General features: G+C 35.5%; 3 protein-coding genes and 1 long non-coding RNA gene across 5 annotated transcripts; all 4 read right to left on the reverse strand.

The window, feature by feature from the left end:
- Positions 1–20,441: 20,441 nt before the first annotated feature.
- On the reverse strand, positions 20,442–25,558 carry LOC141667762 (uncharacterized). 2 transcript variants are annotated; one of them, XR_012552768.1, is made up of 5 exons: positions 25,522–25,558; positions 23,087–23,380; positions 22,883–23,009; positions 22,258–22,787; positions 20,442–20,926 (listed from the first exon to the last, which is right to left on the reverse strand). It is a non-coding gene; the product is annotated as an uncharacterized LOC141667762 (long non-coding RNA). The 2 variants fall into 2 exon arrangements; XR_012552767.1 differs by having other exon boundaries at positions 23,087–23,432.
- Positions 25,559–25,955: 397 nt separating this feature from the next.
- On the reverse strand, positions 25,956–27,985 carry LOC141664645 (oleosin H1-like). Its single transcript, XM_074470597.1, has 3 exons — positions 27,689–27,985; positions 26,961–27,098; positions 25,956–25,991 (listed from the first exon to the last, which is right to left on the reverse strand). Exons 1-3 carry the CDS (start codon positions 27,983–27,985, stop codon positions 25,956–25,958), a joined length of 471 nt encoding a protein of 156 aa, XP_074326698.1.
- Positions 27,986–29,639: 1,654 nt separating this feature from the next.
- On the reverse strand, positions 29,640–37,235 carry LOC141664646 (uncharacterized). The gene is made up of 5 exons (XM_074470598.1): positions 37,009–37,235; positions 33,571–33,717; positions 31,317–31,727; positions 30,831–31,124; positions 29,640–30,459 (listed from the first exon to the last, which is right to left on the reverse strand). The coding sequence occupies exons 1-5, from the start codon at positions 37,233–37,235 to the stop codon at positions 29,640–29,642; spliced, it is 1,899 nt and encodes a 632-aa protein (XP_074326699.1).
- A 2,593-nt stretch (positions 37,236–39,828) lies between these two features.
- On the reverse strand, positions 39,829–40,509 carry LOC141664647 (uncharacterized). The gene has a single exon (XM_074470599.1). The coding sequence runs from the start codon at positions 40,507–40,509 to the stop codon at positions 39,829–39,831; it is 681 nt and encodes a 226-aa protein (XP_074326700.1).
- Positions 40,510–72,089: the final 31,580 nt, after the last annotated feature.

Raw genomic sequence — 72,089 nt, forward strand, 5'->3', positions numbered from 1 at the left:
AGATTCCTAAATACAACCACTTTCAGTTGAACATTAAATACAATCTCTTTCAGTTGAACATTAAATACAACCGATTTCGGTTAGATTCCTAAATACAACCACTTTCAGTTAAATTTAGCCGTATGTGTATTATAACTTAATTCAGTTGAATTTAGGAGATCCGTTTTAGCAATCCTATTGCGTCTTTCTTTCCAGCAGCCGCAATTCTTCATCCTCTCCCTTCTTTCACCCCATTTTGCATTCATCTCCCTTCTTTCACCCCAGTTTGGATTCATCTCCCTTCTTTCACCCCATTTTGCATTCATGTAATCATCCATTATCATCAAGTAAGTAAAATTATCGATTATTTTTTGTTGTATTTTATGAATTTTATAAGTCATTCTTTTTTTCATAATTGCATACCTCTAACATATATAGAAATTATTTGATTAATCTGAATTTAATCATAAATATCAAATAATTTTTGTTTACTAAATTTATTGATAAAATGATATATATAAGTGTAATATGTTGATATCTTTTTGACAAGCCATATATTGATAATATTAGTGGCTAATAATTACGTATATGTCCGTATTTGTAGATGGCATCCGATCGTAGTTGGATTGGTCGTAATCGATTTAATGAGGCAAAGTATATAACAGAAGAATATAAAGCCGGAGTGGATCATTTCATTACATTCGCTATAGAACATGGTGAAGAAGAAGATAATGGTCTTATAAGATGTTCGTGCTAAGATTTCGAAATAGGTATTTTAAGTTGCCTAATACCGTAAAAATTGATTTGTATCGACATGGTATCATGCAATGGTATACGATATGGGATTGTCACGAGGAGAAAGATATATCACAAGTCGAGGGTGGAACGAGTTCTAGTTACAGAGACGATGACATGTATGATGCACATGATGATAATGATTTTGAGGATTGCGAGAATTTTGAGGAAGAACCAAACAAAAAAACAAAAAAATTTTATAAGATGGTGAATACTGCTTCTGAACCAATTTATCCAAACAATGTCAATTTTACAACATTGGAGTTCTCCATGAAGTTACTTGAGTGGAAAAATAAGCATAATTACAGTAATAATGGATTTGATGACTTGCTTCATCTTATTGGATTAGTCTTGCCTGATGATCTTAAATTGCCCCAAAAGTACTACACCATGCGAAAGATTAAAGGATTGCATATGGAGTATGAAAAAATTGATGCTTGCGAGAATGATTGCATGTTATTTTACAAGGAACATAGTGACAAGACAAAGTGTGATATATGCAATAGAGACAAATACCAGAAGCAGAAAGATCCTAAGAAACAGAAGGTTCCACGAAAAATATTGCGTTACTTTCCTATTACCATGAGATTGCAGCGTATATTCATGGCCGAGACTACTGCAAAATATATGAGATGGCACCATGATAGAATTGTAATTGAAGGTGAATTAAGTCACCCGACAGATGGAGATGAATGGAAACAATTTGATCGGAGATTTCAAAGATTTTCAAAAGAAATTCGAAATGTAAGATTCGGGCTCTCTACAGATGGATTTGACCCTTTTCGTGACAAGCACGCAAAGGAGTATACAGTATGGCCTGTGGTAGTTGTTGTGTATAAACTTCCTCCATCTATGTGTACAAAGGCTCCATATATGTTCATGCCTCTTCTTATTCCCGGGCCGACAGATCCAACAAAAGACTTGCATGTTTATCTTAGGCCATTAATTGATGAATTGAAAGTGCTTTCGAATACCGGGGTTGAAACATATGATATGTTCTCACGTAGAAATTTTATCATGAAGGCGGCACTTTTGTGGACTATTAGTGACTTTCCTGGACTTGTCATGCTTAGCGGATGGTCCACCAAATGCAAGTTATCGTGTCCAGTTTTTATGGGAAAAGTAAAAGGTAAACAACTCAAATATGGTGGGAAAATAAGTTTTTACGGCACTGCTCGATATTTTTAGAGGCAGATGATCCCCTAAGAAAGAGTACTAAATTTGGAAGTGTAGAGAGACGACCAGTTTGTGCTCGACATTCAGGGGGTCGTGCAAAGGTGATGTGTGAGCAAATACAGTTTCCCCCTCCGGGAAAGTCACATAAGAAAAAACCAAGAGATTATGGGGTGAAACATAATTAGACTCATTTTTCTCCATTTTTTGAGCTTCCATTTTGGGAGACACTCAGCCTTCATCATAATATTGGCATTATGCACACAGAAAAGAATGTCTTTGATAATATTTTCTATACAATTCTTGGTGATGCAAAGAAGACCAAAGACAACACAAAATCAAGAAAAGATTGTCAGGAATTAGGTGTACAGTGTGAGTTATGGATTCGAGGTGATGGCACCGAACCACATGCATCATATACACTTTTAAAAGAACAAGTTTATAAGTTATTCAAGTGGATTGTCTCATTGAAACTTCCAGATGGTTATGCGTCAAATATATCTAGGTGTGTCAATTGGGCAAAAAATTCCATTCGTGGTGTGAAATAACATGATGGTCACGTCTTCATGCAAAAATTGTTGCCTATCATTTGTCGTGACCTTCTTCCGAAGCATGTTGCTGATCCTATCATTGAATTGTGTAACTTCTTTCATGATATATGCTCTTCAACTCTCAATTACTCAGATTTAGAAAAAATAGAGAAATATATAGTGAGGATAATGTCCAAACTTTAAAGCGTCTTTACTCCTGGTTTATTTGATCTAATGGGGCATTTGTCACTACATTTAGCAACTGGGTGTAAGTTGGGTGGGCCAGCTAATGGGCGTTGGATGTATTTTATTGAAAGATACTTGCACAACTTGAAATTAAAAGTAGGAAACAAAGCTCGAGCGGGAGGTTCAATGGCACAACGCTATATTGAGGAGAAATGTGTTGTCTTTTGCACATTGTATTTTGATTCCAGATATGGAATATTGTGTAATAAATTAAGGTGAAACGACGCACCTCGAATGTTTTATGATAAGCATTTGTTAGAAGTGTACACATATCCAACACATCCTAGTCTTCGGACTAACGATAGAATGTTGAGTGGTGATGAATATGAACTAGTGGCATACTATGTTCTTATTAATTCGTCGGAGGTTGCAAATTACTCGCGGTACGTTATTTATTTATATTTCTTTTGCATTTATCCGGATTACAATATAATTTTTTATTCTTTAACTTGAATATGTAGTGGATTCCAAAAGTTGGTACAATAACAATACCCGTATTTCAATGATGCGGAAAAGGAACAATTTTAAAAATAACAATTTCGGTATTGGTTCGAAAGAAGGGTATGCATTATATTTACACATGCAAACATATTTACAAACATTGTATAAATTATATTTCTCATATATTATTTTTAGGTACAAGATTATGAGAAGCTCAAGGTAAAATTCATAGACCTAATAAGAGGTCCGTTGAATAAAGTGGAATCTTATAAAGCATGCAAGTGCAATGGTTACAAGTTTAGTTGCGTAAGTGCTAATGAGCTCACTTCACCAAATTATGGTGTAAATGTCATAGGTGAAAATTTTATATTTTCTTAATACCAAAGTTCTAATTTATCATTACTATTTGTTTCAAAATTAATACAATTATAATTGTAGGGACTTCTAATGAAGAAAGTTATGGAAACTATTATAAGAGAATAGAAGAAATTTTAAATCTCTTCTATTATAATGGATACAAAGTGATCGTCTTCAAATATCATTGGTTTGATCATACAAAACATGTTAAAGTTGATAAACACCAGATGACAACCGTGGATATGAAATCAAAATTAAATGTCGAAGACGTGTTTGTGTTGGCTAGTCAGGCCTATCAAGTATACTATGCACCAAATATTTTGAATGCAAAATCACCATGGTATACGGTTCTAACAACAAAGAGACGATTAGTTGATAAAAGTGTGTCAACTCAAGAAAAAAACAAAATCAATGATGATGCTCTGCAAAACGAAGTGTCAAATGCTTCATCATCATATGTCGAAAGAGTTATTGTTCATGATCCCTCAATTTTTTTTATTGACTTGAGAATGTTTGAAAATAATTATTCAGCGGATGGGAATGAGGAAGAAGAAAAGAAAAAATGTGAGGAAGACGAAGACGAAGACGATAATGAGAATAAAGATGAAGAATTAAGTGATAATGCCGATTTAGTGTAATTTAACAATTTTTATGTGTACTAAAAAGTTTGTCTATAAATCTAACTTCTTTAATTTGAGTTAAGTTACACATTTTTTGTTATTTATGTAAAATGGTATGATATTTTGTTTTTTTCAACTAGAACAGGGGATTTATACAGTAGGGCAGGGGAGGTGAGAGATTATGGTCAATTAAATTCGACCACATTGAGTCAAAAGTAGTCCCGGCTAAATTCGACTGCATCGAGTGAAAATTAGTCCCAGGTAAATTCGACCGTATTTTACTATAAATTGTCACGACTAAATTCGATCGTGTGTTGTCATTTATATGTTTTATTTATAAACAGATTTATCCCCTTTTCTGCACTTTTCATCGCCGCCTCATCAAACATAAATTAGGGTTTCTTATTCTCTCTTCATCAAACAAATACGACTAAAATCAGACAGAATAAGTCATGGCTGAAGAAGGATCCATGGCTGAAGAGGGCTCAAAACTCTTCATCAGACAGATAATACGTTCACAGGTATCTCTCTCTCTCTCTATGCTTCTAGCTCTCTATATTTATATATATAAACCCTAATTTAATTTAGGGTTATATTTGGTTTTTTCTATAATTTATTATTATATTTGGGGTTTTCTTTAATTTAGGGTGGCCTGGCAAAGATGTTTGCCCCCTCCTAATCGAAGTATCTAGTTCACTAGTCGGCCATTTTACAGGAGAGGGCTAGGCCTTTGGTGATTGCTATTAATTCATGGCTGAAGAAGGATCCAAGGCTGAAGAGGGCTCAAAACTCTTCATCAGACAGATAATACATTCACATATATCTTTCTCTCTCTCTCTCTATGCTTCCGGCTCTCTATATTTATATATATAAACCCTAATTTAATTTAGGGTTATATTTGGGTTTTTCTATAATTTATTGTTATATTTGGGGTTTTCTTTAATTTAGGGTGGCCTGGCAAAGATGTTTGCCCCCACCTAATCGAAGTATCTAGTTCATTAGTCGACCGGTTTACAGGAGAGGGCTAGGCCTTTGGTGATTGCTATAATAATTCAAATATCATTTGTGTTTGAACTTAAAGCATGTTTTTGTTTAATAAGTTACATATGAACGTTAGTTTCATATGTAACATATTCTGGGTGTGCTAATATATCAACTAATATAAAAGAATATTTTAATTTTCTTTTAATATACATATGTTTGTGGGCATGCGAATTTGTGCGGCCATGTATATCTATTTTGTGGTCAGATTAGTACATAAAGATGTCACCTCTTAGGATAAGAAGTTGAATTATATAAAATTTAGCCAAGGTGTGTTAACTCTGTAAGAAAAATCATTATAGTAGTATTTACCTAACCAAAAGCAAATGATTTGAATGGGTTTCATTTTTATTTTTAATTTTTTTTGCTACATTACAGATGTGATTAGAAAATATTATATACTTTGTGATATTAGATGTTTTTAGTTTTTGTGAGTAAATTTGTAATCTATAAAAACACAAGATATTATTTATGTGTGATGTTTTGACTTGGTAATATGATTTTCGCCCTGTCAGTTTTATGTTATTGGGATTATCCAAGATAACTCCCAGTTTTCAGTTCATGGATATAGAATGGTAGGTCAATTTTAATGATTTGAATTCCCGTGTTGTTTAACAAGTGGTCTGGGCTGGTCCTAATACGCGAAAGGGGGAAGAGGGATAAAGAGAACAATGATGATGAAGAAAGTTAAGTGGAAGGGACTTACGAGGAGGGTGAAAGCAGTCGTAAGATTATATTTGCGAAGAAAAAATGAAACTGTTCTGAAGGGGACTATCCGAGGAAACCAGCAAGAAATGCAAGGCCAACAATTTGTTTTCTTCATAACGAGAAAGGGTAAGAGATTTTACAAATATATAGTTGTGAGTTATAAAATTGAGAGACATAAGGCATATTACCTAGCTCCTCCTACTCGTGAGAAATATTAGTCTTAACCTAATATGTTTTAATTATTTGTTACAGCCTCTTGGAAAATACACCCAAGAAAACTCGTAGGCACTTTTTTCGGATGAAATTTGATGATCAACGAGCTTCACGTGAAGCTTTTTATAGCTTGTGTATCAAAAATTTTAAAGTAAGTAACACCTATATTTTTTTACGTGAAGCTTCACGTGAAGCCTTTACTGCCATTTATACATTCTGATAAAAACATTTTAAAGTAAGAGTCATCTATTGTTCACATGATACCTTGTTCTTTTGGTAACAAATTCATATCTTCACCAAACTCTTAGTGTACTAAATTGTCAAAGTATAATTGCACTGATGGGCTAGATTTAAATATGGAAGCAGTCAGATGGAGAAGCTTGTAGTTGTAGTCTTATAGACAGTTAGATGGAGGTAAATCATTTGATTTTGGGTTAAAAAGTCGACATGGCTAGTTCAGTTATGGGAGAAACTTTTTCTTTTTTTTTGTTCTTTTGTTTCTGGATAACCAAGTACCTTTACAATTAGTAGCTAGCAAAATGAGACATAGGTTTTAAAGAATTGTAGGAGCTGTACAATAGCATTACAACTCTTGTTTGATTCTAAAGAATGATTTTATTGTTGTTTTGGACATCTTGGTAATGATTTTATCATTGTTCTGGATATTTTGAAAGTTAATATTCCGCCTGTTAGTTTTTATTTGTTTTTAGTGTTTTGTAGCCACTTTGTAAGTTTATATTAACAAATACTTGTGTAATCAAGTGAAATGTATTGCTATTTTTTTGGATGCCGTAATATTTATTTATTTTTATATAGAGAAAATATCAAAAATAATACCTTCAAAACTTTTCTGAGACTTCAATATTTTTCAAAATATTTGCAAAAATATGGTTTGCATTCAAAATGGAACTTTCTTTTATTCTAATAGTAACCAGAATTAACCAGAGTTAACTTCTTTTTTTTTTACAAAACATAGGCTTCACATTTTTTAATATATTAACCAGAGTAAAGTTCTGTTTTTTAATATATGCAGTTTAAAGTATCTAGTTCACTAGTCGGCCAGTTCACAGGAGAGGGCTAGGCCTTCGGTGATTGATATAATAATTCATATATCATTTATGTTTGAACTTGAAGCATATTTTTGTTCAATAAGTTACAAGACAACGTATGGAACTTTAGGGTTCTATCAAATTATCAGACTCTGTAGTTTTATTTTTCCTTGGTGTTTTCTGGACAAGTATCCTGATGTGGTACAAGTTAAACTTGGGATGTTTTTATTTCTGGTATTTGAATGATTAATCCTTTTGGTTTCTGGTTTAAATATTGCTGAAATTTTGAATATTTTAGGAACTTCTGCTGATTTAGTTTCATATGTAACATATTCTGGGTATGCTAATATATCAACTAAGATAAAAGAATATTTAAATTTTCTTTTAATATACATATGTTTGTGGGCATGCGAATTTGTGCGGGCAGTATATCTATTTTAATATGTTATATGCTGTTTTTGAGTTTCGGATTTACTAATCAATAGACTATGTTAGCATTCTGAGTATGACTTTCACAAATTGTTTTTTTAATCATGCATCTTTGGTTATGTAATTCTCATTTGTCATACGTAATTCTTCGGGAGCTATGCGTCTCCTACTGTCTGTCCTGCTACTCTTCAGTGTCATAACTGAAGTCAATAAGTAGTGCTAATATGCAGAATTTCATATCTCCTTTTTTCGAGTAACTTGTGATTAAAAAATGGAATTATAGTGATACCCAAAGAGAATTTGATTTTGAGATGTACCTCGAGCTATTCCATTAGTGTTAGGGGAATCAGCAGGGGCCAATACTATCACATATTGAATTTAGCGAACAAAGCTGGAAAAAGAGAAAAAAGATATAAAAGGTCAGATTAGTACATAAAGATGTCACCTCTTAGGATAAAAAGTTGAATTATATAAAATTTAGCCAAGGTGTGTTAACCCTGTAAGAAAAATCAGTATAGTAGTATGTACCTAGCCAAAAGCAAATGATTTGAATGGGTTTCATTTTTATTTTTAATTTTTTTGCTACATTACAGATGTGATTAGAAAATGTTGTATACTTTATCATATTAGCTGTTTTTAGTTTCTGTGAGTAAATTTGTAATCTATAAAAACACAAGAAATTGTTTACATGTGATGTTTTGACTTGGTAATATGACTTTCACCCTATCAGTTTTATGTTATTGGGATTATCCAAGATAACTCCCAGTTTTCAGTTCATGGATATAGAATGGTAGGTTGATAAGTTCTGTTTTTTAATTAATACTATGCAATTTTATTTGGCAGGAGTATTATGTTTATCACTTTCCTTATGATGAAGAAGACGAGGACGAAGTTATGAGAGCGTATCTGCATAGAAATTGGAAGTCTTATCTCAGTGCAGAGCAGAGCCGACTCGTGGAAAAAGTGAAGCATCTCTTGGAAGCGGGATATACTGAGAACGATTTTAACATTAGGGACGAAGGATTGAAGCCCTACTACTACTCGCAGCACATAAGGAATTCTATTTGTGATTATTGGGAGGATGATGTGGTTAAAAAACAGTCCAAAAATGGAAAGAATGCCCGAAGTAAGGTTGAATTTTTATCTCGCAGCGGGGCCAAACCATTTCAGCAGAGACATCAAGTAGTATTCTCTCTTGCAAATAGATTAATTAATGTGCATTTTAATTTTCAATTGCTTCAGTAACTGTTTCGTGAAATTTTTTTATATTATAGGAAATTAATGAAAAAAGAGAGGTTGAAGGAGAATTGCCTATCTCTGAAGAAGAATTCTTCGGTATAGCGTATGATCCCACTCAACCAGTTGTGCAAGATCTGGAGGTTTGTAATTTATTTGTAATTTCTGAATTTACTTTCTTTTAACTGCTTATTTCTTACCGATTTTAAATTATTGTATTCTTTATTTGTTATAGAAGAAGGATTTCTTATTTTCAAACACTGCAGAAAAAACTAAAAAAGGCGAGAATTGAGTAGGCACCTGAGTTTGAGCTTATTGAAGAACCAACACCCCCCTCCTCCGTGCCCGAAGGGAATTCCATGAAAAGAGGGAGGTTATCGTGATGGCTAATGCAAGATCCCCAAGGAAAGGGAGGATCAACTTTCATCCCCAAGAAACTTTGGCTGAGCTTTTGGGCCCATAGGATGCGTTGCAAGTTATAAAGAAACAAAAAATGAGCAGATCTCAATCTGTAATTGATGTTCCGGTTCCTGTTCCTGATGAAATATACAAGATGATGTCGGAGATCCTAAATGGAGTGTGGCAAATGGTTCTTTCTCTACCGACGCGTGAAGTGAAGCACTCCGTTCTTGACGAGGAGGTGCGTAAATTAGCCCATTCTGCTCTTCCAGACCCGAGTCAACAGTCACTGCACAATCATTATATACAAGCAGCAAGTGGTTTGCTTGGTCCAATCTTGAAGAAGAATGACAAGATAATTGTAGAGGTAATATTTTTTCTTTTCTTAAATCATTAAGCTGATAATTATCATTTTGACGGTTATCATCGGACAGAAAAACATTTAAATCATTATAACTCTGCTATTTTGTTCTGGTCGAAGCTGTACTTTTGTTATTTATGCATGAATAAATAGTAAATTTAACCAAACACATCTCCGAAAATTTGATTACATAAATTATACAATTAAGTTATAAATTGGAGAATGATTAATCCATGTCCCAAGGGACTGCTTCTGGACAGGCTAGTTAGGTAGAATTTGTCAATTAGTTAGGAATTTTCCAGTATAAATGCTCATGGTAGTACTAGTTTGCAAATACATGGCTCATCACTGTTAAAAGTTGTTAGCTAGTATTATGCATTACATTTGGTTCAGTTGATATTGTTCAGTTGGGATAGTTCCGTTGGGATAGTTCAGTTGATATTGTATATCTTATAAGTAGTTTAAAATGATAATCTGACAAGAACTACTTGAATCTATATTTGGTGAACTACTTGAATTTACATTTGTCCATTAGTGAAGGTAATTTACATTTGGTGAAGGTAACTTACCTTGTCCTGGTCTGCTTCCGATAACGTTTTTGTTTCAAAACATTATCGCGGTTTTATTTTACTAATGTGCTATTTGTTTCCATCCTGGTAAAAGTATATTTAGTGTACATTATAGTATCAGTGAATTCATGTTTCATCAGTAAATTCATGTTTTCTTCGGTAAATCTATTGAATGTTCTATATTGGTGAAATTGAGATATAGTTGATAGATTTCTTATAACGATATTACTTTATTTGTTGTCATGAATTTTATTAGGGGGTTGGGTCTTGTTCTGTGAACACTAAAATGTGTTATGTTATATGTTCATGCAGAAAGCCTTATTAGTTGTCGGACACGATTGTCGATAATATGGTGAAATTACAGTTATTAATAAGTTGAAATATGCAAGAAACTGTGATGGCTGAGCAGGTTGTGAATAATAGAGGCAAAAGCGGAGATGAGGAACCAGGAAGAAATGAAGATGAAGATGAAGACGTGGATGCACACAACTATCCGCTAATGTAGTAGGCTTTGTCATATTAGCCTGGTAATATCTACTTAGCTTTTTATGAACCGAAATACTTGTTGGGTTTTAGAATTTTGCTCCTATTTGTAAAGCTATGTATAGCTCTTTTGTTAAATTATATGGGGCTTGTAACCAATGGTCATCAAACTTTCTAGTACTAAACATCGATGACCAAACTAACTGGGCATAACTATAGCTAACCAGTTTAATGATTTTGAAGCAAGTATTGGTTTAATATGTTTTTGTCTATTATTTAATGTTTTCTGGTGTATCAAGGAAAAGAAATGGCTTTTTCTTTAGGGGCAGTTCGAAACAGGATTATTATTTTGGGATTTTTTTTATGTAAATTCGATCGAAATCAGTTGAAAATAATAATCAACCAAAAACGGTTGAAATTAAAAATCTACTGAAAATAGTAGAATTTAATTTTTCACTAAAAGTGGTCGAATTTGATAAACAAGCATATATAGTTGAATTTAGCATTTTTGGCAGGTTTTTTTCAAATTTGAACGAAAATTTGAAATTTTGAATTCAAAATTATTGGCAGGATTTTTAAACTTAAATTCGACTAAATGTAGTTGTATTTAAGCGGTTGTATTTAGCCGGATATATTGAACCGACTAAATACAACCCTTTTACTAAATATGACTCGAGCAATTTCAACCGCCTCAAAAGCGGGTTGTATTTAGTTAAATGCAACCGAAAACGGTTGTAATTAACTAAATACAACCGTTTTTTGGGCGGTTGTATTTAAGCATTTTTTTTGTAGTGAGTATGCAGCAGTTGCCAGCAGCAGAGTTGCAGTGTTGCATTACAAGAAGGGGAGTTCATAAACTCAATTATTATAATACGAAATATGCTGAAAACACAAATTATTATAATATTTGTGCATCACTACTCACTACATTTAAATCAAGAAATGTCTACTCTTATAAAAAGTGCTAAAAATGATATGAAAAAAGGAGAATATAAAATACAGTAATATTAATTAGGTGACAAAGTTGACATCCCTTGAAGGTGCTATTAAAAATATTCTTAAATATAATGATACAATATCGACAATCCAAAATATAGGAATTAAAATTAGGAAATAGAGACATCTTATAATGATTAATTAGATAATTTTGATAATAGGGTTTATTATATTTAGCCAAATTATTCATATATCAAGATTAAGAATACATTATATGAGTTATAATTATAAAAAATGTAAATTTGATTTATATCAACTCCATTAGATACTTGCACCACAGATACTTACAATATATAAGTATACTAATGCAGCACATACATTTCCACATATTCCTTTAAACATTAAACTTGCACAGAACCATAATTAAATTGTATATATTATAATGCAAGACCTAATGATATTAGTTGAGCCACTTTTCACAAAGGAAACGCTACTGAACTATTTTTGTTTGGTCCCTGTTATATTTGCAGGGATTGCTAGGGGAAATGGTCAAATTGTGAATGGTGATAAGGGGGTTTTTTTCAATTAACTTGCACAACAATCAATGACATTTAAAGATTTTTGATTAAAAAACATACAATGATATCTTTGGTGTCCTCGGTTATCCAATCACCCTTCCTCTCCTTGTCTTTCAAAGTGTGGGAATCCTTATACACAACAACATGATCTAGGTTTCCCTGGTGTGACTCCATATAATCCTGTTCACGGTTTTTAAACCAACCAAATCAAAATTTTCAATTTCACGATAAATGAAATTTTGCAATTCAGGATATATGATACAGTGACATACCCGGCGACGACGATCAAAGAAGTGAGCACCCGAAGTGTGAGGCACTTTCACAGCTGCTCGAGCCTTCTTACCAGCAGTGGACTTTTTCTTGAATTCTTCGCTTACCCAATACCCAGCTAATCTGGACCAAACACCAGGCTTCATATATAGGGGCCTATGATCTGCATAAGTCCCTCTGGCTTCCACAATCTTATCATCAACCCTTTCCCTATCATCGGCAAGTGTCTGACGCATGTTATCACACATATGCACCAGTATTGAAGCCCTTGCCTTATCTTCAGTGGCAAATCTCGAGTCCCATGTATAGTAGCGCTGCAAATGAGATACATTAGAATTTATAAGATAAATAAATTGGAATATTGTTATAGGATTCACTAACATATCAGATTTCAAAATTAATTTAAAATGTTAACTTTGTACAATTAAGTTGAAATATTGTTTATTGTTTAAATTCTGTATATATCACGATTTAACAAATGAATACATATAATAATTAAAATTTTTGTTATTAGATGTTTGTTGCTACATATAAGTATAATAATAACATGAATCTTGAATGCTAAAAAGAATCTTGATTGCAATGTTGTCATTTGTTTAATAATAGATGTGATGGCTTTTTATTTTTGATCACCAACATGGTTCTATTGTTATATACGAACATATAGTACTTAACAGATGATTTTTTAGTTGATATGATAATAATAGACGAATTCACATAATTGTCTCATCTATCTTATATGCTTGATAGACTAAATAATTAACGATGTACAAGAATTCACCAGATATTACTTGTAACAAATTTTTATGTGGGATTAATTTCACGTTTATGTTGTTAAAATTTATGGAGTTATATATATTTTTTTTGTATATAAAGATAAAAGAAAATAATATCTATAATGGAATTGGTCAAAATGAGGAAGAAAAAGAATTTGCAAAGAACAATTTATGACAGAATAACAATTTCGTCATAATATTAAGATTCTTACGACAGAATAGTCGTCATAAGTTAGTATTCTAAATTATTTACGACGATTTGGCCGTCGTAATGAACCCAAACTAGCGACGAACTTTAAGTTCCGTCGGAAATTACCCAGAATACAGAAATTGCAGACTGCAGCTTTTTCCCTCTGCTGTAATACATTATCAAAATCATTAACACTAAACCATTCATTTGATACCAAAGCACAAACTGTAAAACCATATTAGGATAAATTAATATAAGAATCTTAAAAAAACAAAAGCAATCACAAATCTTATATAAATTTTTTCATGAATTACCGGGAAATTCATCTTAATTCTAAAAAATTAGAAATACACCTAGAATGATAAAATCATTAAGTTTCTTTATATAAACATATCAAATTACATATTGTTCAGATTTCCAAACCTTCAAAATGTTGAAAAAATTTGTATTATGAAAAAAGTTGGAAATATGCAAGTTAACGGAAAATTCAAATTAATTTATTTAAAATTAAAAAATTTGCCTAGATCAATAAATTGTCCGATCTTTTTGCCCCAACACATCATATCATACATTTGTAACATTCCCAAACTGTCAAATTAAATAAAAAAAATGAACAGTAAGAAAAGTTAGTTGAGAATAGTGTTAGTGAGCCGAAAATTCATTTTAATTTATTAAAAATTAGAAATAAGCTTAGATTGGTAAAATTTTCGAACTTCTTTGCACAAACATATCACAGTACATATTGTTAAGACTTCCAAACCTTTAATTTGGTGATAAAATTAGGATTAAGAAAAAAGTTGAAAAATGCAAATTAACGAAAAATTCATTTTAATTGAAATTGTGAGGAAAGTGAATTCAAAATAATGTTAAACCGAATAGTCATTTAAAATAAGAATATGACTAGAATTATAAAATCATCCAATTTCCTTGCACAAATATATCACACTAAATATTTTCATTCATCCATTTTCACTCTCAACGTCAATACTATCATAACCATCTTCTTGTTGTTCTTCTTGTTCTTCTTCTTCTTCTTCTTATTCACCTTCCCTTGCATTTTCTTCCTCTTCACTTTCCACTTCATTTCGTTGCTCTTGTTCTTCTTCTTGCTCTTCTTCCATTTCATATTGTGAAAAGTGAACAAATAACAACCTTGAGGAAAAATCTAATGCATTGGTATTTGAGACTTCTTCTTGTAGGGGTTCCACATCAACATCCCATGTTCTTTCACTCAACAATTGAGATATACATGTGATGATTGTGAGAATATTGCTATCGGGATTCTTCACACTAGGAGCATAGTACACTTGTGTGGCTTGACTTGCTAGAATATAAACATCATCTCCTTTTAGTTTTGAATTAAGATCAATTAAGAGCACTCCATTTTTGTGTTTCTTTACACCCTAACATGATCATACCAATGACATCTAAATAAAATCACTTGATTTCCATCACCATATGTTAGTTTGAGAACCTCTTGCAAAGTCCCGTAGTAATTGCTTCCAGTATCACCATAACAACTACCCTTCACAAGTATGCGATAGCTTGATTTTCCTAGGTTGAATGAGTATTCGTTGACCTTGCATCTTTTGTAAGAAAGCACATAGGAAGCTGGGCCTTGCAATAGGTATTGAAATTTTTCGTAGTTGTGTTGTACCTGAAATGGAATAGTCACATCAAGCACACGTATATAAATACAATTTTTAATTTATACAATTTATGCATTTAATTAAATACCTTATTTTGCAACCATGTCCCGAAATGTGCCTTTAACATTGTATCCATCTCAGTATCACTAAATATATATGTATTACGACTGCGAACATCTTCTTGGAATATACTGAAAAAAGTAATCATCATATGTTAGCGAATAATATTTCAAAGTGTGAATTATGAATGAAAATATTTGATTGCTTACGTGATATAGAATGCTACTTCACGCATGTTAGTGAGAATATAATGTGCTGCAATGTGTAGGGAATCCACATCCAAATGGTAACCAGTATAAGCTTCGAGGAGCTCTACCAAATATGTAAATGCCTCGAGTTTATGTGGATCACGTGAGCTATCATCAACTACATTATGACCTAACAAGTTGTGCATTGTCTCAACTCCAGACTCAAAGTACATAGAACAGAAATATGTCAACTCTTCATGTACATATTTTTCTACAATGGAACCTTCAACTCATGCTTTGTTCCCTACTTTTTGTTTCATTCTGCATTGTAGTCTTTCAATATTATACATCCATCGTGATAGGACAGGGCCGCCAAGTCCGCATTCTTCGGGTAGATGAACGGGAAGATGCTCCATTAGATCAAACAAAGCTGGAAAGAATTTAGTCTCCAAAGTAAAAATGATCACAACTATGTTTATTTCTAACTGCCTAATATCTGATGCAAGTAGTGTAGTTGAGCACAAGTCCTTGAAAAAATTTGAAAGATCACAAAGTACTTTGTGTATGTCATCTGAAAGAAGTTCACGAAATGCAGAAGACATTAACTTTTTGATAAATACGTGACAATCATGTGACTTCATTCCTTGAAATTTTAACTGAGCTATCTTACAACATCTCTTCAAGTTTGATGAGCAACCATCTGGGAGTTTCAATCGATGCACCCATTTACATAACAATTTCAGCTGATCTCGGGTGAGTTCTTATCTAGCTCTAGGCCTGTGTCTACCATTCATCCATAACTCTTGCATGATGCCCATTGCCTTCAAATCTTCTTTTGATCTTGTGGTATCCTTTGTTTTGGCACCACATAAAATAGTATGAAATATGTTGTCAAAAACATTTTTCTACGTGTGCATAACATCGATACAGTGACGTAGGCATAATGAATCCCAATATGGTAGATCAAAGAAGCTAGTGATATGTGTCCAATTGTGTGAATCACCAAATCCATCTACCCTTTCTTTGCTATATGGTTTCCCTGGTGGTGGGAATGTGATACTAGCACACATGTTATGGATAACTCGACCTTTTCATCGACTTCTTCGATGTCTGTCTAGGAACCCCATATGTAACATATAAAAACTGGACTTTCTGTGGTGCGGTAGTTACTTAGCTTTAACTTCACCCATACAAACATGGCAAGCCATCTTTCCGTGGGTTGACCATCCGCTAACCATACCCAACCCGGGAAAGTCACTGATAGTCCATAATAAGGGTGCTCGCATCATAAAATTGGTCTTTGTAGAAGCATCACATATCTGCACACCAACCTGCCATAAACTAATCAGCTCATTAATCAAAGGCCTAAGATAGACATTCAGATTCCTCCCAGGATTATTCGGCCCAGGTACTAGTAGTTTCATGAACATGTATGGATCCTTCATGGACATGGTATATGGAAGGTTGTACACAAGTAGTACAACAGGCCAAACTGAGTATACAGTAGAAGTAATTTTACTGTACGGCAGGAATCCATCAGTTGCAAGACCAAGCCTCACATTACGAATATCCGCTGCAAAATCTGGATAGTTTTTGTCAAATTCTTTCCATTCTTCTCCATCTGCAGGGTGACTAAGAACCTCTTCAGCCACAATTCTGTTGTTATGATACTTCATATGTTGGGGTGTGTGAGTAGACATGTACAAACATTGTAGACAAGGGGTGATCCTAAAATATCTTAAGATCTTCCTCGGAATGGTATCACTCCCGCCATTAGTTGCATCTTTGTATCGGCTTAACTCACAGTACTTACAATTTTTCAAATCTTTATCATCATCATAGAACAACATGCAATCATTCTCACATACATGTATTTTTTCATATCCCAAGCTTAGCTTCTTGACCATCTTCTTAAATCCATAATAATTAAAAGGAAGTTTATGCCCTTCCGGAAACACATCTCCAAGTAAGAGGAGTAGCTCATCAAAGGCCTTATCACTACATTTATTATAATTCTTCCAATGTAGTAATCTTGTTATAAACTTCAATTGCGTGTACTTGGTATTGCCCGGATATATTGGTTCTCCGACATTATTCACATTGTATAAGAATTTAGATGCTTGCTCGTTTAGCTCCTCGTGCATACTATTGACACCTCCAAATTATTCTCCTCTAAAGGCATCCCTTAACATCTCATATTCATCGAATACATATTCACGATCATTCATTTCTTCATGTCTTGAGCCACCTTCTTTTTCATGATAATGCCATATGGTATAAGTCTCAAGAAAACCGACGGCATATAAGTGAAACTCAACATCAGGAATGAGTTGAAAGAGTTGATTGTTACATGTATTATACGGACATCTAATCAAAATTTCCAGATTATCCGGTTCCTTGGTATTTTTTTTGCAAATGCCAAGAAATCTTTGACCCCTTTGTTAAATTCTTCCGTAAAACCATAACCACTGGGAATAATTTGTTTAGTGATCCAACTAGTATCGTAAGACATCTATAAATGAAAAAAAATGCTAAGTGAATAATATATAATCACATATACATACACACACATATATATAAATATATATGTTGAATATGTAACTATATATAACAATAAATTACATATTTAAATGCATATAAATAATTAAAGAGGAGATTAAAATTGAATACTTACATTGAAGATTGTTGAAATCGTTGTTGCTATGTCATCATGTATTTTGAATAATATGAAGATATGTTTTTGTTAGGAAAAAAAAGTGAAAAGACTAAAATTCCAAAAGAGACAATAGCATTTTGCACACTACACAAATTACTTTACGACGAAATCGAGTTTCCGTCGTAAGTTTGCTTAAAATATTATACTTTTTGGACGGATAACAAATGCTTGTAGGTGGAATTTATTGCGGTTAGTTGGATAAATTACGACAAAATTTCCGTCATTAGTTATAATTAAATGACAAATTACGATAATATTTACGTCATAAGTTATAATTAAATGACAAATTATGATGAAAACTCTGTCGTAAGTTATAATTGAATGACGTCATCATTCAAAACAGCTTTTATTTTTCATTTTGTAATAAAATTTAATGATAATATAAAAATAAGATATTGAACTTACGACGGAAATAAAATATGTCATCGTAAAGTAAAGATGACGTCGTTCTTCAACGTGGTTGATTGTAGTTTTTTATTCCATTGGTAATAGTTTTAATAATAAAATAATTAACTTACGACAGAATTTGGTTTCCGTCGTAAATAATTACGACGACATGATTTTTCCGTCGTAAGTTAGGCGCGCAAAAAAAACCGTCGTAAGTTGACCGTCGTAAAAGCCCTGATTTGTTGTAGTGACAAATGAACATTTAACTTGCTTCGGATTAAAGTAATAATTCTTACCACATTCATTTCAAGACATTGCAGCTTGGGGAAACTTCTCGTCAAGAAAAGAACATGTCGGATCTGAACCAAATCATAAAATTCAACTTTGTAAAGGGACAACTTTCTTGTTGTTGTTATTAGTCTCTTCGAAACAGCTGCACTCGGATCCAATAACTATTATATACATGTGTGCATGCATGTATATATTGACAGAAAAAAAGTGAGAAACACTTGGCACCAAGAGTGTTCATAAGCATTAATAATCAAATTAGTCAAAGAAAGCACTACAACAAAAGCGGCTAAATTCAATCGACAATATTCGGTTAAATTTAGCACATGACCAACCGGATACTAAATTCAACCGCAGCTAGTCGGTTGTAAATAAGGCCGTTGAAATTAGTATTCCGGTTGAATTTATGATTATATTCAACCACTTTCGGTTGAGTTTGTTGATACTATTTTCAACCACTTTCGGTTGAAATTAACTTTACACATTTCAAAAAAAAAATTTATTTTGAATTTTAATTTTACCAAAAAAAAATTCCCGCCAAACATACTAAAAACAACCGAAAAAGGTTGAATTTAGATTTTTAAAACCCAACCGGTTCTGGTTGATTCGTAAGCTAGTCAGTCCATTGTTTATATATTAATTTCAACCAAATTTTGTTGAATATAGATTTCATAAATAACCGGAAGTGGTTGATTAATTCTGATTATGTTTGTTAAATACAACCATCTCTTGTTGAACTTAATGGGCAATTGGTATTTAGTTTCAACCATTAACAGTTGAATTTTAAAATACAATATTGTAAAATAATTTCCCAATAAGCTGCTTCTCGTACAATTCTATATATATAACTATTAATAAAAAAATAAAAAAGCAAATCAGAGAATCCAAACTGAAATTCATACATAAACAAGCATTAGTTAAATGTCTTCATGCCTAATACAAAATATGTTACTTAAGATCGTAAAATATAGCCAAATTTTAAAGTTTGAAACCAAACTAACACATGCAAAGGTTTAAAAGTTCTTAGACAAAATAATCATAATCTAGGATCTTAGCTAAAGTGGGAAGTGATATTCCAAGTCGTCTATATGAACATCATTGTCATCTTCGTCCACCTCCATATGATCTGAGCGCGTATCCTGTGGTTAATAATAAAAATATGCTTGGACTACACCGCCAAAACAATATACAAACAACTTTTTGATCATTTAATAAAATTACTTAAGAGTTACTTGTACTAAGTTTTTAAATAAATTCAGAGAATGATCAATCAAATTAAAGAGTATTGTAAAACAGTCCTGAAATCGCGGACCAACCCTTGTATTTAGGTCTTTATATCAAGAGTTTCCCAAAACCTAAAATACATCTAATTATTGTATAAATCAACCCAATACATCTAATTATTGTATAAAATCAGACCTATATAAACTAGATGTTGTCTGGTTTATATTTTATATTTTGGTGGAGGTCTTTTTTTCCTAGAGGCGTAGTATAATGTTGTCTGGTTTTATGGTAGAAATTTCGAAAAACATCTACTGAAGGAGAATATAAACTAGTATAATATGTGTTCCTAAATGTAGAGAATAAAAGTATTAACTTTATTCTGCTAATTGATAATTCCTAACTTTGCAATCAAAGTACTAAGCATTATATCATTTCACATCAATTTTGCAAACTTTGGCACAACACTAATGGAAAAACAGTCAGGTAGATAGTATGAGATAAATGAGATTAATAGGAAAAACAGTCAGGTCTAGATAGCATAATAATAATAATAATAATTTATATTATTACCTCTATAATAATCGTTTTATAACGCTCACAAAGAGGAGAAGTCATGTGTGATGCTATTTGAATGTATTCTTCCCATAAAATTTTAGAAGCCACATTATCTCTGTTTGGATAGGCACGAGCAGCCAATTTCTGCACCTCTTCATCAAGTTTAACACATGTAACCTCGATCTCCTCTATTGCTTCAACCATATTAGTCACATCTGTCAGGACTTTCCCGATAATAGAATATGCAGACTTTGGAATGCGCTCTGGGATGCAGACCAGAGAAGATTGAGAACTGGTATATTTGGAAACTTCATCAATTCCAACAAGCTCCGTGAGGGTATGGCGCGGGAACATTTTAACTTTTCCCTTCTTTAGTGGACAAACCTTCAGCAATAGTTCAACATCATGTTTCCTTTGGTTGGCTAGAGATAGTGGTGCATCCTGAGAATTCCCCTCTTCCGTTGCATGCTCCACGACCTCCTAAATTACATAAGAACCAAAGATATACGACTCAATTATTTAAAACAATATTCCGTTAATGCAAATGAGAAAAATTGAAATTTTAAGCTACATTATGCTTAAACATGTAAATATACGGGGATGATGACATATCGATAAAAATCAAGAAAGCAAAAAAACACAAAAAAGTAAAATTTTATAATATATTAATCTGCAGACTCAATTCTTGACCCTGATAATTTAACAGTTGTAAAAAGAAAATGTATTTCTTTAAGATTTAATGTGTATACCTGAATTAGTGTTTTCTTAATTTTTGTAGAAAATAGTGGTATCGATATCATCGGATAAAGCATTGTGGGACCTAAGAGACTCACTGATAAAAGGTATACTCAAAAGTAATGATCCCCAAATTGCCATCTTTCTTTACATTATCATAAACAGATTAATGTATGCAGGCATAGCAGCTCGAATATCTGGTGAAGAATCAGACTGGGCAGCTGTCATTCTAATATGGATTTTAAAGAGGGCAATGTCGATCTTTGGGGATATGATGGCCAAAGTCGGAATGCGTATGGGTGAAATATTTCAGAAAACTAAGTTGGGAAATACCAGTTCAGAAGTTATCAAAAGTTTTAACGGAACAGTTGATTCCCTGTTCCTCCTCTTAGTAGTGATTCTTATCATTGTTGAATTTCACTTTTGTTGTGTATTTCGTGGATAATATAAATGTTTTTAATTAGAAAGGAATATTGCTGATACTCCTACAAGAAATTTTCAACCATCTGATATTTAAATCTATAACAGACACCTAGCCTAGAGCTACTTTCACTTGTTATATTCTTAAACAGACACCTAGCCTAGAGCTCAAGTTATCTGCCAAAAGTGAATATTAAACGAAGACTCGTTAATCGACTAAATTCAACTCCTAGAACTCAACTTATAGCACATAAGGTATACGGTGAACATGCATCCAAAAGATTTAATTGCTTTCATCTCTTTTACGAGTCTCATTATATATGAAAAAGTTAATAAATTATTAGCCGCAAAGGTTCCATAATTTATTATGTAAATTCACTACTACTGGAAGATGTTATGTTATATTATTAACGCTTAGTTTGCCTTATAATTTATTAACTTTAGTTTCCAACCGCCTACTTCTGATGCTTTTGTTCGTTTATGTTCTTGTAAGTTTGCACAGGGGAGTGCTTACCGATGAAAAAACATTCCAGTTCCTCTCATTTTTTGTTTGATTCTTTTCATTTTATCGAGTTCTAGTATATGCTGAACGTCAATCTATATATGTGTCATTTAAAATCTAAAATAACATAATGATGATAGAAAGAACAACTTACTTTAAGCTTTCGCCCTATTTCTTCCACTTTTCCTTTCTTTTTGTACGAAACATCAAACATTTCCAAAAGGGTGGGAGGCTTTTCCAATTTTTTCTCCAGTTCCTACAAAAGAGATATAAAAAAAATGAACATGTATAGATAAAAAATACTTTTGCAAAATCAAATAGAAAGTTCTTGAGAAAATTTTTCCTCATAACATTTGTCAAAAGGCTTCGCTCTACTGGAGTGCTTAATATCTGACTTCTTGACATTTTCCCCTCCATTTTTCGACAACTTGGAGAATGTCTCAGTCTCCTAATAGTCACAAAAAACCTCCCATGCAGGTTCTGATAAGTAGTAGGGGGGCAAGTACGCCAGGTTGTACTTGTGTCTCCCCTGGCACGTGCCTCTTTAACCCTATTATCTGCATCAGTCTTCCAAGCATTCATATAACATTTCAAATTCGTCTTCAAATGATTTCTCACGACAGCATCCCCTTCGAGTTCTTTGATTTTATCGACTTTATATTCTCGCTGATATTCATAGTATTCCTTCAGGAAAAAAGTTTTAGAATTCTTTACAAGCGAGAATTAATATAAAAATGTCATATTAATTGAAAAGTTCAGAAAATTTATAAGCAGCATACCTTGAACTTGTGGATAAACTTTTTTAAAAAACCCTCTCATGCACGTCCTTCTTCTTTTGTTGTTTCAAACTCCCAGTTATTCCTTACTATCGCTCTAATTGTTTTCTTGTAACGAGCCTCTTTAATACTGTTAAATAAAAAAAGTTGTGTAAGTAACAGATTATAAATTATTGGAAAATAACAAAGCCATAAAAAAATGTTTACTTTTTTCCATTTATAAAGGTTACAACTCCAAGTTTCGGTTGTCCAAGTTGTGGCTTCTTTTTGTAATCACCATCACAAGTGCTGCGTTGAGCTCTCCCAAATGTGAGAACACCGTCATACTGTCCAGCATCATCATCTTCCTGTTCTTCATCACTGCCTTGTGCATCATTTTCTTCCTCAGGATCAACTTCTCCATTACCCCTACCCTGGCCCCTAGTATCATTTCTACCTCTTCCACTTCTTCCCCTGTTGCCGGTGACCCTGCTCAGTGCGCTCCCATTACCACTACCCCCACTGCCATGAGAATAATAAATAGAACAAGCATGAAACAACTCTTAAATGTCTCCTGCAAAATTTGTACAATTATATAAATGTAAAATCTAAGTAAGTATGATTTTGTAAAGCCAAATAAATAAACATCTACAATTAAATAAGTGGAGTTATTAATATATGGAAGACTATTTCTTTTGAAGTTCAGTTTATAATTTCAAGTCGCGTTACTCATAATAATTTTAACAGAAATTACTAACAGATTAACAGTAAATATAGTAGTGTACTCGTAAATGATGTATTTGAAAGAACTGGACATTATAGTTGGGTAGCAAATGTAACTAAAGACTATCTTAATCTATGCGCTAGTTCTTTTTTAATAATGAAGCCTATAAGTAAATCCTGTAATGATAAATCCGATGTTACAAATTACAGTAGTGATCTTCTTTTATTATCCTTCACTGATCTTCTTTTAAGATTTAGGTAAGATGTTTATATTCAAATTATTAATATACTCAAGTCCAATGAATATAGTAATGTGCCTACGTTTTACCTTCCTAGCCTCATGAATATAGTATATTTACATGACTCAAGAGTGTTTGAATAAAAAGGGGACCATTTCTGCAATATACGAAAAGAATTGCAAAAACTAAAAAGCATATCAATTGGAAAGAAGAATTGTGCTAGATACATACCAGTTCCTTCTCAGAATATTCAAAAACATATCTGAATTGTACCAAGTATAAATGCATGATCTCAATAGAACATCCAAAATACAGAAAAAAAATTTAATGATTCAATACGAAAGTAGTTCATGCGGTAGGGATGAATGACTGGTTGATTCTCCTTTGGTAAACAGTTAATCAAGCTATACCAACGTATGTATAGAATATAATGATTTTGGCAAAGGAGAATTGCCCTGCTATTCAGTAATTCTTACCAGTGTAAGCCATCATCTAACTCTTAATTATCTGCAAATTACTAAACTTGGTTGAGTACTGCATGCATGGACCGATGGACGCTTGGGAAGAGGAAGTGACTAATTAAGGTCATTTACCATTTAATTATGTAAATAGAAGCCTAGTGTGGTCAAGGCAGGGAACTATGGAACTGAAAGATGCAAATGCAGCAGTAAGTACATCCTCCTTTGTTAATTTTAATTGAGGTATAATCAACAGTTTTGTTATATATCGAATTAAAAACTTTTGTGTTTGCAGATGATATTTGACCTGACTGCAAAGAAACAAATTAGTCATGATCCAGAGAAGTCCTCAGAGAATTTGCTACAGAGTTTTGTAGATTTCATTAAAGGATTAATCTCTTTCGCACTAAACATTCCTCGAACAGCTTATCACAAGTGTTTACAGGTATGCAAGACCTGTCAACTATTTTAATTTTAATCCCAAATCAGAATAATTTGTGTAATGCCGATTGTATCAGTTTCATAGTGATTTTTATGTTCTACACCTCAAGGACAAAATGATATCTCTTGACTAGAATCTTAAATCATTAACTTAATTCTGAACCTAGTGTCTATTGGAATTTGACTTCTATAAAAATTTCAGGGAAGAAAGAAGGCGATGGCTATCCTTGAAAACATGCTAGAAGAAAGACGGAGAAGACCCAACAAGCTCCAAAGTGATTTTTATGACTATGTTCCAGAAGAACTTCAGAAGAAGGATATTGTCCTTACAGAAACATAGTACATGTGTGCGTATACGACAACTGTATATCGCAAGTACCCCTGTATTCTACTGTACTCGTAAATTAGCAGAAAAATATTAATTACTAAAAAAATTTCAGGGACACAAAATATAAGAATTACCATATCCAGTTACTCCATCGTAATTAATTACTAATAACATGTTGTTAATATCAGTAAATGATTACAGATCCAACTCCCCCCCTCGTAAAAGGCTCCACATTTTATAATACCACAAATCTTAAAATATTAAAAATAATAAATGGATGCCAATGTAGAAGAAGCACAAGTACAATTAATCTGGAGTAGAGTGAGTGAGGCTCATTAGATAATTTTCATCAAAACCAAAACCCCGAAACATCGATCATACTACGAGAAAAATGGCTAAATTAAAAACTAGGTAAATAATTAAGGACAGTAAACAGAAACAAAATTCAATCATCTTAAAAGGAGATGAACTTACTTTGTTTGTAGCAATTTCACGTGCCTCAGCACATGTGCCTCAGCACATGTGAGGAAACAAGAAATCAATATTATCCCACCCAAAAGTTGATTTCCCTTCCCAGGCTGATGACATAAAATAAAATGAAAAATAAGTTGAAGCCTCTAAATTAAATAAAACCATAAATTGCATTCCAAGAATGCAAGAAATGAAACCTATGCAGAACATATGACTATGGAACACCCTTAACATGATAGATTTTTAGAGATAATATAGTAGAGAAGTTAGTAAATAGTGCAAGATACTGAATTTACTTGTGCAAGTATGTGAATTCACAGGTTTTAATTATTGATCAGACTATTAAATGTAGGCAGAAAGTTGCAGAGACTACTGGTGGATTTTGTTCAAAAAATATATGATGTACTAGTACTACTATCTAAAAACATAAAAACATTTCAGCTCATTATCTCATAATTAAAGATACCAGAAATCTGCTTCAAAAAAAGAACAATGAAAAGAGTCAACATTAGGTTAATTTAATTAATTCACTTATCCTCCAACCAGGATATGGAGTGGTTATTTTTCTATGGGCAGGGGTAACACCTTATCTTTACTGTTCTCCTCTTACTTGCTTATTTTTTGCATTAATTACAGTGAATACTGCCTATTTCAATGCATATCTCTTTCGGTATTTGATCTAACAAAGGATGTCACCTAAGATTGTGTATCATACGTGTTCTACTAGTGCATTCCTTATAGCTACTCTAAGATTGTGTATCATACCTGTTCTACTATTAAATTCCTAATGTTAATGTTAAAGACATTTATTAGGTGTAATTTGCAGTCCATTCCTAAAAGGTACATATATGTGATTGAGACAATTGAGTAATGACTAAACATTATAATCCTAATTGATTATTTAAAGAAGTAATATTACAACTATAATATTTTGTATATTTTTAAACAGGTTGGGTTTCCACCTACCAATTCACTTAATGTAATCTAAAAACTGTAATTGTTGGATTCGTAAGTGCTATATACAGAATTCAAAAGAAAATAGAGCACTCTGAACCGGAATTTTTTACATCAGCATAGCTACAGGATAAGGTAACTTATTTCAGCAAAACTTCATGACATGTTAACAAGGAACAGAAGGTGGCATTACTTAAATAAAAGAAGTTTTAATGGTGTAAATTGAAATGGGAAAAGAAACACATATTTGTGAAAATATATGCTATACTTCTCTGGTTAGTAAGAATTTCATGTACTCGTTAATATAAACTCGTTCTAGGTATCAAATAAAATCAAGAGAATTATATTACAGGGCAATACAAACCACACCATATTAATAAGAAAAGGAACATACTGTGTAAGGGAACTAAAACCAAAATTTTAATAGAAAAAATTGAGATATCATTCATTTATAAGAGCTTAAAATAGTAAAGATAAGAACTTGGTACCTGGGAATGAAATATTGCAGGAGGGCCTTGCCCATAAAAGAGTTGTTGTCCGAAACCAGCTCCACCAGGTGGATACATTGGCATCCGAGGAGCCACAATAGGTGGTATTGCAACCCGCCTCATTTGAGAGAATTGTGCCTACATGTTACGTAAAATGATTATAATGATTTCTTTACAAGTCATGCTCATGTGATGCAGGACACAGATTAAAAAAATAAAATAAAAATAAAAGATAAGTATGGTCATTAGGAATAGTCAAATAATGTTAATGTTACATTGTTTCAATCACATATTTCAATCACTAGTGCAGTCCAGTATGGTCATTATAAACTGCAAGACTTCCTAGCCCTCAAGTTTTTAAATTAGTAAAATATTTGTTTCTAACACTTTAAAGAAAAATCAAACATGTCAGAGAGAAAAAATCGGTATTCATAACTCTCAAGAATGAAGAGCCAATTCATGAAATCACATAGTTGAAGAATGGAAGTTCCAAAACATAACCATTTGGTCCAGTTACTCCATCGTAATTAAATGAAAAAGCCTAAATTGAAATCGCTAAATTGATATCATTAACCCTAAAATCTGAAAAGTAAATGAAACCATAAAATCTGAACTCAAATAACATCCTTATTGCTTACAGTATATAAAGAACATAAAACCTTAAGCCAAAACTCTAAATTGATTTCATAAACCCTAAATTGATTTTAAAATAAACCTTAAATTTATACCTGTGTAGAAAGCGATGAAAACCCCGTCAGCCCAAAAGCCCTGAATCCGAGAAATCCAGAGAGAGCATCTGGAACAAAAACTGGGCTGAAGATGATAAAAAGTAGTGTGGCTACAGCAAGGCCTATTACGGTTCCGATTAGGGTTATTCCGGCGAGGAAAAGTAGGGTTCCGCTGACAGGGAGGAGAGTGACGACGGCGAGGACTTGGGAGGTGGAGGGGGTCTTTTTGGGGAGGTGAGATTTGACTCCGGCGGAGTAGTTGGTGTGTTGTGGGTGGTAGGTGTGACGGTGTGCCATTCTCGATTTTGGAGGCGGCTTCCAGAGAGAATTAGATGAGAAAAGGGTTTGTGAGAAAGGTTTGTGAGAAGGAGAATATTTTATTTTAGCTGTGAAATATGACCCAAGTAAATGACACGGGTAAATGCAATCAAAAATGGTTGATTTTAGGACTTAAATTCAATTAAAACCGGTTGGTTTAATACACCACTTCTTACCTCCTCCAGTAGCTACTGGAATTCGAACCCTGCTTTTGCAACAATAATAAGTTGAAGGCTAATATATATTTATCTAACATTAAAAAATTGATGTCTAATACAAATCAATATTACAATTGAAAAATTAAACACGGCCATTACAATAATTTTCAACTTAAACATATTTTTCGTAAAATCACTAAAATTTTAAATTAAGTCATGTCATCTTCCTCGCTTTTACTTTCTTCATCAATAATCATGTCGTCATCTTAATTTTGGTCTTCGTTTTACTCATCCGTAGAATTGTCATTTTCAACAAATCTAAAATCAATAAAAAAATTTGAAGGATCATGAATCATCACGGGCTCGACACGAGATGATGAAGCATTTGAACCTCATTTTGCAAGGCATCTTCACTTGATGTAAAGTTCCTTTTAGATTTCACTTCTTAATTAACAAAATGACTCTTTGTTGTTAAAATGGTGTACCATGGTGATCTTGGATTTGAAATATGCCTCGCATAATACACTTGAAGAGCTTGACTAGCTAACACGAACACATCTTCCGCATTTAATATTGATCGAACATCCACCGTTGTCATCCTATTTCTATCCACCTTGACATGCTTTGTATGATCAAACCAATGACATTTAAATAATATAACTTTATGCCTATTACGGTAATGAAGTTCAAGTATTTCTTCGAGTCGACCATAATTATTTTCAAAACTCCCCTTATATGAAGATTCTACGTATAAATGAGTAAATTTCTTAGGTAAAAGCAATGCATTAATATAACGAAAGAGAGAACAATAGATACGAAATAATTAAGTACCATATATTTTTTACCAATGACAAGCACACCCGAATTTGGTGAAGTGCGTTCATTAGAATTTGCACAACCAAATTTGTAACCATTACAGTGGCAACCATTGTAAATATCCATATCTCGCATCGGACCTTTTATTAAATCCTTAAAAACATTTCTGAGTTGTGGATCATCTGCTACCTAAATATATATATATATATATATTTATAAGTGTATTATAATTATAATATTTTAGGACAATAAAAAACATTTATATGTATGTGTTTAGACACATAACCTTCTTTCAAACCAATTTGTGAATCGATCGTTTTGAAATCTTTCTTTTGCTACATCATCAAACTCTGGGTATTTTCTATGTACGAACTTGTTAAATTCACTAAAAACAAATAACCGTCATTATAATAAAATAAATCAAAGTAAAAAATATCATAGATTTGTTAAAGACCTTACCCCAAGTACTTTGCAACCTCCGGTATGTTGATAAGAACATAATATTTGATGAGTCTATCTTCATCGACCGTCAAGATTCTATGCCCTTTTCTTACAATGGGTTTCGCCGGATACGTGTAAACTTCTAACAAGTTAGGATCATTACACGTTTTGGGTGCCTCATAACGACACAGTCGATTGTGCATTGTTTCCACTTTGGATTAAAAATATAGAGAACAAAAGTGCACACATTCCTCCTCGATATAGCGTTCAGCCATTGACCCCTCCAGATGTGCTTTGTTTCTAACTTTCATCTTAAATCCATGTAAAAATCTTTTAAAAGGGTATATCAATCGATATATAACAGGGCCACCCACCTTACACTCGGTGGCCAAATGTAGTGGCAAGTGCTCCATCGGGTCAAAGAAACCGGGAGTAAAACTGGTTTCAAACTTAGACATTATCCTCACAATATCTTTCTCCATTTTTAACAAATCGGAGTATTTCAAGGTAGATGAGCATAAATCTTGGAAGAAGTTAGACAATTCAATAATGGCATCAGCCACTTGCCTCGGTAATAAGTCACGACAAACAATAGGCAATAATTTTTGCATGAAAATTTGACAATTATGCGATTTCATACCACGAATAGTATGTTTTTCGAAATTCACACACCTAGATATATTTGAAACGTAACCATCTGGAAGTTTAAGTGTTGAAATCCACTCAAACAAATTATCAACTTGTTCCCTCAAGAGCGCATATGGAGCATGTGGCATTATGTCTCCATCTTGAACCCACAACTCACGTCGAATACCAAGTTCCTCACAATCATACCTTGATTTTAAGTTATCTTTGGTCTTGTTCTTGACAGCTAATATGGTGTAGAAAATGTTTTCAAAAACATTCTTTTCAATATGCATGACATCAATATTGTGACGAAGATCAAGTGTCTCCCAATACGGGAGCTCAAAAAATGGAGAATAATGAGTCCAATTATGAGTAACACCATAGTCCCGAGGTCTTCTTTTTGTAACTTTCCTGGGAGAGGAAATTGTATAAGATCACATACAGTCTTTGCCCTTCCACCTGAATGTCGAGCTGTGACAGAACAAACCTCTTTCTTTCCAAACTTTGTGCTACTCCTCAATGGATCACCCGGTTCCAAAAAATATCGAGCAGTTCCAAAGAAAGAAGGCTTACCACCATTCCTCAGTTAAAAGCCTTTGATATCACCACTACATACATGACAAGACAACTTACCCTTAGTCGACCATCCACTTAACATCGCAAGTGCTGGAAAGTCGCTAATAGTCCACATTAGTGCATCCCTTATCTGAAAATTTGTGTGTGATGACCTATCATATGTTTCCACTCATGTATGCCATAATAGCTTCAGTACATCAATTAACGGTCGGAGGTAAATATATAGGTCTTTTGTAGGATCATTAGGACCGGGAACAATGAGAGGCATGAACATATATGGAGCTTTCATGCACATAAATGGTGGAAGGTTGTAAAAAACCACCACAACGGGCCATACGGTATAATCCCTGGCAAGTGGATCACAAAATGGGTCAAATCCATCACTAGAAAGGCCAAGTCTGATATTTCGTGCCTCTTTTGCAAATCTCGGAAATCTAGCATCAAATGCTTTCCATTCATCTCCATCTGCCGGGTGAGATAACTGACCATCAACTATGACCCTATCATGGTGCCACATCATATACTTAGTAGTTTGCTCAGACATATACAAACATTGTAGTCTCGGTATAAGTGGAAAGTATCGCAAGATCTTTCTTGGAATCAGCTTCTTTTGGTTATCTTTTTGGTCCTTATATCAACTTTTGTGACATATGTCACAACATGTCTTTTTACTATTTTCCTTGTAAAATAACATGCAATCATTCTCGCAAGCATCAATCTTTTCATATCCCATATTCAAACCACTTATCATCTTTTTCACATCATAATATGTCTCAGGTAGATTGTGTTTCTCCGATAATATTGACCCAATAAGTTCAAGTAACTCAACAAAGCCCTTGTTACTACAACCATGCTTGTTCTTGAAATATAACAACCTATTTACGAATGATAAAGTGGTAGAACTTAGACAATTTGGATAAAGAGGTTCAGAAGAACCGTCTAACATCTCATAAAAAAAATTTGTTGTTGCAGTCGGTTCCTCCTCACCATTCCTGAAATTTCCATGTGCATCCGCAAAGTCTTGAAGCATTTCACGTGCATCATATATATCATCATCTCTAGGATCATTATTACCCAAATTAGTCTCGGCTTCAACCCCGGACCTACACTTTTCGCCAAAAAAACCCATTTAGTATATGACTCCATAATGCCATGTCGATATAAATCATAAGTTACATTGTCGGGTAATTTACGCCATGTATTTCCACACTCATTACATGGGCATCTTATCCTCCCCATTGAATCAACTTCCCCATTCATAGCAAAATTGATGAAATTTTCTACACCATGTTTGTACTCCTCGGTTATATTATTCCTTGCATCAAACCTACGATGCATCCAACTTCGATCGGATGTCATCTACAATTATCATATTTTGATTAATTAGTTATTATAGACAAGAACTAACATCAATAAACAACTTTATTAAATTAATATTTCATTAGTATGATTGATACAATCATTATATAACACAATGTCTTATGATTATCTTAACATACTAAAAACAAGTAATAATCACACTAATTTAGCCACAATTGACAATATTAACACAATTGACATATAAAAAATTAACAATATTAACACAATTGACATATATGAATACAAGAATTACAAGTATATGTATGAACAATGTGAAAGAATACTTACTTGGACATGAATGCTTTTAAAATTGAAGATTAAGAAATTAAAGGAGACAGGAAAAATGGTGAAAGAAGAAAAAGGAGGCCACTGGAAAGAAAGGATACTGACAGTAGGGTTTCTAAATGTGTTACGCAAATACAACAGGAAATGGTTGAAAACAACCTGCGGGTATATTCAACCAGATACGGTTGAAAACAAACAGCGGGTATATCCAACCAGATACAGTTGATTTTAAAATCTGCTAAAATTTAGTCATTTTGGTGGGAAATTTCCCACGAATGAAAAAATTGTTAATACTAAATTCAACCGGAAATCGTTGAATAAGATTTCCGTTGATTTTATCCGGTTAAATATATTTTTGGTGGGAACTTTCCCGCTCACCCAAAAATTGGTTGTTCTAAATTCAACCGGTTTTGGTTGACTATAAAGCAGTTGAATTTATTCAGTTGAATTTAACTTTTGGGGGGGAAATTTCCCGCTCAGGGAAAAATCGGGAAAACTAATTCAACGGGTTCTGGTTGAATTTAAAACCGGTTGAATTTAGTCGGTTGAATTTAGTGACAGTTGAATTTGTTCGGTTGAATTTGAGCGCAGGTCAAAGGTCTAACAACGTTGAATTCAAATTCAACCATATACGGTTGAGTTTAGGTTCGGTTGAATTTAACCGGTTGAATTTAACCCCATTTTCTAGTAGTGAAATAAACTACTTCAATTCACATATGAGTTTCAATTTACCTTGAGAAAAGAGCCATTGAAGTGGATAGTACAGATTTCAACCATGTTGACGTTGCTTTTCTAGATTAATATAACTCTTTCTAGAACCTTCCCCTTTTTTAGACAAGAGACCAAGAGTTCTCAACTTTTGGGCGCATTCAAACCATTTAGGATCAATTTCTCCACTTTTATTGATAAGAAAGGTGATGAGATGGTGATTTTGTTTAAATTGGGATTCTAAATGTTCTATCCCAGTACAAAATCTCAACTTCAACTCCTTGAGTTGGGTACCAAATAACATGTCGCCAATAATGATGACATTCTCAAGTGTAACATCAATCAAATTACAAAAGCCTCCACATCTAAGCGGTGGATTGAGTAAATAGTTAGTGAGGCTCAAATGAGTTAACTTTGAACAAGAAAACAAATAAGAGGGCATTTTGTAGGCTATTAGTGGTCCGGTTATAAGCTTCAACTACCTAACCCCATTATTTGATATATTTTTAATCCATAAATCCATATTTGAAGTTTCATGAAGAGGCAGATATTCAGAAACCGAAATATGGAACTTCAAAATGGGGCCACGGTTACCTAGAAAGAACACTTGTACTTGCTGCATCATGAATAGGCAAGCGTTCTAGGATGTGGTCAACTACGTTTCCAGGTAAGCTGCTGATTCTATCAATTGCAGCGGTTCCACTCTCAGATCGCCTTGTTTTGACAATTCTCGACATAATTCTGGAGATACAAACAGGTAGATACCAATAATAAAAAAAAAGAACATTCCAAGCGAATAGACCATAGATATCATAAATACAACATAAAATGAAATAATTCAACAATATAAAAAAAATATTTACCAACAATAATCATGATGAATAAATATACCTCTTCTCAGTTTGCAGCAATATTGGTCGACGATAATTCAAGCGTATAGATAATAGACTAAGAGGGTGTATTAAATAAAATTTTAAAGAGAGGCGCATTCAACAAGATTTTAAAGGATTTTTAAGATCCATGATTATTCAATTTAGATTTTGAAAAATCAATCAAAATCTGGAGGTATTGAATTTGAATGGTATGTAAGTGTATTCAATTTAGATTTTCAAAACTCTAATAAAATATTAGGTTATTTAATTTAGATTTTAAAAATTCCACCGTTGAAATATCTATATTTTGATGGATATGATATATGTATATTTTGATGGATTTGATAGTACATTTTTAATATTTTGAAATCTCACTAAATTATACATGAGATTTTGAAGGATTTCTAAAAAATTTCACAAAATCGTAAAGACTGCAATATTTTTTATCTAATTCCATCAAAATCCGTGAACATTTAAAATCGATGTAAATCTTGTAAAATCCACATATTATTATCAATTCTTCAAAATCACAGTTGAATATATCCTAAGTTTGACAGGGAGAGAAAAGGATTCACGTCACGTCTATTCTGAGACCTCTTTCTTTCTATAAATGGAAAAGGATATTATAATTAAATTAAAAGGAAATAGTATCTCCCCATAAATAATGAAAAATAAAAAGGGTATCTAAAATTTAATTTCAAAAATAGAAATAAGGTGTGAATTAAAGGAAAAGGGTATCTAAAATTCATATTAAAAAATTTCTTATTAGTTCATCATAAGGAAAAGGTCATTAAGGAAAAAATCTTGATTCCACCTATTAAATTTTCACAATTAATCAATTTTTTTCTTAAAATTTAGCATAAGAGATCAAGAATATGTAACTTTGGGGTACATTACATACATGATCAATTAATTTTTTCACGATAAATATAATCAGCTCAGTAACATTTTATATATTATATTTAAATTAACATTTCAAACATTTGTCCCAATACAATTATCCAGTTACAATATATTAAGTCAACTGGTCTTATCAAAAATAAAAGAGAGTCGAGTTTCAGTAATTTTGACAAGTACAAGTTGAATATAAATCAGATCATCAAACCCTCCAAATCTTTGGGGTGGATTGAATATATAATTACCATGGCGGAAATAAGTTAACTTCGCAAGGAAAAAAATTGAGAGGAAATTTTGAAGGAAAATGATGTTTTATTATGCGATGGCATACGCTCTAGGATGAAATCTGTTGTGGAATCAAAACTTGAGTATTTTAATATTTAATGCTAGAGTTGGCGAGCTTCAAATTTTAATGACTGCTCTTACGTTCGGGACTATGAATCCTTGCAAGATGCCTACCTATTTCTGTGTTGTAGAGAATCAAGCTAAAAACGTTGTTCTAGGTTGAGGGGTAGAGCCCTTTATATAGAAGTGAGTCTAGGGTTAGACTTCTGTTGGGGGACTTGGTGGACAAGTCTCCAACTTAGATGATGATTAGGAGTCCTTTTGAGGACGGAGATCCAGAACCTTCTATGTAGGACTTTGAGTCCATTTGGAACACATGTCTCTGCTCTTTCAGCCGTATTGGGCCTAATCCGTGAACAACTCAGGTTCGTGGACTTGGACGACCCCCGTTGGTGGGCCTTGGTTGTTTGGGCCGTCATAGGCCTGTTATGAAGCTTTAGACCACACAGGCCTACTATGAAGCTTGGACCAGACACGTCTGTATTGGACTTTTCGGACAAGAAGCCCAAGTGTAATTAATGCAACATTTAATGTGTCTTCGGGATGTATTTTCGAGTTTTTGTGGAAGTTATTTGGTCCTTCTCGGGTATCAGCCCTTCACAGGTATCGGCCCTTCATGAGTATCGACCCTTCATGAGTATCGGCCCTTCATGGGTATCATCGCGTTATCGTAAAGTGTGGAGCCACCTACACGTTTACCACTGCTTATTAGTGTGAGTATACACACTTAAGACCCCGTAGAGGCTATTTAGATGGTGTTCAAACGGTCATAATCGGGAGTACAAAATGAGCGTTTATCACCCCTTAACCTTCGTCAAGGTTAATTATAGGGTGAAAGCTGCTAATTGGCCCTAGTCGGGGCTAATCGACCATAATCGGGGCTAACTTCCATGTACAAGTTGCTAATTAGGCTTAAAAAGGCCTAATTTTAAGCTATAATGCACTAATTGACCTTAATCGAGGCTAATTTGCCCTAATCGGGGCTAATTAAGACCAATCAGTATGTATAAGACACTAATTATCCCTAATTCACACTAATTACAAGAGTGAATGGGTTAAACGACCTTAATTTGGGCTAATTTTATCATACGAATCACTAATTATCCATAATTTTGGTTATTTATGCTTAATATACACTAATCAGCCCTAATGTGGGCTTAATTTCACTAACCGGCCCTAATCGGGTTTTAATTTTAAAATCCTGAAAATTTTAAAAACTTCAAAATTCTTCTGATTTTTTTCTAATTTTTTTCGAAATTTTTCAAAAATTTCGAGGGTTGCATCGGGGTCGAGCAGGCTCCGCTCGGCCTTAAGCCCCCAAATTGGGCTACTAGGCCACTTTGGAGGAGAACCTCCTGGTCAGCCACCTCCTGGTCGGCCAGATCTTAGTTGACCTGGAGGTGGTTGCCCAGGTGTTTCTGCCCCTCACTTTTTTTCACTAAGAGTTTTAGGTTTCTACTCACCTTATTATGCTCTTGTGGCCCTTGATTGTCCATAGAATTAATTTCAAAGTTGCCTTTGAATTTCCCAGGATTCTGTTATGGCTGTTTCATCGAACATTCTATACTCATCCTTGTGGATGTTCTAGTCTTCACGAAACTTGGTTCTGCTGAGAGTTATCATTTTCGAGAAATTTTCCAAGGACCTCTCTAGAGGGTCTCCGGGATAACTTTTGAAGGCCTCTTGGCCCTCCTAAAGGAGTTTCTGATAGGCTGAAAGGCCTCAATTTGTTGGCTGGTAGGCCAAGGCCACTACGGAGGTAAGTTGTGGCTGTCCTGGCTCTGATACGGAGGCTCCTGGTAGGCCAAAAGGCCTCCATTTGTTGCTTGGTCGGTCGGGGCTTCCCCGCACATAAATTATGGTTATCATGGATCTGATATGAAGGCTCCTAGTAGGCCAAAAGGCCTCCATTTGTTGCCTGGTTGGCTGGAGCCTCCCAACATGGAAGTTGTGGACGTCATGGCTCTGATACGGAGGCTTCTGGTAGGCCAAAATGCCTCCATTTGTTGCCTGGTCGGCTGGAGCTTCCCCACAAGGAAGTTGTGTCCATCTTGGCTCTGATACGGAGGCTCCAGGTAGGCCAAAAGGCCTCCATTTATTGCCTGGTCGGATGGAGCTTCCCCACATTGAAGTTGTGGTCGTCATGGCTTTAATACGGAGGAGAACGTTTTGTTGTTGTCCTTGTGAGTTTAGCTGGAAAGCCAGTTTTGTCTTAATCTTCACTAATCTTGCTAATGATGGTGATTAATATAATCATCCTTCAGTTAAGACTAATTACTTGTATTTGGTTTCAGCCAGGCTTTTTTTGGAAGACTGATACGATAAGCAATGTCCTGCATCGCCATTCTCGTTTATTATGTCATCCTTTATTGCCTTTTGATTGCTCTTCTTCACCATTTCCGGTGTTCTTTGAGCGAGGTACCTGCTAGCACGAACCAGGCAGACTTACGACCTGCTGTAACAGGTGACCTTTTTCCTATAAAAGAAGATGAGAAGTGCTCATTTTTATTCACACCTTTATTTCTCAACTTCTCAAATTCTCAAATTCTCTCAAGTTCTTAAATTTCTTCAATTTCTTCAAGAATGTCAGGTGGACAAGGCCCTGTCAAGTCTTCTTCTTCTAAGAAGGAAGTTATGCATAAGAGAGCTACTATTCGCTCACTTCAAGGTATAGCTCTTGTCCCCCCTTCTCAATTAATCGTTGTTCGAACAGTTTGAAGAGTATGTTTGATGAGATGGCGGACGAGTACCCTAGTACCGTCCATTTCAATGCATTCCATCACAGAAGTATACTTTGTGAGAAGGATGTCGAGGTGATTAAGTCGACTTACTCCTGGCCCGACTACTTGAGGGTTCGTAAAGCTAAGCCAAGTGAGAGGACTTGTAATCTTTGCCACCAAAGGCTGTTTGTGTTCAAGGCAGCCCTTAACTCCGGGCTAAAGTTCCCTCTGCATCCCTGCATTCTGAGGCTTCTAGCAGAACTCAAGATCCATCCATGCTAGCTCTACCCTAACGGGTGGTCTTTCATCATTTTATTCATAGTGATATGCCATGGCTTAGGCATCATTTTAGTAGCCCAGTCGATAGTTCCCACTTTATTCTCAACATTTCTGATGCCGAGCTTCATGACCAAGACGTCCTTATTGATGACGATGGGAGGACCCCTTATTGGGAGTTCGTGAAAGAAGTCAAGCTTGTCGAAGCTGGCCTTAGCTGCCTCTCTAAAGAAGGTATTTATCCTTGTTTTCCCTTACTTTGTGCAAGTTTATTCTTACATCTGTTTCTTTTATTTTTATTTCAGCTGCTAAGGCTCTTGACGCAAAATCCAAGCCGAACAATGTTGTTACTGGCAGGATGGCCTGAGATGCCGTTAAGAAGGCCAATCATGTTCCTAAGATCCCTGCCTTCCTGGAAGCATCAGGATCTGGCCTTAGGAGGACCAAGGATTTTGACGGGAGTTCCAGGAGCCCATTCGAGCCCGGATGGGGTATTTCTTCCAACAACTCCGTTTTCGACAACCGGGCTCTTACTCTCGAGTGGTTAAAAAACTGCATTACTCCTCCCGACCTCTTGTTCGTCTCTTCTGGTGAGAAACTCATCGAGGCTGAGATACTGGGAGCTCATGGCCTCTATCAGGTATGTTTCTCCTTGTGCAAACTTTCATTTAGGTTCTCTTTTCCTTAGAACTTGGAAAATATTATAAGAATCACTCCTTGGGGGCTCGGCCCTTTATGCTCAAACTCATACTTTTTTTATCAGGCCAATGCCTATTTCGTAGGGTCCTCTACTAAATCCATCAAAATGAGAGGCGACTAAAATGCATTGCATACTTCCATGAAGCAGATGACTATCTCCTCAGGGGAGTGGGAGTCTAGGGCCCATGAGGTGGAGGGCAAGCTCTCCATCATGAAGAAGAAATTTGCTAGCTTGGAAGAGAGAATGAAGAAGGAATAGAAAGACCTTGAGGCTGATTATTACAGATCCACCAGGTTCACCTTCATGATGGACGAGCACGATGACAAGATGCGCCCTGTTAACCTGGCAATAGGTTAGAATAGGGGTGTCAAGGATGCTCAAGGCGTACGATCAGATGTGGTTGATCCAAGCCTTCTATCTTGCCCTTGGGAGCTGCCTGGCATGGACTTATCTGGGCAAGCTTCCGGATTTGTGCCCTCGACTCCTCGCATGAGGCCCCAGTTGAGCTCTATTCACTCGAATTCCGGATCAGGTTCTAAAGGCAAATCCCCCTCGGGTAGCCCCAAGTCCAGGGCAGCCCTTCGAGGGAAGATAAGGGAGCTAATTTCAGGGAGTAGTGGTCCTTCGAGACTCGCATTCTTTAGATGCTCGTAATTAAATAAATCGGTACACAAGATGATAGAAATAAACATGCATAAATAGATAAAATCTCTAAGAAATGGGATCAACCCTTACATAAGATGGTTTCATCGACATTATTCATAAACTTAATACTATGTACTAGGAATATGTAGTGAATGTCCTAAACATAATAAACCTTCAGGTTTGAAGCATGGCAAGTGTGATGCACTTCATCACCATTCAGGGTCTCTAACTTGGACGATCTTCGTCCCAGTGTCTTCCTGACCTTATAAGGTCCTTCCCAGTTTGGGGCTAATTTTCCTCTCTCCCCTACACCTGATGCCTTAATTTTCCTCAGAACCAAATCTCCCTGTTGAAAGAAACTTTCTTTAACCCGTCTATTGTAACAGAGGGATGCTCTTTATTGATGCTTTGCGTTGCGGGCATTGGCCTCATCCCTGAGCTCATCAATGAGAACAAGGGCGAGCCTCATGAGTTCTTCGTTTGTCTCTTGCTCATAAGCTTCAATCCTAGGGGATCCATGAGTGATTTCAAGGGGCACCACTGCCTCAGCTCCGTAAGCCAGCATGAATGGGATCGCTTCAGTTGTCACTTTGCAGGTGGTTCGATATGCCCATAGTATAGGTAGCAGCTCATCCACCCAAGTGTTTCTCGAGCGTTCAACCCTCTTCTTAAGTCCATCAAGGATGATTCTATTAGAAACTTCCGCTTCCCCATTTTCTTGAGGATATACAACGGAGGTGAAGCGAAGTTCTATGTTTTTATCGTCGCAGTACTCTCTAAACTCTATATTATCAAATTGTTTCCCATCATTCGTGACAAAAATGCGTGGGATTTCATATCGGCATATCACATTCTCCCAGAAAAATTGTGTAATTTTCTTGGTGGTTATCTTGGCCAGTGCCTTAGCCTCAATCCACTTTGTAAAGTAGTTTATGGCTACTACAATGAACTTCCTCTGTCCCGAAGCTATAGGAAATGGTCCAAGTATGTCCATTCCCCACTTGCAAAAGGGATGGGTGTGTTGATTGACGTAAGCCTGTCTGGGAGCTGTCGTATTATCGGGGCGTGCCTTTGGCATCTGTCGAATCTCTTCACAAAAGTCTTTGCATCGGATAGCATAGTTGGCCAGTAGAACCCTAGCCGGGTTATCTTGTGAGCAAGAGCCCTGCCCCCCAGGTGTTTTCCACAAATCCCTTCGTGGGCTTCTTTGAGTGCCTCCTCCGCTTCAAAGGACCTTTTATAAAGAAGGCCTTCAAACAATGAGTATCTTAATGCTCTAATCGATAGCTAGCGTGCCTCCTGGGCATTGTTGGAGAGCCACCAAGTTTTTAAGTGGGTCTTAATCGGGTCTATCCAACAGCTTGCCACACCAATCAGTGCTATCAGATTTATGACATGAATAGTAGGGGTCTTTAAGACCTGAAAGTAAATACTTCTTGGATAATTCTCAATTTCAGATGAGGAAAACTGAGACAAGGCATCCACCGTAGTGTTCTCCTCTCTTGGAACATGTTTTGCATACCATTCATCGAACTGAGTCAGTATTCCCTTTACGACTCTTTGGTACTTGGCCATAGTATCATCCTTGGCCTCAAACTACTTAATAACTTGAGCAACTACAAGTCTCGAGTCTCCATACACCTTCAGGTTTTTGGCTTTCACGGCTCTAGCCAAGCTTAAGCCAGCTATCAATACTTCATATTCTGCTTCGTTGTTCGTAGTCGGGAAGTCCAACTTCAAAGCATATTCAATCATAAACCTATCAGGGCTTTGCAAGACTAGGCCTGCACCACTAGATTTTGTTTTGGACGCTCCGTCAAAATAGAGAACCCAATACTCTTTCAAGGTTATTTTTTCATCATTTTCCCTCTCTCCTCCTTCTGGGGTTACTATCTCTTGCCCCCCCCCCGACTTCTTGGTCGTTAATGGTGTATTCGACAATGATGTCTGCTAAGGTCTGAGCCTTGATGGTCGTTCGAGGCTTGTATCTGATATTAAATTCTCGTAACTTAATCGCCCACTTGATGAGCCTTCCACTGGCCTTTGGGATATGAAGAATGTTCCTCAAAGGTTGGTCCATCAGGACTTCGATCTTGTGAGCCTGGAAGTAGGGTCTCAACTTCCTCGAGGCTGTGATGAGAGCAAGTCAAATTTTTTTCGTGGTGGAGTAATTCAATTCTGCTCCATGGAGCACCTTACTTACATAGTATATAGGCTTCTGGAGCTTCCGCTCTTCCTTCACGAGGACTACACTCACGGCTTGTTCAGATACCGTGAGGTATAAATAAAGAGTGTTCTCCGAACTTGGCTTAGCCAACAAATGGGATTCATTAATGTACTTCTTCATTTGTTCAAAGGCCTCTTGGCTCTCAGTTATCCATTCAAAGTCCTTCACCTCAACATCCTTGATGGAGCGCGGTGGCTCCATGTCTAGGATGGCTTTGATCTTGTCGGGGTTGGCCTCTATTCCCCTCTTAGAGACTATATGATCTAAAAAATTTCCAGACCCAACGCCAAAAGCACACTTGGCTGGGTTTAATATCATCTTGTGGTTCCTCAGCACTTCAAATGCCTCTCTGAGGTGACTAATATGATCGGCCTTGCTTAGGCTTTTGACTAACATGTCATCAATATAGACCTCCATGGTCTTCCCAATTAAATTTTAAAATATCTTATTTACCAGTCTTTTGTAAGTAGTTCCTGCATTCTTAAGTCCAAAAGCCATAAAAAGATAACAGAATACACCAAAGTCAGTTATGAAAGATACCTTGGGGTGTCATCTTTATACATTCTAATCTGATTCTAACCACTGAATCCATCCATAAAGTTTAGCATCTCATGTCCAACAGTGGCATCTATCAGTGTATCAATCCTCGGTAGGGGTAACATTCTTTGGGACAAGCATCATTCAAGTTAGTGAAGTCAATGCACATCCTCCACTTTCCATTGGCCTTCTTAACCATTACAGGGTTGGCCAACCATTCAGGGAATTGTACTTCCTCAATAATCCATCTTTTAAAAGCTTTTCTACCTCCTGGTTAATGGTCTCCAGCCTATCAGGCGCATAACTTCTCTTCTTTTGCTTTATAGCCTTCCGAGTTTGATCAATATTCAACCTATGAGTTATAAGGTTCGTGTCCAGCCCAGGCATATCAGCTGTTGTCTAAGAGAATACATCATTGTTCTCCTGGAGGAAAGTTGTCATTCGACCCTTCAAGGGTTTGTCCAAAGATGCCCCAATATATGTGACCTTTTCCGGGTCTAAGGGATCTAAGGGAATTGGGACCAAGTCCTCGGCTGGCTTTCCTCATAGTTCATCATTCTCTCGGACATCCATGTCTTCTATAGGGAGGACCTGCCCCCTAGGCCTGTTCCATCGGGCCTAAGTGCTGTAACATAGCAACTATGGGCCATCTTTTGATCTCCCCTTGCTTCTCTAACACCATTTCTAGTTGGGAACTTCAGTACCATATGGTAGGTTGAGGGCACAACCTTAAAAATATGGATCCATGTTCTACCCATGATAGCATTGTACGTAGAGGCTGCCTTGACAACCTGAAAGTTCAACATCTGGGTGGCTTCCCTAGGCTCTTCTCCGATGGTTGTGGGAAGTTGTATTGCTCCATAGACTTTGTATTCCATATGGTTAAACCCGTAGATAGGCCTGTCAGACGGATTTAGCTGAGAATTATTGAAGCCCATCCTTATAAATGTGTCATGGAATAGAATGTCCACGGAAGCTCCATTGTCCACTAGGACCCTCATAACAGGACAATTTCCAATAATCGGAGTGATAACCAGAGGATCATCTTGAGGAAATTTCAAACCTTCAAGGTCTGGGTCACCACATTCAAGTGTCATCTCTGACTTAGAACGCTTAGATGGCTCTCCAACTATACTCATCACTTCTCGTACATAAGATTTTCGAGAGTTTCTTGTAGTACCAGCTGCTGTAGGTCCTCCTTAGATCATATTGATTACTGGCCCTCGGGGCTGTGGGTTGCAATCTTTATCGTTACCCCTTTAATCATGATCTTTCTTCTGGACTCTGGCCTCTTCACCCTTGGTGAAACATCCAAACTTTCCCCTTCGGATCAAATACTCAATCTCATCCTTGAGTTGTCTACAATCGTCAGTATCATTTCCAATATCTTTATGAAACCTGCATTACCTACTCTTGTGTCTTTTCTCGGGGTCTCCCCTTAGTGGCTTCGGCCATTTTAAGTCTTTATCCTTTTCAATTTCCATAAGGATTTGGCTCCTTGGAGCATTCAACCTTGCATATTCAGCGAACCTTGGTGGCTGATTCTTCTTAGAAGAGGAGGAGCCAGAGCTTTTACTAATTTGTGGATACTTGTCCTTAGCATCGTATTCATGATTCGCCTTCCTCTTCCTGTTTCCAGTAGGTTCATTATTCACAGATGTGTTCTTCATACTCTCCTCTACCTTGATATACTTTTCGGCTCTATCCTGGAGCTGTAGCATACTTTCGGGATGGCGCTTTGCCAGGGACATCTTAAAGAATTTATCTATAGTCCTTTGTTGCAGGGCTATCATAGCTACTTTATCATCAATATCAGGGACCTTCAGAGCCTCCTTAGTAAATCAATTCAGATATTCTCTCAGCGACTTCTTCGCCCCTTGGACTATGCCCATGAGAGATGCTGAACTCTTCTCGTGCACTCTGCCACTTATGAACTGCTTGATAAAAGCTTAACTCAGGTCCTTAAAGGATCCAATAGAGTTTTGGGGTAGACGGCTGTACCACCTTTGAGCCATACCCGATAGGGTTTGAGGGAAGGCCCGAAACTTAATAGCGTCGTGCACGGGCTGTAGCAAATGGGCGTTAGAGAATGTCTTAGCATGATTAGCAGGGTCGCCAGTACCATCGTATGCTTTGATGGTGGGCATCTTGAACTTTCTTGAGATGTGGGCATTCATTATATCATCAGTGAATGGTGGGTTTGGATCATCAGGATCTCCTAGGGGCATAAGATCACTTGAATTAGCCATTGGGGCAGCTACCCTTCTTGGTATTGGACCATCCAGGTCTATAATTGGAGGAGGATTTCTCCGCCTTGGAGTGTGTGGGGCTCTTGGGACCAGATATGTCTCCAGGTCATGCTTTAGCCTTTGGATCTCAGCTTCATGAGCCCTGATCCTCTCTTGAACATCTTGGGTATTGATCCCTTGAGTGCCCCTTGAGCGTTGTTCAGTGTTAGCCATTGGCTCTTTGTTAGCACGCCTCCTTTTTGGAGCAATATCATCATTCGATGAATCGGAGTCTCTTTCAGTATATGGTCCATAGAATTCTTGATCCTCTGGAATAGGAGTCAAGCCACGTATGTATTGGGGCGTCCGCTCTTGTGCTTGACTCCTATTAGAGTGCCCACTCCCTCCAACTTCGGGGTATAGAGGCATCCCGTAAGGGGGGTTGGTAGTCACAATCGTCGAGTACTCATACCCAACGGGTTGGGGATTCATCCCTTGAGGAGCCGGGGGATTCGTCCCTTGTGGCTAAGCCTCAGTTGCCCCTACCAGAGTTCCTTCTTAGGTGGAGGCTTAAGTTGAGTGCGGTGGTATGTCCATCATTGATGCGATTATTCGCGATGGGACATGAGTGTCTCTCCCACTAGTGTTTCTGCTCCGTGTGTTCACCGTGGTTGTTGTAAGTTTCCCACAGACGGCGCCAAATGTTGTGGAATAAAAACCTGAGTAATTTAATATTTAATGCTAGAGTTGGTGAATTTCAAGGTTTATTGGCTGCTCTTGCGTTCGGGAATATCGATCCTTGCAAGATGGCTACGTATCTCTGTGTTATAAAGAATCAAGCCAAAAATGTAGTTCTAGGTTGAGGGGTAGAGCCCTTTATAAAGAGTTGAGTCTAGGGATAGACTTCTGTTGGGGGACTTGGTGGAAAAGTCTCCAACTTAGTTGATGATTAGGAGTCCTTTGGAGGAAGGTGATCCAGATACTTCTATGTAGGACTTTGAGTCCGTTCGGAACACATGTCTCTGCTCTTCCAACCGTATTAGGCCTAGTCCGTGAACAACTCAGGTTCGTGGACTTGGACGACCTCCGCTGGTGGGCCTTGGTTGTTTGGGCCGTCATAGGTCTGTTACAAAGCTTTGCACCAGACAGGCCTGCTATGAAGCTTGGACCAGACAAGTCTGTACTGGACTTTTCAAACAAAAAGCCCAAGTTTAATTAATGTGTCTTTAGGATGTATTATTTATCCATATCAAAATCCATTATGTTTACAGGCAAGTTGCTTATTCTATCGACTGCAGTTACACACTCAACTCATCTTTTTTTAGCATCACTGGTTCACTACTGTGCTACTAGACAAAACATGATACATTACGAATTCAACACTCATCCACAAAACAAAAAAAACCTAATTTTTTGCGTACATTGGCAATAGATTTCGACAATTTTTATATAATTTAATTGTTCATCGGATAAGTTCTTCAAGGAATCATTTATACACATATACAGTATGATCTCAACACATAATTTGAACAACAATTGCTTTAACTAGTCAAATACGCAATTGTTCATCACAAAAATAGTAAATTAGGAAATTATTTACATAATTTCAAGTAGAATAACTTCAATTCAGCTCCATAATAACTGTATATTACGACGGAAGATGAGTGATTACATATCAAAACCCACAAAACAAATGAATATATCACATATCAAAAGGCATGTTTGATAGAAATATATAAATTCATATGTTACATAGTTGTCCAGTGGTGCAAGTTTGTCAAATATAATACTAGTTAACTGCAAATTTAATAGGGGAACTCCCGATCAAGCAAGCAACATATTAAATCAGAACCGAATCCTAAAATATAGCTAGTATATATAGCTGCACCGAATTTCAACAACTATAATACATATATGTATACCAAAAATAAATCAAGAAGTGAAGAAACATTCGGCAGAGTGACATGCAACGCTAATCATTAGTGACGACGATATGAATTTATAATTTTTTTAGGAAATTCACTTACTGAGAAGAGATGGCCATCAAAACAGGATACTACGGATTCAGAATATTTCTGACCAGCTTCTCCAAATTGATGACTCTCTCTTAGAATTGGCCTCTCCAGTCAGAATGAGACTATTAAGTTAACATGCCAAGATTGTTGACGATAATCAGATCACAAAATCCTTCAAATCTAGCTAGTAGATTGATTCAGTATACAGTTAGTGAGAGTCAAATAACTTGATCCCAAAGAGGAAAACAAATACAAGGGAATTATGGACGGAATTGGTATTTTATAAAAAAATCATTCGTCAATACCATATCGGCAAAAAATATGACATCTTAAAGTTCACCACACCAATCAGAACACAAAATCCTATAAATCTAAGGGGTGGATTCAGTATACAGGTACACTATAAGAATATTTAGTTATAAAGATAGAAAACTCCGCTGTTATGTTATGGACATACATTAGTAAATCTGCTTGTTAACGGAATGACAACTAAAATATTCCATTGGAGGAAACGTTATGGAAAGTCAGTGCCAACAGATTTATTTTTTTTACAAAATTTAACAACAGAATAACATCGAACTAACGACAACATAATTTTTATTCTAGGCCACAACAACATCCCAACCAACTTAACAACAGATTATTCTTTTGATACTATTAGCAACTCGATGGCAACCTAATATCCGTTGTTAAATTTAGTGACAGATTTGCAACAATAAATCTGTTGCTAATATTAGAAACCAAATGAAAATGAAATCTGCGTTGTTATATTTAATAACAAATTACCAACAAAAAATTCGTTGATACTATTAGCAACTCTATGACAAGCTAATGTCCGTTGTTAAATTTAGTGGCAGATTTGCAACAATAAATATGTTGCTAATATTAGCAACCAAATGAAAATGAAATTTTCGTTGTTATATTTTATAACAAATTACCAACAAAAATTCCGTTGATACTATTAGCAACTTTATGGCAACCTAATGTCCGTTGTTAAATTTAGTGGCAGAACAATAAATTTGTTGCTAAGATTAGCAACCAGATGAAAACAAAATTTTTGTTATTAAATTTTGTAACAAATTACCAACTTATTAGTAACCAGGAGAATCTCTTGTTAATTTTTAGTAACAAATTCATAACAGATACTGCGTTGTTGAATTGGATTTTGTTTAGTAACAAAATACCCCCTACATATGTTTTTTTGGTGACAATTTTTTAAAGAAAATCCTTTATTACGTTATTTGCCAACAGATGCATAGCATATACTATACATAATATTTTTAAAAACTGGACAATTTTGCAAATAAAGATAACAAAAGACAAAAGTCTTTTTGTATGTAGTAACACACGCAAACACACAGAAATCCTTACATATCGATAACTAATTTAAAATGGGGCTAAGAGTTACAACATCCCTCTAGCCCCATACTTAAAAACTGATCAAACATAACATCCAAAGTTAGCAAATCTGATACACTGGTACTAAACCATATTTTGCCCGATGAGTGTAACCAAAATTAGCAAGCCTAATAATTAAACGGGTACTAAACCAGATTTCCCCAATTAATGTTACGTTACACACATACGAGCATTTATAATTTCAAGTAAAATGTATACCAACACACTAATAAGAAGTTAAATACTAATTGTTATCATTTTCACCAATCTAAATTGGCAGGGAACTGATCACGTTGAAGTCGGACTGAAGTAGCGTCAATAATCCTGGCCAACTGATTTTCCTTTCTTTTCATCCGTTCATTCATCTCAAGTAATTGGCGCTACAGCCATTGATTTTCTTCTTCACTAGAAAAAGCAAAGGATGACGTGTAAGGCTTATTCTTGGACTGATAGGAGAGTCTTTTTGAAGAACAAACTCCATATATTCTTTTTTTCTTGTCAAGCCCTCCAGCCACTTCAAGAAATAATGCATCATTATTCACATGCTGCCCAGTTTTCTCATGCACTTCACGGAGTTTTAAAAATGTTTCTTATATTAATTCATTACACACGAGCAAATATTACACAAAAATTTCCAATAATAAGTTAAGGAACCATTCCCTACAAATCACTACCACCTAAATGGTCTTCAGCAACATAAAAAAATGTTAAAAATGCTGAAAAATGAAGATATAGGACGTAAGACAACACTTTAGTCAATTTTATGGGTGTTGGAAATTTGCATGTGGCCTTTGATGTTATGCCAACACATTTTAGAAAGCAATGCCAACATCCATATTATGTTGCTTTAGGGTCCTATGGCAACATTTTTTACTCAATAACAACACCAACACTGCTGTTGGTTTTAACTCTATGGCAACGCACTCAAGTCAATAACAACACAATATTGATGTTGACTTCATTGTTATTGCAACATCTTTCTCCATCTATAACAACACTACTCGATTAACATTTCTTATTTTGCCAACACCTCATCATGTTATAGCAACACCAATTGAATTATTTGTGCCAACATTTTATAAGACAAATGCAACATTTTTAGTGGTATTTTTTGAATAGTTTGTTACTTAAAAAACCTCTTAATTTTAATCAATTTCATCCAAAAAAATTAAAATAATATACAAACCAATTCCAACTAAGATATGCAATATCAAATTAATTCGAATATAAACTTTAAACCATACTTGAATAAACTTTAAAGTCATACAATTTCAACTATTTCGACGTAAAAACTTATGATTCAAGATAAGATTACATATTTCCGTCAAAATCAGAAGCTCAAGAAATTGCATCAGAGGAATTTATCTTGACTTTAAGTTTAGGATATGCATCCACAAAGCTCTCATGATTTGGTGTGGTTTTAACTACTGTATTTTCTGCACGAAGACCTTGATCCTGTTGAGGAGTCATTATAACAGAAGGATCTTGCTCATTGACCAATTTCGAATAGCCCATTACTGATTCATGTAATTCAGGTTCCACCTTTACACTAGTATTCTTGCTTTCTGAGGCTAGTACTGGGTTAGGGAAAGATTCCAAAGGAGAACTTTCTTTAACAGTTTCCGCACTTTCCATCAAATAGAAGGCTTACTGCCAAAAGTAATGTCAAGCAACTCAGGAATTATCGACTTGCAACCTATATGCAGCTTTCTCTTTCATGTCTTAACCCCTGATAATGCATATCAAAATATCTCAGTAACGATAATCCTTTATGTTGTTGTGCATGTTTTATTAGCATTATTATCAATACGAAAGAAGGGCTTAACAAGATAAACTGAAGTAATATGCACCAAGCATTAGGTCAAAGAGCACAACATGTTGCAAGTGATATGTTCAAGCATTGATTAGAAAACCAAGTCACTAATAAATTAGAACAATGTGAAATATGTTTTTCTTGGTAATGTGTTGACATTTGAAAACCAAGTCACTAATCTTGCCTCCCTTTTCTAGTTTATCCTTCTTTCTTGCAACTATTGTCCCATAAATGTGCTTCATATCTACCATTCCATCTATGTGTAATACAACAAAGAAGCAGATTAAAAATATATTCTTTACAAGAACAAAAAAAGAAACAAGAAATAAAGGCATTGTTAACTAACCTTGTTACACCTCTATACCGAGATGTTCTCTACCCAAATGCATCCAATGACTTCCTATGAGCAGGCTGTTTTATACTCATCTTTTTAGATCCTCTCTTTTTTGTTTCCATGTCCAAACACACAGTGCCAGAGGGTGAGATTTGCCTTGATGCTGTAACACAGCTTGACTGAGAGCCAAGGCTCATAGACAAACTCAAAGATTGCAAATCCCCAAAGCCCATTGGCCCAACAGAAGTAGCACCAACATCAACCATCATGCCAGAGGAAATCATTTGCTGGCTTGAAATCCATCCTAAGATACAGTCACCAACCTGGGCTTTTTCTCTATTTTCTCCTTGTGGCGATGTTTGATACACAATGTTCTGGCAACTAGTTAGGCCAGAAAGATAGTGCATCTCTTCTTGTGAGCTAAAAGGTTCTTGAACAATGTCAAGATAGTGATCTTTTTCATTATTTTTCTGGTGGTAATAGATGTTATTTTCATACTGATGATGCCCACCACCAAAGCAATCTAAACTATTTATCAGTTAACCGTTTAACCGAATTACAACAAGAAATGATGCATCAGACAACCAGCTAGAATTGTCTTAACTGGCAGAATTTAGTTTTCATCTATTTTAATATTCTACATTGAGTACAGCATATAGGTTTTTTTTCTATGTAAACATGTACTTTCATCACCGTATTTCAAGCTATATAAAACTCAAATGTTGCACCAAACTAAATACAAAGAATAATGAAACCTTTTTCAAGCTATTTTATCAACACATTTAGTAGTTCAATACAAAAAAAATATTAGGGCATACTTTCTTTGATCAGATGTGTTTTAGAGTGGTGTCTAGTTGTTGCTCCAAATTTTGCAATCTTTTAGACTCAGTGAGTCCAGATCCTCTCCCATATAGTGCCTGCATAAGTTGTTTCATATAAACCTCATATTAAGTTTACTAACATAATCAACAATAATTAATGTACCACTGATTTCTGTGTAGGATCTCAATTCTGGACTTAAGTTTGCTATATTCAAGACTCTAGTTTTCCTGGTACAAAATTAAAGAAAACAATCTGATATATATATATATATATAGATATAGGTGTTTAATGTAAAACTAAGGAAACAAAGTACACGTGAAAGCTGTGTTTATTAATAATCCGTACAATACAATATATAGAAAACTACAGATAAGATAATGGCTAAAAACTAGGATCACACACAGTAATCCACTCCTACAATGACTCTAACCAACATCGTGCATGCACCTACAACTTCTCTTCTAACTGATGATTTAAACAGATATGGAAGACTTATTCAAACGTGGAGTATACCACTCAACTGAATAAAAACAATCAAATAAAACAATGCAAATAAATCAAATAAATGTTTCATATTATCCAACAAACACCCCCTCAATATGAAACTTATTTATTTAACTCTTTAACGCCCAGCAGCATCCTCATCTTTTCAAACTTGACCGTGGTGAGTCCCTTTGTCATGATATCTGCACGCTGCAACTCAGAGTTGATATGCCTGATGACTATCTCCTTCCTTTCCACACATTGACGAATGAAATGATACCGTACATCGATGTGTTTGCTCCTGCCATGAAACACTGGGTTTTTTGCTAAATCTATAGCAGACCTATTATCAATATATAATGTGACTGGACCTATTTCTTCCCCTGTGATCTTACTCAACAAATTCTTTAACCAAATTTCCTGACAGGCAGCTGCGGTGGTAGCCATGAACTCTGCCTCACAAGATGATAATGCAACACACCTTTGTTTCTGAGAGACCCAGGTTATGAGACTATTATTCAAATAAAAAACCATTCCCCCTGTGCTTTTTCCGTCATCTGTTTGCCCAGCTAAGTCACTGTCTGAGTATCCCACGAGCATGTTGTTTGTATTGTGCCTGGAGTACACTAAACCAAAATCTAGAGTTCCTTTAACATACCTGAGGATCCGCTTCACAGCATGTTTGTGCATAATAGTGGGCTTCTACATAAAACGACTCACTATACCCACTGCGTAGGCAATGTCCGGGCGAGTCTGAACAAGATAAGGCAACCCCCCGACCATACTTTTGTACTCCGTTGGATCCACCAGCGTGCCACCTTCGTCTTTAGTAATGTGTTCCTTTGGGTCCATAGGATATTTAATGGGATTACATTCTCCCATTCCTGTCTTCTCCAACACCTTGCGAGCATATCCCGTTTGTTTAAGCTCAATAAAATCATCCCCTTGATTCACTTCTATTCCCAAGTAGTACGTCAGCTTTCCCAGGTTGTTCATCTCAAACTGATCACTCATCTGTTGCTTAAACTCTTCAATGACAGCAATGCTGGTGCCTGTAATCAGTAGGTCGTCTACATATACTCCAATAATGAGTGTATCACTGCCTTTATTTTTAGTATATACCGCATACTCATGTGGGCACTTGGAAAAACCCATGATCTCAAGACTCTTGTTGAGCTTCGCATACCAGGCTCGCGGAGCCTGTCTTAAACCATAGAGTGCTTTTATCAGCTTACAAACCAAGCGTTCTTATCCCTCCTTGACAAATCTCTGTGGTTGAGTAACATAGACTTCTTCCTCTATCTCGCCATTTAGGAACGTTGTTTTAACATCTAAGTGATGTACCTCCCAACCATACTTTGCTGCCAAAGCCAACAGCAGCCTAATAGTCTCGAGTCTGGTGACAGGAGCGAATATTTCATCGAAATCCACTCCTCGTTCCTGAATGTATCCCTTCGCTACAAGCCTTGCCTTGTATTTTATTATTTCACCATGTGCATCTCGCTTGATCTTGTAGACCCACTTCAGCCCAATTACCTTACGATCTGCAGGTAACTCCATTAATTTCCAGGTATTATTTTGCTCGATGGAATTCATTTCTTGCTGCATTGCTTCCCTCCAGTTCTTCTCCTTGACAGCTTGCTCATAGTTTCTTGGCTCATCCACTCCCATTAATAACAACTCGTCGTCTAATTCGATTTCTTCAGTGTTGTTATATATGTCAACAATCGAAGCAAAATGTTTTGGTTCACTGCTAACTTATGTTTCTGAGCTTTGAGTTCTTGATAGTGATGAGCCTCGTGTGCTTGACTGTGATTGAGGTGTACCCATCTCAGTTTCCGAATTAGAACTCAAATGCTGAGATGAACCTTGCGTGCTTGACTGTGATTCTGGTGTACCCATCACAGTTTCCGAATCAGAGCTCAACTTCTAAGAAGCGTCAGTGTATCGTTCATTATTTGTGAAGCTGTCCACAAAAGTGAATGTATTCTCACGACTACAGGTTAGAATACCTTGCTGAGCTTTGTTCCAGTTCCAAGTTTTTCCCTCCTCGAAAATTACATCTCTGCTTACCAAGATACGATCCGTTTCTGGATCATATAAATGATAGGCTTTGGTTCCAGGCTCAGTTCCCAGATGCACCACCTCCTTGCTTCTATCTTCTAATTTCTTTGTGTAGAATCCTGGACCTTCATGTGACCCAAGCACCTAAATATTTTTACATGTCCAATATTCGGTTTCTCACCTTTCCATGCCTTGTAAGGTGTTTGTCCGTTCATGGAGCGTGTGGGAAGCCTGTTAAGAAGATAGACAGAATGCCTCACAGCTTCTCCCCATAACGTCATCGGCAGCTCCATTTGTTTTAGTAGACTACGAGCCATAGCAACTACAGTGCGGTTTCTACGCTCTACTACTCCATTCTGCTGAGGGGAGTATGGAGCCGTATACTTCCTTGTGATTCCATTTTCTGCACAAAAAGCCTCGAAATCTTTAGAACAGAATTCCCCTCCACGATCAGTTCAAAGAGTTTTAACCCGCTTCTCTGTTCCGTTCTCCACTCTAGCTTTAAAACTTTTAAACATTGCTAATGCCTCGTCCTTTCCCTTTAACATGTAAACCCACATCCAACGACTATTATCATCTACAAGAAGTAGAAAATACTTATTACCTCCCTTAGTTGCTGGTGAAATTGGACCACAGAGGTCTCCATGTACTAGCTCCAGTCCTTGCTTTGCGTGAAAATTTGATTGAGAAGGAAATGGCTTCCTTGCTTGTTTTGCCATTAGACAGTCCGTGTAAACACCTTTTGGCTGAGAAAACTTAGGCATACCATGCACCATTTGCATCGAGTGCATCAGCATCAAAGCTTGAAAATTAACGTAGCCTAAACGTGAATACCATAACCAAGACACTTCTTCACAGCTTATTTTCAAACATGTACCTATTGCAGTCTCAATAATGATTTTATACAGTCTGTTAGGAGACCTCTTCACTTTCATAAGTAATTTTCTTTGTGTATCATACACCCATAAGTATTCACCATTTAGGACTGTGGCGCCCTCCAAACCCGGGCCTAGAGTTTGGGGACCACACACACACCTTAATTATAACCTGCTTATAGCAATAATAAAGATAATAATAATATATGCAATGACCCTACTTACCAATCACCACGGACCGCAACAGGTTAAAGTATGCACACAAGCCAAACACACTAATATATTACAAACCGTTCAAATCCCAACTATTTCAAATTCAAACTGAGTATTAAACATTATTACAAACTTTTACAAACTTAAATTATTCCAAAAGAAGCCTACTAGCTCAGCTTTCTCAACCTTAACCCCTAGCTCTCGCACTGGACTGGGGATCCTCTTTACCAACTGGTTCCTTTTTTAACTGGAAAGAATATAAACAATATCGCACGAATGAGCTAACTAGCTCAGCAAGTCACAATGACAAAACTGAGAATAATGATCATCAGGTGAATATGTTTATGATATCAAGTAAACAATGGATTATGATTTAGAATTGGATATTATACTTTTAATTTAAAAACAAAGGTTAGGCTGCTGACCAGTCACGCACTAACCCCGAGCAAGGCACACAGCATTGCTCTAACTACTAGATCCAAGGCACACATTGGCCTAACTTGACCATTATATGGTCTGACCACGAATCTGGTCCACAATTTTATAAAAACAATCCAATTCTAACATAATAACAGAATATGCAATAGTAAACAATAACCGAAATCATTAACAACAATAAATGTTTAACAATGAAAGGGTTTCAATCCTTGTAAGGATCAATAAGGCAATTTAAAAGCTTGGATGCTGGGTAATGAAAGAATTGGATAACAAAGGAATCAACGTTTCAAGGTTTCAAGGATTCGATCTTTCAAAGTATAAGATACCATGGGTTGAGTATATAATAGTTCATTTCAGTGTTTGGAATTTAGTTTGTATGTATTTGTAGAGTAGTATCGTAGATTTGTGGTTCTTGTTTGGGTATACAATAATCAATGGATTAGAAAGAACATGATTCATGGCTCAAGGACAATAACTGAAATCAGGATTTAAGTTTCTGTGCTTCAAAGCACTTGCAATATCACAGGATTATCAAGTACTACAATATCTCGAGAAAGTTCAGAACATTTGCCTGGTATTAGCTTACTACACTGCACTCGCTTCCAATCACACCCGTTTTACTCCTCAACTACCTGTTTCCCTTTCCGACGTCTTGCCTCTTCTGCTCACATATCATAAGCATCTATCAATAATTTACTCATGGAATTCTATTCAACACATACTTCTATCTACCATTCGTTTTACCCAAATCCGATTGACGGATTGAAAGTTATGTAATAATCAAGTAAACACCGAATATATAGACCGATAGTCAATTAACAAGTCACATATAACACATAATACATCACGTAATCAATGATATATTATTTATAAAGAAGTCTCGGGTCATAAATAGGCTTTCTAGTATTTAAAATGATTTTTAAAACATTTTTTGAAATTAAAACGGGTCATTGGATCAATTTCGGGTTAATAAACAGGGTTCGGTTGGCCCATTCTGGCTCCAAAATAATTTTAGAATAATTATCGAGCCTTGGAAATAATTTAGAATAATAATTTAAAGCTCGAAACTATTTTTCAGAATTTTTAAATCATTTTTAAATAATTAAATCTAATTAAATAACTAATTAAAATCAATTAATAATTAATTAAATAAATTAATCAATTAATTTTTGAATTAATTGACCAATTAATCAATTATAAATTAACTGAAATTAATTAACTAATTAATTTAGATTTATTTGTGAATTAAAAATAATTTTCAGAATTAAAATAATAATTTTTAGAATTTTCAAAAATTAAAAACGAATTTTTATAATAAAAATAAATAGGAAATATGATTTTTAAACATTTTATAAACAGGAATCCTAAATTTGAAAGTCTGGAAACTTCAGGGACCTAACTGTATCGTCCCCAAAAGTCCAGGGACCAAACTGCAGTTTTATACCCCGTCGCCGGAAAAAGTCGGGTTCGCCGGAGAACATGATTCCGACCTCCTCACCTTACCACAAGCTCTAGATCACATCTACAAATTACCAGGAATACAATCTTGCAATAAAAACAACCTAACAATCCCTGAGTTGGCCGGAATTTGGGCGTGAAGTTTTCCAGTTTCCGGCGAACATCGGAAAACTTCAAAACACAACTCCCTTCTTTACAGACCTCGTTCGTTCATGAAACTTATACGACTAGATTGCAAATTTCACAGAGAACACAACCCACTATAACATAACATCAATCTATCACAGAATAAGAAACCCCCAAATTTCAATTAAGAACATTCATACGGGTTATAAACCCTAATTTTGAAATTCGAAAATTAAACCCACTTTTGAGCATGTTATTGAACTCCAAATCAGACGTATGACATATGAAAATAATCAGGAAAACAAGCTCTACAACATGCAATCATCAAATCATACAAACAATCATCCGAACAAAAATTCATATTTTTAATAAAATAAATTCGAAAATAAATAAATTTTTAGAAAAATAACCTTGATTTCTGCAGTGAAACAAAGCTCAGAATCTGATAGAACACCTCAAATCCTTCATTTTGGTTACTCAAGCTTTGAAAATAGAGATCGGCAACGCCTTCGTTTTGCTATTTGATTCTTAGAACAGTTTATGTAATTAGGGCTTTTCTCTGAAAATTATATAATTATCTGTCTGCAAATGATTTTGATACGAAATAAAATACGGTAAAAGGCTATTTATAATTACGGAAAATTAGTATCCCGTTGGATCATTCCCGATATAAACCGGTACGTTTATTTGTAAAAACTGATCCAAACGGTATCGATTTTCGGGATAATTATCCAAATCAGTACAATTTGTACTGCGGTCTTGGTCTTAGCGCCTGGTTACACGTATTACGAAGTGATAATTGGGATAGTTTAATAAAAAGCTCCCGTTTATCGAAAATACGGGTTTTATTGATTTACCGAAATGAATATTGTATCGAAAATGTTGCGCCGGGACCCGCGCAGGACAAACCGTAAGCCGGATCGAAAAAGTCGAAACATGGAATATGCTCGGAATATTACAATTAGGTTAGGAAGGAGTTCTCCAAAGAGTTTCGGGTTCCAAAAACGTAACAACGCTTGACGTCGGTTGGTTCCCGTTTTTATAAAATAGATTTTAATTACCCGGAAAAAGATTTTAGAAATTTCATATGATTCTTATAAATCCATAAACCAACATAAAAATAATTAGGAAGATATGACAATTATCTATATTTTATTTTGGACATATAAAAATTAAAATACTCAATTAATATTATTTTTTAATATTCAAGTACAGATAACACTTAACAATTAGCTCACATAATAGATACTGAACACACATAATAATTATATAATAGCAAAAATAATTACACGATATATCCCGGATATTACATCCTTCCCCTCTTAAAAGGATTCTGTCCTCAGAATCTCTAAGAAAACAAATGAGGGTATTTTTCTCTCATATCACTTTCTAACTCCCAGGTTGACTCTTCAACCTTTGGGTTTCTCCACAATACTCTTACTAACTTTATCACTTTATTTCTTAATACTTTCTCCCTTTCCTATAGAATCTCTATTGGACTCTCTACATATGATAAATCTGTTTGAAGTTCTATTGGCTCATATTCTATTATATGCCTGGAGTCTGGATTATATTTCTTAAGCATTGATATGTGAAAAACATTGTGAATGTGCTCCATGTGCGGAGGTAATGCCAACTCGTAAGCTACTTTGCCAATACGCTTTAGGATTTCAAAAGGTCCGACATATCTTGGGTTTAGCTTCCCGTTCTTCCCAAACCTCGTTAGTCCTTTCCACGGTGATACTTTCAATAATACCAAGCTTCCTTCTTCAAATTCCATATCTTTTCTTGACTGGTCCGCATATTTCCTTTGACAATCTTGTGCAGCTATTAATCTTTTCTGGATAATTTCAACAACTTCCTTTGTCTGTTGCACCAGTTCAGGTCCGAGTATTTTGCGTTCTCCTACTTCATCCCAATATACTGGAGATCTATATTTGCGTCCATAAAGGGCTTCATAAGGTGGCATCCCAATACTGGCGTGATAACTGTTGTTATAAGCATACTCTACTAGGGGTAAATGCTCGTCCCAACTTCCTTTGAAATCAATAGCACAAACACGTAGCATGTCCTCGATTGTCTGGATCGTTCTTTCACTTTGACCATCCGTTTGGGGGTGATAGGCCGTACTCATATTCAATCTTGTTCCCAAACATTCTTGAAAACTCTTCCAAAATCATGAATTAAATCTTGGATCTCGATCAGATACAAAAAATACTTGAACTCCATGACAAACTACAATTTCATTCAAGTACATATGAACTAACTTATCGAGCGAAAATCTTTCATTTATAGGCAGAAAATGAGCTGACTTGGTAAGTCTATCTACTATAACCCAAATGGCATCATGATTAGCCCTTGTCCTTGGTAATCCAACTATGAAATCCATGGCAATATGTTCCCACTTCCACTCTGGAATCTCCAATGGCTGTAGCAATCCGCTTGGTCTCTGATGCTCCGCTTTAACTTTCTGACAGGTATAACATTTGCTAACCCATTCCGCAATTTCCCTCTTCATATTTGGCCACCAATAATTCTTCTTTAAATCTCTGTACATTTTGGTACTCCCTGGATGGATGGAATATCTTGAACTATGTGCTTCTTGTAAAATTTCATTTTTCAGCTCCGTTACTGGTGGAATCCAAATTCTTGAAGAAAACCTAAGAATACCTTGATCATCTTGTTGCGTGCATAATTCCTCTTTCTGGCATTTCTTTATTTTCTCCAATAACTCTGGTTGGAAAATCATACTGTACACTTTTGCTTCCTCAGGCTTGCAAATTCTAATCTCTAATTCCAATTTTTGAAATTCTTTATATATCTCTTCAGGTACGGATAATACATTTAACTTTTCCTTCCGACTTAACGCATCTGCTACAACGTTCGCCTTACCGGGATGATAATTAATCGAGCAATCATAATCCTTAATCAATTCTATCCATCTCCTTTGTCTCATATTAAGTTCCTTCTGGGTAAATATATATTTCAAACTTTTGTGATCCGTGAAAATCTCATATTTTTCTCCATACAAATAATCTCTCCAAATCTTCAAAGCGAAAACTATAGCTGCTAACTCCAAATCATGAGTAGGGTACTTCAGTTCATGTGGTTTCAATTGCCTTAACGCATACGCAATCACCTTGTCGTGCTGCATAAGAACACATCCTAATCCTTTGTAGGAAGCATCGCTATAAATTACGAAATTCCCTTGATCGTCTGGAAGTGACAAAACAGGTGTTGTGATTAATCTCCGCTTCAATTCCGGAAAACTTTCTTCGCACTTGTCATTCCATATAAACTTTTCATTCTTTCGTGTAAGCTTTGTCAATGGTGTTGCAATTCTTGAGAAATTCTGAACGAATCATCGATAATATCCTGCCAATCCCAAGAAACTTCTTAACTCAGTGGGTGTTCTCGGTCTTTCCCAATTCGTAATTGCCTCGATCTTTACCGGGTCCACTTTGATCCCTTCGTTACTGACTATGTGTCCTAAGAACTGAACTTCCTGTATCCAAAACTCATACTTCGACAATTTAGCATATAACTTCTTTTTCCTTAAAATCTCCAAAGCTGTCCTTAAATGTTCCGCATGATCCTCCTCCATCTTTGAATAGATCAAAATATCGTCTATAAATACTATAACGAACTTGTCCAAATATTCTTTGAAAATTCTGTTCATCAGGTCCATAAACGCTGCTGGGGCGTTGGTCAATCCAAAAGACATCACCAAAAACTCGTAATGCCCATACCTTGTTCTGAAAGCTGTCTTTGGTATATCTTCTGGTTTGATCTTTAGTTGATCATATCCCGATCTTAAATCGATTTTGGAGAAATACTTGGCTTCCTTCAATTGGTCAAACAAATCATCAATTCTGGGTAACGGATACTTATTCTTGATCGTCAACTTATTGAGCTCCCTATAGTCGATGCACAGTCTCATGCTTCCATCTTTCTTCTTAACAAATAATACCGGTGCACCCCACGGGGAAACGCTGGGTCTAATTACTCCTTTCTCTAACAGCTCTCGCAATTGTTTTGCTAATTCTTTCATCTCAACGGGCGCCATTCTATACGGGGCCTTGGATACTGGTTCGGTTCCAGGTGCTAAATCAATTGCAAATTCAATTTCTCTATCTGGAGGAAGTCCTGGTAACTCGTCGGGAAATACGTCTGGAAATTCCATCACATCTGGAATATTTTCAAGTTTTACTGGCTCCTAATTTCTGTCGATCACATATGCTACGAAATGCTCACATCCTTGTCGTAGTAACTTCTTGGCTTGAATCATCGTTAAGAACTTCTTTACCTGCTTCTGTCCCTTGAACATTACTATTCTTTCGTCTGGCATTTTCACCATTACTTTCTTATTTCGACAATCTATCTGAGCATCATGCTTAGATAACCAATCCATCCCTAATATAACGTCAAATTCTCCTAACTTAAACGGTATCAAATCTACACAAAATTTACTACCAGAAATCTCAATCTCACAATTCCCACAAACTTGGTTAACAGTTACACGTTCTTGATTTGCTAATTCCACAGTCATTATTTCATTTAAATACCCAACTGGACAATTTAACTTACTAACAAAATCTTGTGAACAAACGATCGAGTTGCACCCGAAACTATTAACACTTTGGCACATAAAGAATTCACATTAAGCGTACCTGCCACGACATCCGTATCCTGGATCGCATCCTTCACGGACATGTCAAAAAATCTAGCCATCGGAGTCTCATTCACTGTTGGGGTAGATCCCATAATCCTTAATGCATTACTGACTGTGGTTGGTGTCTTGCAATCCCTGGCCATATGTCCTGGCTTCCCACATTTAAAGCATATAAATCCAATGGCTGGAACCTTCACTGCTGGATTCCGGATAGGCTGATCTTTAATCGCTGGCTCTCTTGCTGGTTGATTTCGGCACTCTCTCGAGTAGTGCCCTTTCTGGTTGCATTTAAAACATACCACATTCAACTTGTTACAAACTCCTCCATGCTTCTTTCCACATACTTGACAATCTGGAAAAGTTAATCTCAACTGATTCGGCTGATTCACATTAGCTGGACGATTGCCCTGGCCTCCGTCTCCTGCATTTTGTCTCCTGAAATTAAAATTTCTCCCTGGATAAAACTTGCCCTTCTTAAAATTTGGAAACTTCCCTGTTTGTGACTGACCCTCACTTCCCTCAACTTTCCTTTTCTTGCTTTCCTTTTCTTTCTAGAACATCTCACTCTCTGTCTCTGCGATCATAGCTTTCTGTACAACCCCGTCATAGGTATCCAATTCAAAAATAGCTACCTTCCCTCTGATCCATGGCTTCAAGCCTTGCTGAAATCTCTTAGCTTTCTTTCTATCAGTATCAACATACGACGGCACATACCTTGACAATTCCTCAAACTTCCCTTCATAATCTGTTACCGACATGTTCCCTTGCTTTAATTCTAAAAACTTCAGCTTCATTTGATCCTGAACAAACTGAGGAAAATACTTTTCTAAAAACAATTCCTTAAACCTTTCCCAAGTAATAACATCTGTACTTTCCAATGTTTTTACCATTTCCCACCAATAGGTGGCCTCATTCTTCAGATAGTAACTTGCAAATTCCACCTTCTGCTCCTCTTTCACTTTTACCAAGGCAAAAGCCTTCTCTATTTCCTTTAACCACACATTTGCTTCAATTGGCTCTAAGGAACCCTTGAATTCTGGTGGGTTTACTGCCTGAAAAGTTTTGAAAGTTACCTGGGGATTGGTCTGTCTTTGCTGTTATTGTGCCATGTGAACTGTTTGTTGGGCCAAGATTTGAAGAATCTGGGCTATTGCTGGGTCCATGGGTCCTGGGTTCACATTCTGGTTTATATCATTTTGGTTATTATTGTTGTTGTTGTTGGTTTCTTCATTCTGGGTGTTGGTGCGGGTATTTCTTCTGGGAGGCATTTTCTGTATAGAATCAATCAATTTATTTAGCTTTTGAATCAAATCTTTGTATAAAAGAAAATTTTTGTAAAATAGAAATATCTCTTTTTGAAAATAGTTGTAACTAAGTAAATTGCATGCTTCTTTACAGAATATAAACAGTTATGGAAAACAGGGTACATGGTATCACAGGTATACTGGTGCAATAAATAAGGTAAAGTAAAACAGGTGCGATAAAGTAAATGACAGTGTTGGAAAGGAAAAGGTACTGATATATAGATCAAAAGTTTTAGGTAGTACAAGCGTAAAGACGCTTCAAAAGTAAAAGCAAAAAGGGTACAACAACCTACTCACTAGTCAGCATCGTTAGTCTATAAATACAACTCAAAAGTCTACTGATACACACTACACACTACTGTCCATACTATATAACCATAACAACACTACTCAGCGTCTCCATCTCAAAATCTCTAACTCAGCTCCAAGGAAACTCTGGTCCTGCCAGCCTCTCAAAGTCCTCCATTACCTCAGTAGCCCAGCCCAGCAATGCATCAGGGCCTGTGCCAGGTAGTGTAGCTCCATGTAGCCTAGCCTCAAGAACCCTCCGTGTCACATAAATCTCCTCTCGAAGCTCCCTCACACCACGATCAACATCTGTAGTCCTAATGATATGCTGTAACTCTCTAATCTGAGCCAACAAGGAATCACGCTGCAATAGAAGAGCCTCATACCGGTAATAAGGAACTGGGGGCAATGTAGAATGGTGGGGGTCCTCTGATAGGTGGCCTCATGCCTGGAGGTGGAATAGCCTGCAATGGTACGGGCTACAACACCGGTGGAGGTAGAATAACCAATGCTGGTGGAATCACAGGACGTGGATCCGATACTGGTGCTCCAACTGAAGGCTCTGAGTGATCAGCTGATACGGGAATAAAAGAGTCAGCCATCTCTGCTATCTGAAATCATATCGTAATATAAGAATCTCGTACCACGACGCAAACTATACTAATACCGGTTATATCATAACACTCAACCTCTCGACGTTCTATCATCCTATACCTTACTTCTAATCCTATCCCTCTACCCATTCCCGTCAACCTAGGCTTGTGTCAGTGACTTATAACCTGTAGCTCTGATACCAAACCTGTGGAGCCCTCCAAACCCGGGTCAGAAGTTTGGGCTCCACACATATACCTTAATTATAACTTGCTTATAGCAATAATAAAGATAATAATAATATATGCAATGACCCTACTTACCAATCACCACGGACCGCAACAGGTTAAAGTATGCACACAAGCCAAACACACTAATATATTACAAACCGTTCAAATCCCAACTATTTCAAATTCAAACTGAGTATTAAACATTATTACAAACTTTTACAAACTTAAATTATTCCAAAAGAAGCCTACTAGCTCAGCTTTCTCAACCTGAACCCCTAGCTCTCGCGCTGGACTGGGGATCCTCTTTACCAACTGGTTCCTTTTTAACTGGAAAGAATATAAACAACATCGCACGAATGAGCTAACTAGCTCAGCAAGTCATAATGACAAAACTGAGAATAATGATCATCAGGTGAATATGTTTATGATATCAAGTAAACAATAGATTATGATTTAGAATTGGATATTATACTTTTAATTTAAAAACCAAGGTTAGGCTGCTGACCAATCACGCACTAACCCCGAGCAAGGCACACAACATTGCTCTAACTACTGGATCCAAGGCACACATTGGCCTAACTTGACCATTATATGGTCTGACCATGAATCTGGTCCACAATTTTATAAAAACAATCCAATTCTAACATAATAACAGAATATGCAATAGTAAACAATAACCGAAATCATTAACAACAATAAATGTTTAACAATGAAAGGGTTTCAATCCTTGTAAGGATCAATAAGGAAATTTAAAAGCTTGGATGCTGGGTAATGAAAGAATTGGATAACAAAGGAATCAACGTTTCAAGGTTTCAAGGATTCGATCTTTCAAAGTATAAGATACCATGGGTTGAGTATATAATAGTTCATTTCAGTATTTGGTATTTAGTTTGTATGTATTTGTAGAGTAGTATCGTAGATTTGTGGTTCTTGTTTGGGTATACAATAATCAATGGATTAGAAAGAATATGATTCATGGCTCAAGGAAAATAACTGAAATCAGGATTTAGGTTTCTGTGCTTCAAAGCACTTGCAATATCACAGGATTATCAAGTACTACAATATCTCGAGAAAGTTCAGAACACTTGCCTGGTATTAGCTTACTACACTGCACTCGCTTCCAATCACAACCGTTTTACTCCTCAACTACCTGTTTCCCTTTCCTACATCTTGCCTCTTCTGCTCACATATCATAAGCATCTATCAATAATTTACTCATGGAATTCTATTCAACACATACTTCTATCTACCCTTCATTTTACCCAAATCCGATTGACGGATTGAAAGTTATGTAATAATCAAGTAAACACCAAATATATAAACCGATAGTCAATTAACAAGTCCATATAGCACATAATACATCACGTAATCAATGATATATTATTTATAAAGAAGTCTCGGGTCATAAATAGGCTTTCTGGTATTTAAAATGATTTTTAAAACATTTTTCGAAATTAAAACGGGTCGTTGGATCAATTTCGGGTTAATAAAAAGGGTTCGATTGGCCCATTCTGGCTCCGAAATAATTTTAGAATAATTATCGAGCCTTGGAAATAATTTAGAATAATATTTTAAAGCTCGAAACTATTTTTCAGAATTTTTAAATCACTTTTAAATATTTAAATCTAATTAAAATCAATTAATAATTAATTAAATCAATTAATCAATTAATTTTTGAATTAATTGACCAATTAATCAATTATAAATTAACTGAAATTAATTAACTAATTAATTTAGATTTATTTGTGAATTAAAAATAATTTTTAGAATTAAAATACTAATTTTTAGAATTTTCAAAAATTAAAAACGAATTTTTATAATAAAAATAAATAGGAAATATGATTTTTAAACATTTTATAAACAGGAATCCTAAATTTGCAAAGTCTGGAAACTTCAGGGACCTAACTGTATCGTCCCCAAAAGTCCAGGGACCAAACTGCAATTTTACACCCCGTCGCCGGAAAACAGTCGGGTTCACCGGAGAACATGATTCCGACCTCCTCACCTTACCACAAGCTCCAGATCACATCTACAAATTACCAGGAATACAATCATGCAATCAAAACAACCTAACAATCCCTGAGTTGGCCGAAATTTGGCCGTGAAGTTTTCCACTTTCCGGCGAACATCGGAAAACTTCAAAACACAACTCCCTTCTCTACAGACCTCGTTGGTTCATGAAACTTATACGACTAGATTGCAAATTTCACAGAGAACACAACCCACTATAACACAACATCAATCTATCACAGAATAAGAAACCCCCAAATTAAGAACATTCATACGGGTTATAAACCCTAATTTTGAAATTCGAAAATTAAACCCACTTTTGAGCATGTTATTGAACTCCAAATCAGACGTATGACATATGAAAATCATCAGGAAAACAAGCTCTACAACATGCAATCATCAAATCATACAAACAATCATCCGAACAAAAATTCATATTTTTAATAAAATAAATTCGAAAATAAATAAATTTTTAGAAAAATAACCTTGATTTCTGCAGTGAAACAAAGCTCAGAATCTGATAGAACACCTCAATTCCTTCGTTTTGGTTACTCAAGCTTTGAAAACAGAGATCGGCAACGCCTTCGTTTTGCTATTTGATTCTTAGAACAGTTTATGTAATTAGGGCTTTTCTCTGAAAATTATATAATTATCTGACTGCAAATGATTTTGATACGAAATAAAATACGGTAAAAGGCTATTTGTAATTACGGAAAATTAGTATCCCGTTGGATCATCCCCGATATAAAACGGTACGTTTATTTGTAAAAACTGATCCAAACGGTATCAGTTTTCGGGATAATTATCCAAATCAGTACAATTTGTACTGCGGTCTTGGTCTCAGCGCCTGGTTACACGTATTACGAAGTGATAATTGGGATAGTTTAATAAAAAGCTCCCGTTTATCGAAAATACGGGTTTTATTGATTTACCGAAACGAATATTGTATCGAAAATGTTGTGCCGGGACCCGCGCAGGACAAACCGTAAGCCGGATCGAAAAAGTCGAAACATGGAATATGCTCGGAATATTACAATTAGGTTAGGCAGGAGTTCTCGAAAGAGTTTCGGGTTCCAAAAACGTAACAACGGTTGACGTCGGTTGGTTTCCGTTTTTATAAAATAGATTTTAATTACCCGAAAAAAGATTTTAGAAATTTCATATGATTCTTATAAATCCATTAACCAACAAAAAAATAATTAGGAAGATATGACAATTATCTATATTTTATTTTGGATATATAAATATTAAAATACTCAATTAATATTATTTTTGAATATTCAAGTACAGATAACACTTAACAATTAGCTCACAAAATAGATACTGAACACACATAATAATTATATAATAGCAAAAATAATTACACGATATATCCCGAATATTACAAGGACCACCTTATTCCCAACTTCAGAAAGTTGCCCAAGACTGATTATGTTATTTCGAAGCATGGGAATAAAATATACCTCATCGAGTATACGCTGTAACACCCCCAAATCTGGGGTCGGGGATCCGGGTTGTCACGAGTTCCATTTCCCTTAATAACAACCAATCTTAATAAATAATCAACTACTCTGTACTGTGACCCCACAATAAACACACACACCACAAGTTATAGTCTCAGAGATGAATATCCAAAAATAATCACAAGTCGTTTTATTCCACAATTATATGCCAATGCACCTTAAACAGGTTTCTGAATAAATTTACATTTCTTTGCCATTATTATAATTCATGATATACATAAGTCTGGTACATTATTAGTTGAAAACTTAGCCTATTGGTAATTTCTACCTCAGCTACAGCGGCCTCAACGCTTCCAGAAAGCTGCGGTACGTTTCCTATCCGCTTGCGAATTGGGAGCTTGGTCCTGTTCATCTTATCTATCTGATGTTGTGTGATGAAAGAAGAAGCAAGGGTGAGCAGCAAGCCCACCAAAATAATATGTATAATGATTAATAATATATGAGCCTTCTCATAGTACTCATGAAAGTCTTGGTCAAAAGAAATGAACCAAGTTGATATCTTAATGTGATGAAGTCGCAAAATATTGAGTATATATATACACATATACTTTTCAAAATATGGGAAGTCCTCTTCCATGCATAATACACACAGAGTTCCAGTGTATAACTGTATAAAAATATCGTTGCAAGGTGATCTCATATATATAACCTTGTCTCAACGTTTTTCTGAAAATCTTTGTCATGCATAAGATAATCATTTACTAGATATAAGTTTAAAAGATGAAGTTACAAGATACTCCAATATACTTATATCTTTTCCAAATACTACTTGAACTACCACCGTTCAAGTTATAATTAGTTTCAAAAGTTCATCACACTGATGAGACTACAAGATAAGACTTGTATAGATTCAATCTTTGAAATATTTTGAAGGAAATGAAGTTATGATATACCTCATTAAGTCCCGATATATATATACACCTATATATATACATACATTTCCTGAAAACCTCTGTCATGTAAAGTATGAACAGAATTGCAATATCCAATAAATTTGGAAAGAAAGAATTTTAGCATAAACCTGATATCTTGCTGATCAGGCAAAGATACCAATAAGTAACATTTTCTACTAGTAGATGGACGAATTCCCCACTGGTCATCACCCTGGTCGCAATAGGACCTTATGCTGGACTGCCACTCAGCCACTTATGCATTTGATGGACTCCCACTGAGCCACTTACACTATCATGGACGCCCACTGAGCCCATGTTGCTTATGCCGACTCAATAGATGGACTTACTTCCCGAACGTTGGGTAAGTAATCAATTCATTTACCAAAACTGCAACCTTGTTGCGAATATAAAATACACCATAGAGCCGGATCCCTCAGGTTTTGAGCGAGTATTTAAATCCCCTTTAAAAGGAAGATCTTAAATATAAAAATGAGTTTTGGGATCCGCTCTAACCTTTAAAAATCATTTTGAAGACTCGAAAACACTTTAAAGAGTGTTTGGAGTAATGTTGATTTAATGAAGTAAATCAGTCCCAATATATTTAGAAAATGTCTGAATATTATTATTTAAATAATATTCTCATAAAGATAATCCTTATAAAAATAATCAAAGTAGAAGTATTAAAACTTATACTTGAAGTGGATATTAAATAACCAAAGATATATTTATATAAAAGTACTATCTTTATTTGAATAATCGAAAATAAGTTTGATTATTGACACCTTATTCTTTAATGAAATAAAGAATATATTTCAGTAAATAATCGGAGTCATAGATCCTCAAATGAATATTCAAAATAATATTCAATAAATAAAATAAAAGGAGTCATAAGTCCTCAGATGAATATTCAAGTAATATTCATTAAATAATATAAAGGAGTCATAAGTCCTCGAATGAATATTATAAATAATATTCATATAATAAAATAAAGGAGTCATAAGCCCTCGAATGAATATTCGAAATAATATTCATATAATAAAATAAACTTAAGGTTATCGAATAAACCTTATTCGATTAATAGTTTTGAAAACTATAACCATATATATATAAAAATATATATATTATACTCGGGAACATCGACTCCCGGTTTAGAAATATGTTCACCTTTTGATCCCCTATACTAAGAGTAAACTCAAATACCGCTTATCTCTAGCATAGGTATTATCAACTGAATCAACATATATATGTATCAAGAATACGAAACAGGCATGCATATATACCATATCACATGCAACAATATATCGCAAGAATATGCTAATTAACCATCATGCATCTATCACAAGATAATGCATATACATATGTATACATCACAACAACAGTATAACGGGTAAAAAACTTGCCTGAGCGACTGGGGTTGATAAAAGGCTCGGGACGAGTCTGGTAACCTATAAACAACAAGTAAGTTGGAATTAATTCAAAGTCACTTGTAAATCTATACTTTAACTAACTTAGACTCTAACGCTTGTTTTGCGCTTACTGATTCTCCTAAGTCACTCGAGTACCCTCAGCTCCACCATTTTTTATAATTTAACCATTACGAGTTTTAAGGTGATTCCTTCGCGGGTGTCTTACCAACTGCCTATTACACCTTACATAAATGTTTCATACTTCAATTAGTCCTTTAAGGTGTTTAACCTATGTTTCAAAGTAAGGCGAGGGGTAAGGGTTCGTTCGCGAAATGTCGTTACTTAAAACGACAGTTTCTCCTAAACCGTTCATCGGAATCAAGCGAACCACATATCAAAATGAAGCTCGTAAAATGAACTATCTAAGAATGACAATGGTCAAAACCTTGCAGTGAGTTCAAGGGTTCTGATGTTAAGAACAAAAAGAGTCTACAATAAATCGGGTATTACGACGGCTATGTTTACGTGATTTCCCAAATTTTTATTCTACTCCAAACCAACCACCAATCAACCACAATTCATTCATACAACCAAAATCCATCCATACCATACTACAACAGCCCCAACACATCAAGTTCTCCAATTTATATTATTCTCAAACATGAATTAAAACTATACTTAAGTTCATTAATCAATAATCCAAGAATTACAACTCCAACTCATTACAAAACCAACCACACTCTAAGTCTACAAGAATCAAGCTTCTCATGAACCATAACAACAAAACTAAACCTAATACTTAAAGTAAAGTTAGGGTTTGGAGGGGTTATACCTTCCTTGGAGAGTGGAGAATCAAGTAATTAGCTTGGAATCACCCTTAAAAGTCTTTATCCAAGCTTAATCTAAACAAAAACTCAAGAACAAGAATTTAAGTTCTTGAAAAACACTATTCACCCTCTTCTTCCATGATTTTTAGGAAGAGATTGTGAATGAATTTGAAGCTCAAACTTATAGGATAGCTATATCTATGCATAAGGAGTATTAGATAATTACCTCACTAATTAACAAGGCTTGGATTTTAGATTTTGAATTTTCCTTCTTGAAATAAAGAGAAAAGCCGAGAGCTTCCTTGAAGAAATGAAGTCAACTTTGTGTTTTTTTTGGTGAAATGAATTGTTTTGGCTTGGTTGATGTTGTTTTGTTTTGATTTATTACTTTTAACCATGGTAACTTTTGCATGGCCAAGAATCAACCAACAACACACTTCCTTTTTGTCATGCTTATGTCACCTTGTTATATCATCCTCCCACACTTGTCCTCTTCTTATTGGTTTGATGACATCATCCTCACTAACCTCTTTGATTAGCTTCTAATTACTTGGCTAATGACCGCTGATCTGTTATACGGTTCGCTTAACTTTCATTTTCGTTTATCGTTTGAGGGATCATACCCGGGATCTTATTACTTGGGTTTCCTTAACCTTTCTCAATACATTATATTCCTTTTATGATCCTCTCTTATAATCCTTGAATTTAAATCCTTTTTATCATGTTACCTTATACTCAATTCTTTCGGTATCTGGTGGATTTTCGGGAAAAATCAAAGTTTTCGGAATTGGATTCTGACGATCTTTACATACACTTATATACCATATAGAGTACTAATAAAATCTCAGAATATCCATAACAGAATCCCTACATAGTGGGGCAAGAAAAGTTTTCTCATTCAGCAAAAACACTATTCATAAGGGTTTCAAAAATTTCCAAAAATTGGGGTTATTACAGTCTCCCCTCCTTAAAAGGATTCCGTCCCGGAATCAGATAGAAAATGAATAGGGATACTCTCTTAGCATTGCACTTTCTAACTCTCGAGTAAATTTTCCCACATTGTGGTCCTACCACCAACTCTGCCTAGTTTAATAACACTTCTCCTAAGCACTTGTTCCTTTTCACTCTCTAACCCTTCCTGGTTGCTCCATATAGGTTACGACGGGTTGCGTGTCTATGTGCTCATATGCCCCTATTTGTCTGGCATCCGAATTATACTTCCTTAACATTGTTACGTGGAACACGTTATGACTTGCTACATGTTCGGGGGTAGGGCTAGCTCATATGCTAACTTCCCAAAACGTCTTTATATATCCAAGGGTCCAATAATTGGTGGACTTAGCTTTCCTTTCTTTCCGAATCTCATTAACCCCTTCCAAGGGAATACCTATAACAACACTAGGTCCCCTACTTCCCATTCCTTATCCTTTCGTGTCAAATCAACATACTTCTTATGTCCATCTTGGGCTACTACCAGCCGTCCTCTGATTAAATCTATTAAATCCTTGGTCCTTTGGACCACTGCTGGTCCGAGTATCTTGCGCTCTACAACTTCATCCTAACATAAGGGAGATCGACATTGTCTTCCCTCAAGGATCTCATAAGGCGATATCTCGATAATGACATATGATCTATTGTCGTAAGATAACTCAATCCGCGTTAAGTGATCATTCCAAATTCTTTCAAGTCTATTGCATGGAATTTTATCACAGCTTATGTGAAGATGTTTTCCTTAAAATCTGATGAGTAAAAAAAAATCACCATTTTTCCATAAGTTATTGCCTCAGTCTTTAGAGGTTAATCACTGTCACGACTGACTCTCAATCATAATTAGAACATCTTTTTATCTTAAGTCCTAATTGCCCTGAACAACTTCGACCATT

This window comes from Apium graveolens, chromosome 6 (genome assembly GCF_009905375.1).
Source record: "Apium graveolens cultivar Ventura chromosome 6, ASM990537v1, whole genome shotgun sequence".
Taxonomy (NCBI): domain Eukaryota; kingdom Viridiplantae; phylum Streptophyta; class Magnoliopsida; order Apiales; family Apiaceae; genus Apium; species Apium graveolens.

Excerpts from the sequence above, each read along its gene's own strand:
- LOC141664645 (XM_074470597.1), bottom strand. The coding sequence starts at position 27,985 with ATGGCACACCGTCACACCTACCACCCACAACACACCAACTACTCCGCC. Across the intron at positions 27,099-27,688 it reads TTTCATCGCTTTCTACACAG|GCACAATTCTCTCAAATGAG; the intron begins GTATAAATTTAA and ends CGTAACATGTAG. Across the intron at positions 25,992-26,960 it reads CTGCAATATTTCATTCCCAG|ATTTCTGGTATCTTTAATTA; the intron begins GTACCAAGTTCT and ends TTTTTGAAGCAG.
- LOC141664646 (XM_074470598.1), bottom strand. The coding sequence starts at position 37,235 with ATGACGACCACAACTTCAATGTGGGGAAGCTCCATCCGACCAGGCAAT. Across the intron at positions 31,728-33,570 it reads AGTACAAGTGTTCTTTCTAG|GTCCGGGGTTGAAGCCGAGA; the intron begins GTAACCGTGGCC and ends CGAAAAGTGTAG. Across the intron at positions 31,125-31,316 it reads GCTTGCGAGAATGATTGCAT|GGTCATAGTTGATGGTCAGT; the intron begins GTTATTTTACAA and ends GCACCATGATAG.
- LOC141664647 (XM_074470599.1), bottom strand. The coding sequence starts at position 40,509 with ATGCCAAAGGCACGCCCCGATAATACGACAGCTCCCAGACAGGCTTAC.